Raw genomic sequence first — 72,089 nt, forward strand, 5'->3', positions numbered from 1 at the left:
ACTTGGGGTGCTAAGTGTGACATCCCCAAAATCACGGCCAGAAAAGACCGGTTTGTTTATGCTTCGTTTAAAAATCAGAGTACTTCATTTCATAAAAATGTTGCGGAATTTGTTCCCAGAAAAACACGATAAATACGCTATTAAAACATTTTCGAAGAAACGTATTTTATTCATTTTAAAACATTTGGGTTGTCATCGTTAATACATAAACATAAGCATAAACAGAACTTACATTTATTTACACTAGTGATCTACATCTCTTTAATCTCTCAGTGTAATGTGACTTCATATCAACACCTGTGATATAAATAAACTGAGTGGGTCAGGTTGGGAAACCTGGTGAGTACATAGGGTTTTCAACCCACAATAATATAATTATTATGTTTAAACAATCAAGCAATTAAACCCAATTACCCATCCCCATTATCTTCTTTACTCTTAAGGATCTACCCTAAGAATCTGCTATTTCTCATTCATTCATTCCTAAGGATTATCCTAAGGAATCAGCACGAAGTCCATCGTTACCAAAGCTTATAGATTACAACTGGTGAACACGTAGTCCAAAATATCTGGTAAACACTTAGTTCAAAAGTAACTAGTGAACACACTTAGTTCAAAATACCTAGTCAACACACTCAGTTCAAAGATATGTAGTGAACACACTCAGTTCAAAGATACCTAGTGAACACACTCAGTTCAAAGATACCTAATGAGCACCTAGTTCAAAAACACCTACAGGTTATGAGCCTGCTAGCGTTCCACCGGACTGTCAAGTATCGTCCATAGTCATCATCTATACTCCACTAGATGACTGGATCACCGACAACATTGATGTCTTCCATCGTGTTATCACAAAACAACTATTTCATCTACCCATATTTTACCCAACAAATTTTGTAGATATAAAATACATATACACTTTAGATGATTTAAAACATGTATATAAATCTTTCACCCAACATAGACAGCAAGTATTCAGACAATATGCACACACAGCACGTAATTTATATTAAATTACTTCATATCTATGTGTAAGATGAAAGGGACCATGCACTCACCTGAGTAGGTGGTGACTCAGTACTCGGACAGCGCTTCGATACTCTCAAAAAGATATTCCTTCGATAAAACCTAGTATCGATACCACTAGGGTTTAGTTTAACGATAACCGCGACAAATTAATTAGTCCGAGTATTATTAGGCGTTAATAATACTCGATATAACTCATAATAATAGCGCAAATAATTATTTTAAGGACCTAATAACATTCCTATAATTATTTGAAAGCTATATTAAAAATTGCGTAAGCGTAGCATACTTACAGCGAATTTTATCGAAAATCGAAACTTAATTGGAGCAGCGTTTCGAAACCGAAAAACTCCTTTTTCTCGGTACTCCGGGAGCCTCGGGGCTTCCCTCGGGATCTAAGGGTTTTATCTAGGGCTTAGGGGTGTTTAGAGGTGCTAGAGAGAGAAAGTAGTGAGAGAAAGAAGTGAAAAATGGTGTGAGAAATGAAGAACCCTCGCTGCCTTTTTATAGGTGCACGCCCTCGGTCATACGTTGGGCGTACAGCAACACTACGCGGGGCGTAGTTCGGATAAGGGTGCCACCTCGGACCAGCTTTCTCGCATTCGTCGGAAGGATAAGGCCGAACGGTACGCTGGGCATACCGAACTCGGACGCGGGGCGTAAGGCGAAGCGACGCGTCCTTCATCCGAAGCGAGCCGTGATCAGCAAGCGACGTTTAGGATTGAGCCACGTCATCAGTCTCCCACAGATTTCGCAATTTCCACTCCCGACTTCTAAAAATCATAACTTTCGCATACGAGCTTCGTTTTCGACGTTCTATATATCCACGCGAAGGTGGGAACGTACTCTACAACTTTCGTTTAGACTTCGTTGGCTAGTTTTGGCTCGATTTTAAATTTTATATTATTGACGGGCCGGGACACGATTGGTCCGTTAAATCTTCATAACTTCTTCATCCGACATCCGTTTTTGCCCATCTTTTTCTCGTTACGCTACTCTCAACGAGATCTTCGATTCTAGTTTAGGTTGTGTCGGCTAAAAACCGCTCAATCCAATATTCGAATTTCGGGTTGTACACTGCTAGTCTGAAACTTCGAAAAATCATAACTTCTTCATCCGAAGTCAGATTTGGGCGTTCTTTTTATCGATGTTCTTAGTTTAACATATTCTATGACTTTCGTTTAGATCGCTAACGCTAAATCTCGCTCTATCATAAATTCACTATTTACGTTTCCCGGTGCCGGGCCGGTTCCGTTGCGAAACTTCGACGAGTCATAACTTCTTCGTTATAACTTGGATTTCGGCGTTCTTTATATGTACGGAAACCTTGTGACATACTCCACAACTTGGTTTTCTAAATAATCTTTTTTTGAAAAGTCATTTTCGACCCCTATTGCCTCTAAATTGACTAGCCCGGATCTACGGGCGTTACACTAAGCTTTCTGGAGGCTAAGTTATTCACGCTACTACACAAGGTAATATTTTAACTAGTTTTTAATGATTAAAATATCACCTTGCATGCTAAGTTAGGCTTCATGCTTTGGAAAATGTTTATTGCATGTATAATTAGAGAAAACTTAGATCCAAAGCATTAGGGTTGTATGTACACCATAGGAATGTTAGAGTACATAAAACCCAACAGATATGAACTGAGGGTCAGGGAGGGCATGTAAGACTCATACTGAGGACTTATTAGCATTCTAGATATAAGCCGAGGGCCAGGGAGGGCATGCTAGAATCATACCGAGGGCACATTAGCATTCCAGATACAAGTTGAGGAACGAGTGGTATACCAGACTCGTATTAAGGGCTTGAGGGTATTAGAGCCATCCAGATATGAGCTGAGTACGATCCCAAAATTCTCAATGCGGAAATTATGTGTGTATGTGTGTGATGCGCTGCAACCCCACCGACTCTTTCCCTTTGGACGAAGAGGTACCTGAAACCAAAACTGAAACTGTAAACACAAAACTTAGTGAGTTCCCCCATAATACAACATACATACCATCGAGCAATTCTGGGGTGCCCGACCTACCCGTGTTAAGCCATTCTGGGATGCTGACCTACCCATGTCAAGCCATTCTGGGGGGTTGACTTACCCGTATCAGGCAATTCTAGGGTGCCTGCCTACCCACCGGTCCTAGCGACCGAATCGGGGGACTATTCCCCTCCTACTGCCACTATCACATAGAACATATCATACTGGCACATAGAACACATCAAGTAATAACAAACCAGACAATTATCACAAAGACAATCATCTCAACTGTAATCAACTACTAGTGGGTCGGCATTGATGCCTTAGACCCACTTATACTGGAAGGTAACTCACCTCGTAAAACTGCGTGTCTAATCTCGCGGAAGAAATCTCTAACAGCTACTCCGATTACTCCCGGCTATCATAGTCACATTAACACACAATCAGAGTCTATAACGTTATTCAGGGTAAAATGACCATTTTACCCCTTTGTCCAATTGGGTCATACATGAGTCCCAATCTTAGCTTATTAGGCCTAACTCTTATATGGCCCATCATATATTCCCTAAGAGCTCACTAATTTCCCAATTTCTGAATTGGGCCTTACCCCCTACAAATGGGCCCAAAAATTCTAAGTCTAAATATAATAATTCCAAAGGGTCCAATCTTGGCCCAACAGGCCTAATGTTGTAGTTCTAGATTTCTAAGTCCAAAGTCATACTTCTCAATGGGCCATAGGGCCCAAGCCCATGCCCAGATCCTTGAGTCCTAAAACCCATGGTTGTCACTCTGCACACGTACGCGCGACGTACCTGGCAAGTATGCCCAACCTACTCCTGGCTGCAAACGGAGATTGACCGTAAATGGTAACTGACCGGAAATGGTAACGGGCCGTAAACGGTAACAAGCCCAGTACTCATAGTACACCAGGGTGCACACTTAGCGTACAACCCAGTTTCCTTGGGACTTCACTTTCGACTTAATCCAGTAAGTCTTCACACCCAAAATATAGATCCAGGTCCTTTAAGACCTCCTAAGCCATAAAGTTACGAACTTTATGTGCTTGCATGCATGGTTGGGGTCAAAACATGATTTTGGTCCATTACACAAGCTTTAAGACCACTTAACACTTGCATGGTTTTGGCTTAACCACCAAGATCCGATTTTTATCACCCTAGGTGCTTCTAAGAGTCCAAATGGACTGATCTTATGCTATGGAACCAACAATACTCAAGCACCCTCAATAATGGGATAAAAAAGGACATGAAAACCCAAAATAAACATATCTAAGCATATAATGGTCAAGTATGGAACTTGATACCTCAAAAGAGTCAGAAATGGTGTCAATCCTCTGGATCTACAAGCTCTTGGTGGATCCTTGCTTCTTCTTCAAGCTCATTTCTTCTTTTCTGACTAAAAAACAACACAAACACTCTCAAATGGCTTCTAGAACACAAAGGCACACAAAGGGAGCTAGGTTTTTCGTGGTGGCTGGATAAGGGTGAAGAGAGGCTGAACAAATAGGAGTTATGTTCTTTATATAGGGAGCAAACTCTAAATTTAGGGTTTAGGGACCTGCACACGTACGCTGGGCATACTCCTGGTACGTTGGGCGTACGTGCATGGCTTCCGCGTTTCCTTCTCCTGAGTACGTTGAGCGTACATGGCAACGTATGACCCGCTTACGAGGTTCCTCAGCCCACCCTTAAGGGCCCAAAGTCAAAACCCAACCAAACAACCCATAAATTAATTAAGGTAAATAATCATAATACTTTGAAAAATCTCAGATGTTACAAATCTCCCACTTGAATTAGACTTCGTCCTCGAAGTCCGTTGTTGCCGCTGGAAATAACTCGGGGTAGTGATCCCTCATCTCGTCCTCCGGTTCCCATGTCAATTCTGATCCCTTGTGGTGCTGCCATTGCACATTCACCAACTTCACCCTCTTGTTCCTCAAATCCTTCGACTTCATGTCGAGGATCTCCATTGGCCGCTAAATGTAGTTAAGATTGTCATCCATCTAAATATCCTCCAAAGGCACCACTGTCGAGTCTTCCACCAGGCACTTCTGTAACCGGGAGACGTGAAAAGTATTGTGAATCTGACTGAGTTTAACTGGAAGGTCCAGTCGATATGCCATCTTGCCTACCCGCGCTATAACCCTGAAAGGTCGAATATACTTGGGGCCCAACTTGCACTTCTTCCTGAACCGAATGACGCCTTTCCAAGGCGACACTTTCAGGAGCATTATATCCCCGACCTGGAACTCCAGGTCTGCATGACGCTTGTCGGCATACCTTTTCTGCCGACTCTGAGCAGTCTGAAGTTTGCTCCGAACATGCTGGATCCTCTCTGTAGTCTTGAGTACCACTTCGGTACTCTCCATGACCCTCTGGCCAACATTAAATTTTGTAGCAATTTTGTAGCCATATTCACAATTTAATCGAACAAACACTGTAGCTCCCATTTCCTTGGTAATATATTTTATTTTTCCAGCCAAAATATACAAAATTTTACTACAAAAATAGAATTATGTCTTGAGAAAATCATTTTTCCTTCTAAATTGTTGATTTATTTAATATATATATATATATATATATATATATATATATATATATATATATGTCGTGTATAAGAAATATTCACAGTTTAATAAACATAATAATTCACTAATACACGGTTTAATATTTTTCGTGCATACATTCATACATATTTTCACACAAAATTTATATAAAGTATACAATTTAATACAATCCATTTTTTGTTTTATACATAAAATTCATAGCATAACATAATACAATCCATTATACCATAATTCACATATTTAAAGAAGTAAAACTCATACTCGCTTGCCACCACGACCAACTACTACACGTCACCACCAACCATCTGTGCCACTGTCGCAATCATCATTCCTTTAAAATCAAATTTGCATATAAAATCATTGATTGATAGCTTAAATACTGTATTCATAATTTAATAAACCAATTAATTCACTTATTCAGATTTAGTGCAAAACAATTATAAAAACAACTACATTTTTACATATTTATACAACTAAAAGATAAATATATTTACTAGAAATTAATACAAACATTAATACAGAAATCATACATAATTTAACATAAAATTCATTAAAAATTCAAATTTTAAATAGAAAATTTACAACTTAATGTAGTCAATTCCCGGTTTAATACACAAAAATCACAGTTTAATACATAAAATTCACAACTTAATATAATCAATTCACAATTTAAAACAAAAAACTGACCGCTTAATGAAGTCAATTCACATTTTAATACAAAAAATCACTATTTTATACACAAAATTCACAACTTATTATAGTCGATTCACTGTTTAAATAAAAAAAAAATATAGCTTAATGCAGTTAATTAATAGTTAAAAAGAAAACACACACACACACACATAGCTTAATCCACAAAATTCATAGATGAATGCCATAAATTCACAATTTAATACACAAAAATATGCATTCTCAACCATATTATCAACTTCAAACTGTAAATACAGTCAATTCACAGTTTAATACACAAAATTCACATCTTAATACAATAAATTTACAGTTTAATACATAAAATTGACGGCTTAATATAATCAATTTATAGTTTAGATAGAAAATTCACAGTTTAATGCAGTCAATTCTTAGCTTAAAACACAAAAATCACAACTTCAATTCACTACATAACAAAACACATTCTAAATTCAATTCACAACATAAACGTTAAACATAAACTATGAATAACAATTTGAATCCAATATTATAAATAATAAGAAAACAAACATCAATTCACAACTTAATAGTAGAAAAAACTATGATTAACAAAAGTAAACAAAAAATAAGAAATTAAAACGTTAACTTCACAGCCTAAAAGATTGGTTCAAACACTAATTCACAACGTAAAGTATATAATCTTTTCATTTAGGCATTTCATCAAATGCTTTGATTCATTTAGGCATCTCATTCATTATTTAATAAAATAGTTCATGAATTTTATTCACAATTTAATAAAACAGTTCAGATACTAAGAAACCACTTAAAAATATTAGTTCAAACATTAAGTATCAACTTAAAAATACTTCAGATACTCATTCACAACTTAAAATACACAATCATTTCATTAAGACATTTCATCAAACACCTTCTCTGCACACTGTTTCTAGTTATATTATTTATAAACTTTTCTACCAGATAATATATCAGAGAAGAGAACATAAAGTAAGCATTTATCAAACATATTGTGTGCATAAAAGATATCAGATCTATAAGCACAACACATAAGGTCTAACCTGCTTTGTAATTGTACATCAAACACCTTGAGAAGAGGTCAATAGTGGTGGCGGTCGTCAATAGTAGCGGTGGTCAACAAGGGTGGCAACGATCTGATGACAGATCTGAAGAAGGATGCTATAGATCTGAAGGTGTTGGTAGTAGATCCGATTAGATCTATACTGGGAACACCACTGGAGATAGGAAAACCCACCGGAATCATTCAAATCTAAATAAATATGGGCAAAAAACACAAAATAAAGTGGTCAGAATCACGTATGCGGAGACGACAACAAACGGAGGAGGTGGTTAGTCGTTGAAATGAGACCACGACGGAGGACGACAACGAAGGTGATGTCATCAGAGAAAATGCCGCCGGAGTTGATGCGATTGTAAATCTAACCTTATCGGTTGTCAATGGTGGCGGTTATCAGCATAAATCGGAGATCTGGAGTTAGAGGAAGACGACGCTAGCAACACATCTAGTTGTTCTTTTGGTGGTTCGATACAATGGATCTAGAGCAAAAATTGGAGATCTAGCAAATAGCGACAATATGCATTTGGATTCCGGAGAGGCGGTGGTTAGGCGGACTTCGACGACGACGGCGGCTGGAGGCTCCTACCATCGATCGTAGAATAAGAAAGAGGATGGAGGGTTGATTTTTTTAGAACTATGAGAAAATGAAACAGATCTAGCTTTTAAATCTAAGTTGCAATATCTGATAAGTTGTTTGTGAAACTAGGTTTTGATGTGTTGTTATTTACAATAAAGTCATTCTTTACCTTTAATTACAAAAAAAAAAATCATTATTTTTTTTATTATTATGGTGCAAGTAACTTAGACGATACCTTAAAGGTGTGTGGCATGTTGCTTTTGAAAAAATTCAGTCAAAATAAATTTTTTTAAGTTCTCATACAAATATTGGTTCTCAAAAGAATTTTTAATTTTGTTCATATTTAGTTCTTTTTTATCACAAAAATAAAATATGAACATATTCAACAATTGCAGAGCTTAGAAATCTGGTTGACTTTTTAAATTCAATCTCGCTTAATTGTGAGCCTGATTTTTGGATGACTAAGCTTTATAATGATGAGAATTTTTATTTGCACGATTTACGTGTTCTTATTGACAAAAAGTTAACAATTCCTATGACGAATTCGACTGTTTGGTTAAAGTTGGGTCCGGTGAAGGTATGTTTGGAGGTTGTGACATCCCTAATTTCACGGCCAGAAAAGACCGATTTGTTTATGCTTTGTTTTATAAAATCAGATTAAACAGTTGCGGAATTTCTTCCCAAAACAAAAATGATAAGAATTTATCAAAACGTTTCTCAAAGAGAATGTATTTTCATTATATAACAAAATCTCGGGATGTCATGTTCCGATACATACCAAAAGCATAAACAATATAAAATAGACCTTACAACAGTCATTTATTACTACTGATCTTATAATCCAAAATCTCTCGTCAAGTCCACCAACATATACTCTTGTGTCATTACCTGTAATGCAAAGAAAACTGAGTGGGTCAGGCTTGGGAGCCTGGTGAGCATATAGGGTTTTCAACCCACAATAATATAATTATTATATTTAATCATCAAACAATCAACCCAATTACCCGTCCCCATTATCTTCTTTACTCTTAAGGTTTTACCCTAAGAATCGACTATCCTTCATTCATTCATTCCTAAGGATTGACCTAAGGAACTGGCACGAAGTCCATTGCTGCCAAAGTTTATCTATCAGGTACTAAGTCCACGGTTACCAACGATTTATCTCTCAAGTACTAATTCCATACCTATCAGCCGCTAACTCTATAGTCACCAAGGTTTACTCAACGGGCTATAACTCCATAGTCACCAAGGTTCACTTAACATTCGCTAACTCCATAGTCACCAAGGTTTATACAATAGGCACGAAGTCACATCATCACCAAGGTTTATCAATAGGCACGAAGTCGCATCGTTGCCAAGGTTTACTTGATAGGCACTAAGTCACATAGTCTCCAGGGTTTACTCAATATGCACTAAGTCACATAGTCGCCAGGGTTTACTCAATAGGCATGAAGTTGCATCATCACCAAGGCTTTACTTAATAGGCACGAAGTCGCATCGTCACTAAGGCTTTACTCAATAGGTACGAAGTCGCATCGTCACCAACTATTCCATCTACCTATGTTCTACCCAAAATTTTTGTAGATATAAATACAAACATAGTTTAAATCATTTAACACCCGTATAAAAACATCAATTCCAAGCCCATCTCAAGTAGACCAATAATATATAACACATAGCACGTATTTCATATCTAATACTTTATATTTATGTGTTAGAAAAAGTAACTATACACTCACTTGATTAAACGATGCTCGGACAACACTATGGCTTGTAAAAGTAGTATTCTTCGGTAGATCTGGAAGATCTTCACAAAAACCAGGCTTCTCGCGGGCAGAGCTTCCGCTTGGGAATTTCACTTCTCGGGTTCTTTGGGGCTTCGGACTTGCTTCGGGGCTCGGGATTAATACTGGGGCTTGGGATATTTCTTACACGCAAAACGATGCAAAAATGAGAGAGAAAGAAAGAAATGAGCAAAGAAACTCGGCTGCACTTATGTTCTATTTATAGGGGCTGAAACCCCGAGTTACGCTTGGCCTAACCCAAAATTACGTTGGGTGTAGTTCGGATCAGGCCGGTGATTCCTCACCCTTCGGATAATATCGGATTTTATATTTAAATTAAATATTCTAATTATTTAATAAACTTCAAAAATTCATATCTTTCTCATACGAACTCCGTTTTCGACGTTCTTTATATCCACGCATAGGTGAGACTATGCTCTACAACTTTTGTTTAGACTCTGTCAGCTAATTTTGATTTTGTTTTTATTACTTATTTTTAGTAGGTCGGGACAGGAAAACTCCATTATAAATTCATAACTTCTTCATCCGACGTCCATTTTCGTCTGCCTTTTCATCATTGCACTGCTAATAACGAGATCTTTGATAATCATTTAGATTGTTTCAGCTAAACACCACTCGATCTCAAATCGAGTATTCAAGCTGCATACCGCTAAGCTAAAACTTCGGGAAATCATAACTTCCTCATACGAAGTCAGATTTGGACGTTCTTTTTATGCACGCTCACGGTTTAACAAAATCTACTACTTTCGTTTAGATTGCTAGGCTAAATATTGCTCTAACGTAAATTCACTTTTTACGTCATTCAGCGTCGTGCCGGTAATGTTGCGAAACTTCGACAGGTCATACCGGTTCTGTCGCGAAACTTCGACAGGTCATAACTTCTTCGTTATAACTCGGATTTCGGCGTTCTTTATATGTACGGAATCCTTGTAACATATACTACAGGTTAGTTAAGATTATTCATTCTAAATAACCTTTCATCAAAAATTCATTTTTGACGCTTATTGTCTCTAAATTGACTAGCCCTAATCTACGGGCATCACAATTATCTCCCCCTTAGGTTGATTACATCCTGGAATCATGAATGAAACTAGGACTTGTATAATGATTCCATACGTTATCTTTTCATCCTAGTTAATAATCGTAACTTCTATGTTTCTTTGAATGAGTATCTAACTCTTGGACTTCTTGACCGCAGGCGATGCTCAATCTTGCATCTGCCTTTCGTACTATGTTGGACTTTCAATCATATCCTTCAAGTTACAAAATAAATCATTATTGTTGATTCCTTCTTCTTATTAGGATAAATACATTCCTTTATCTATTGTAACAGACCGACGGTCGTGTCCCGATGACCTCTCATCATAGTCGCACTCAATTTGCTATGACCATTGGGGTCGGAATAACAACCATCCTACTAGTCATTATCGAAACAATGGTAATGTCATACTTAAATAAAACGGAATCAATTATTAGCTTCTTGGTAACCTTGCGACTTTCCCTGATCCAAGTGCGAGTCCTGTGCTTTCGGTAGTATAGATCTCTACTACCATTCACACCTACTCATACTCGCCCCAAGTATTGTCCCGTAGTCAACCAAGTCACCATACATAAATCATACAATCATTCAACACATCGGATAACAAAACCAGGGTTTATATTATTTCTTGAAATGATTACACAAAAGTTCAAGTTCACCCTATACTATGCCTCTAACAGGCTATGCTTCCTGATACAGACTTTATATATTAATATGAAGTCTTCATCTTATAACCCTCCCATCGTTTTCTGCTTCGTCGAGGAGCATGTGGAATTCCCTTGACTGTGGCGGTGTTTTTTTCTGTGGGCAGTCTTTAGAAATATGCCCTTCTTCGTTACATCTGTAGCACACCTTCTTGATGGGTGCACACTTGTTGGTGTAATGCCCTGTCTGTTGGATTAGTGTCTAAGCCCGTAACCATATTTGGTAATTACTTGACCCGATTGTGCATGGTCCTTTTGGGTTGCCTTCACCAAAGCAATTTGACTGGAGAAATAATAATGAAAGAGGTTATTATGATTTATTAATATGTTATAAGAATAATATATTAAAGGAGAAATCATATTTGTTTAATTAATATTGGTCAATAATTAATTAGGAATTAATTTTGTGATCAAGTGTAATTAATTAAACTAGATGGGCTGAATTGTAATTATGTGATAGTTGTAAAATAGGACAATGGTTATCCTAGTAGTAGGATGGAAGAATTCAAGGGATAGAATATCCTTGAAATCGTCCAAAGGTCTAAGAGATAAGGGTTATCAAGGCTTATCTTATGATTGCTTGGTGGGCAAGCAACTAGATAAGGATAAGGACTGAAACCCTAATCTCAACCCTATATAAGGACCCCTAAGGCATAAGAAATCGTCCACTTGATCCCTAGGGTATCTAGATCCGATTTCTACCTCCTCCCTTCTTTCTCTATAGCCTCTCCAATTGCTTGTGGTGTTTGTGAGCCATTAGAGGCACTACACTTGTGGTGCTTGCTTTCAAGACTTAGGGTTTGAAGATTTGAGTTGTTATTGCAATATAACAACAAAATGTATGTAATCTAATCTACTATATGAATTTCGAAAATACTAGGGCATACTAGGGTTTCTTTATGTGTTCATAATGTTGTGTATCTAATAGTGAAATATAGATCCAATTCTAGGGTTGCATGCACACATAGGATTGTTTGTACAAAACCCATCAGTGGTATCAGATCCTTTGGTTAACTTGTTTTCAATTAGTATAATACAATTGTATGAAATTGATATATTAGGGTTTATATCCAATAAACCCTAGGAGGCAAGAAATTTCGAGATTAGGGTTTCCTAACCCTAATTTGCGAAAATTTTGAAAGGGTTTTCTAATCCTTTCCTTAAGCCTCAAGATTTCGAAATCTAGGGTTTGCAAACCCAAGGATTTTCAAGATTTGCCTCCTTCCCCAAGATAAGATCCTAAATTTTAGGGATTTGGATTATCCTATATCTTGTAATTATCCTTTAATGGTTATATATGGTAATTAAAGATTTTGAATTATCCTATCCCATGATTTTCGAAATTTAGAGGGATTAAAAGGATTAGGATAAATTAATTGTTTAGTTGGTAATTATCCTTTATGATTTAGATAATCCCTTATGATTTAATAATTTAAATTAATAGTTTAATTCAAGATAATTATTAAATCAAGAGTTTTAATATTTAAAATTTTAATTTAAATAGTCTTAAATTCGAAAATTTTAAAGTGAGATTAAAACCTAATTATTTTGAAAAGTTTCAAAAACCTACCCTCAAGTTTTGGAATTTAAATTGGTTGATTAAAGGTTTAATTTTGAAAGTCTAAATTCTAAAACCCTAACTTTGAAAAGTTCAAATTACACCCTTTTTGCTTTATTAAATTAATTAAATGTATAATTAAAAGAGAGTTAATAAATCCATAATGATATGGTTTATATTTCAAAAGTGTAATTTATAAAATTTAAACCACCTAGTATTTTAAAAGTGTAAAATACACCATTATACTATGTATAACATTAAAAGTCTAATATTATATATGTATAACTAAAATGCTAGTCTCACCGTTAGTAGGCCTCATTCACGAAGCCGATCTATAAGGGGTGTATAAGGTTATGGCCTATAAAATGGCCGTTTAATGGGTATCCACTCTTACCCACCGCTTCCTTGATTGGTGGAGGGTCGTTAGCCGAACGGGTAGGATAGGGCAACCCTCTCTTCATTAATAAGTATAATGAATCTATGTAAAGTAACTAAACGCTTTTACAAATTCCCAATCCTAGTTACTTTAGGCAAAATTGAAATTGATGCAATCCCATGAAATTACACTTTGTACCCTTGCTAAGACGTTAGTGGAGCGTGTGTGGTTAACCAGCACACTAATTGGGTTCTAAGAAAAGGTGGCAAATGGTGACTCAATGTTTGTCATAGTTCGATGGAGCGTGTGTGGTTTACCGACACATCGAATAGGTGACTGTAACAATGAGGGCACCATGTAGATTTGCAAGGTTATTCACACCCACTTTGTGATCCTTGGCATCCCAATCACAAACGAGACGGGCATATCGAGATTTAAACATGCCATTGAAAAGTTCAATGAATCTCAAAGGAAATATAGGAATTCTTAATACATTTAAAACTTAAGCCTTTATTTTTTTTTATGGTGAAGAATTAGTGAATCGTCATTCACTTACCTCCGACTTATTTGCATGTTGGATTACGGCATCCCTCTTCTAATGTGTAAATAACGTTGTTGGATCCTAGCCTTAATGTCTCATTTGGGTGTTTCATTAAGGATTCAATCAACTAACTTGAAATTTCTCCCATTTTGTAGATGTCTGACTCTAACCGTGGTCTTCCCGAATCCCAAGGAAAAGGTGTTCCTGTTGAAAGTAAAAGCTTGTTCCAAAGTGAAGGATCAATGTGGACTAGCTTGATTTCAATCCCTCCTCCTCCTCCTATTGTTCTCCCCGACCCACAAGATCGAAGATTTGAAAGGTTCAAGATCACCGAAACCCTATTGGCAATGGAACATGAAGATGGTAAACCCGTGTGTGCTCATGTCCTAGAGATGAAATCACACATTGATAGGTTGATTATGTTGGGTGCGTCTTTTCCCAATAAGTTGGTTGTGGATTGGGTTCTTCAGTCACTCCCTAAATTATATGATAAGTTCATAAGAGAGTATTATATGATGGATCTTGATGCGACCCTCATTGACTTAACTTACATGCTTATTGCTGCTGAATCAGAAATGATTTGGCAAAGTAATGGAGCATATTTGTCTATTAATTCAACCAACCATGCTTCCGTGGACACTCTACAAGAACCCACCTGTTTCTGCTGCCAAGAGAAGGGGCAATGAATACGAAGTTGCCCAAAGGACCTGAAGAGTCTAAGAGATGGGAGAGTCAAGAAGTATGGCTCTACTTCAGGTATAAAATCCACTATCTAACTCCATTAAATTCCTATTCTTTATACTCAATGTGATAAGATTACATTTGCATGTTTTGCAGGATTAGAGAAAAGAGAGGAAGTTTGATGGAAAAGCAAGATTAGTCTGATCACAAAGAAATGGATTACGATCGCATGGATTCGAAGATCATATTTTGAGCTTAGGAAGTTATGATAGATTTGTTAGGAGTATTTGTTTACATAGTTTTTCATTCGAATTTTGCATTGAAAGGACATGTTTTCCGCTGCTTTTATAAATAAAATAAATTTTGGTTTTATCTTATTTGTTTATCCTTACAATGGCATATATGAAAAAATGATGTTTGTGTACTTTTATTATTAGCAAAATGGATTTGATTCTTAATTAGGTTATTTGTGGAAGTGTCAAGAGTTTACCAAATAGGGAGAGTTTCTCATCGCCCAAGTTTCAAGTGGATAGGAACTTGGAATCGTGCAACAAGTATTGTATGATGAATGAAAACTTTCACATTTAGGAAACTTAGACTAATTTTTGACAAAGTGTCGATTTAAGGACTAGGAGATCGAGTACGCTAGGTCGTACGTTGATCAAGTCTACCACAAGATTAACAAAGATATTCGTCATGGTTTACTAAAGTTTAGTGAATATGGTTATACTTATAAGATCGAGTATAATTCTGGGTTGATTAAAAGAGTTTCAATCAATAGCAGAACGATTAAGAAGAGTCAAGTAGGCAGAAAGATAAAAGTTTCTCTGTTCTAAGAAGAAGGGAGAGTAACTTTTATTATATTTTATGATAGGTCTTAATGATTAAGAACCATATCTCAATTGATCCTCTAAGTGAGTCTTAGTACAATTTGTATGTCTAAGAAGAGGAATCGAGAATTGTGGAAATGGTTAAATCAAGAAGTCAATCATACTTCGTTCCATTATCAAGTCTTAGAGTAATACTCCAAGATGGTGAATTGAGTGACAAGTCTTAAGAAGGTTTATAACATTCATCAAATGTGGAATTTGGAAAAGGGTTTTTCTTATTCTTGCACATTTGAAATTGGTAAGTTGTGATGTCTTGGATAAGACAAAGACCAACTAGGACCAATCATATGAAGTGTTTTGTCTTGATGAAAACTACACTAACTCTTGAATATTTGTTTGTCAAGAAATGTTTCTAGACAAGAGAACCTTATATGTCAAGGAGTCAGTGGGAGTCTTAATGGTCTTGAAAGGTTTCAAGAACAAATCAAGAATAAACCTTATCGATCATCACTAGCACACGACTTGAGGTTTACAACCTATCGTGTTGACACTATTTTGTTTTCTTTGGCATTCCAATTGAGTTTTCTGTATATATGAGTTCTACGAGTTCTCAATGGATTGTATAGGGGCAAGTTACCTTGTTCAATGGAAAGTACATTGAAATGAAGGGGTGGGATGCTCAATAACTTGGAAGTAATGGTGGGACCCTTGATGGCAAGAAATTAAGAAGATCAAGTTCTATCCATAAGAGTTTGGATTTGTCACTCACATTATCTTGTGATTATGGTTATGACGAATTCACATGGATGGGAACGTATACACCACAAAATCTAAGTGTCATAAGGTTTCTTTCATTCGTGAGAATGATTGTGAGGAAACGTTTTCACTAAGAGAGATTTTGAAGATAGCATTATGTAATTTGGGTTTCTCAAATTCAACTATGATTACGGCATACCTCTTCATAGTTCGAATTGTGGGAAATGGAAAATGGGTCTGAACATCTTAGACTTATTGATATGAGTCTTAGAATCGTTTAGACATATACATATGAGCTGTCCAAGGAAAAGTGTATGAGTTTGAGAAGCTTAGATAGAGTCTTATCGAAGCATCTAGTATTAGAAATATGAACTTAAGAAATTATTTTCTAGAAGTTTAGCTGATTTCTGAATACATGTTGAAGCTAGTGGGAGCATAAGTGTTATGCTGGTAAAGAAATAATCATCATGTTAGTGGGAGCATGGTTATTATGGTAAGTATTGCAAGTTAGCAATATTAATTATAGAAGACAAAAGTTATACTTTGCAAAGTTGTAAGAGTTGAAAAGTTGTTTTGCTATAATTAAGGGAGAGAATATTGTACTTCGTTTCAAAAAAATCTAAGGCTTAGATTTAGAAATTTTAATAAATTTAGTCAAAGGATACATAGTGATTTCTTAAATTTCGATTATGATTATGACATCCCTCTTCATAGTTTGAATTGTAAGAACGTGACACATAAAATATTAGGCAGAAGATTGATAGAGTATCGTATCTTTATGTAAGACATTATGCATCATGTCCCATACGCTTCGGGTATAGGAACAATTGCATATGCTATAACATTTGACCATTCTAAAATTTTCCAAATGCCAAGGGCATTAAGAGGGAAAAGGGACTAGAACTGGTTTTGACTGAAATAATTAAACGACTATCAAAGGACGATCCAAAGTTCGCTGAGGATTGGTCGCTTGTGAGTAGTTGGAAGTATGGTATTGAATGGACCATATCAACATTATTATGAATAGATAAGATTCTATTAAGAATGAGTTATCATATGGTAAATATGGAAATGTTTCTATAATTGGGAGTTGGAAATTAAGAATTTATGTCTAGATTAGAAAATTTTATGCAAAAGGATGTACTTTGAGTGAGAGACATCACATCTATAGAATTGTTCTGTAACAATTTTGATAGAGTACCTTGTAATTTCGTTGGCCGAGTCTTTGTGATTTTTGTGCCGTGACTTCACAATAGAATCATTGCATAGAATATTAGAATTTAACATATTATAAAAGGTGGCAAGAATTTGGTATTCTTAGACTAATTATAAAGATTGGGGATTGTGAAATGAGTTGCATTTGAAAAGGCTCAATTGATCTATTTCACAAAGTATGGACCATAGGAAACCAAAGTGTGCATGCTTGGAGCATGGGACAATTGTGGTTATGATTCGAGTTATAAAGTTGATTTTCTGAAACGTTAAACAATGGATAATGAGTAATCAATATGGTGATTAAATAAAGGTGTTTTATTTATACTCACAAGTTTGGGGTCATATAAGATTAAGGCCCCGTTTGATAGTTGTTGATCGAGAAAGTGCTGACTGAGAAAGGTCTGTCTCAGTAAGAAATTATGACTGAGTAAGAAATCATGTTGTTTGATTGAAAATCTGACTGAATGTGCTGACTGGTGCAAAATGACCATTTTACCCCGATGCTCTACACGTTTCTATGCAATATGAAGATAATAATAATAATAATAATAATAATAATAATAATAATAATAATAATAATAATAATAATAATAATAACAACAACAATAATTATAATAATAATAATAGACATTGATAATAATAATAATAATAATAATAATAATAATAATAATAATAATAATAATAATAATAATAATAATAATAATAATAATAATGTATAAAAAACTTCCAGCATAATAGACATTAAATATATTATTTTAGAAATAAAACACAAAAACTCATTCAGCTTGCTGGTAAACATCATCCCTTTTACAAGGGAGACCTAAGTTCTAATCTCGTAACCTTCATTAGCTATGAATTTTTATCCAAGCCAAGGGTACTATTGGAAACCCTCACTTTCTTTCTGGGTCAGCCATCTCCCAACTTCTTTCTTGGTCAGACCTTGCTTTCCGAGTCAGACGTCAAGATTTTGTCTATCAAACACCTTTCGTCTGACCGAGTCAGCCAAAAATGTCTGACCTGACTCGGTCAGATGCATATCAAACAGGGCCTAAGTATTATCATTGTGTTTCTCTTTGCATGTTTTGACTTCCAGAATAATTGAGTTTATTAAGAATAATCGAATTATTCAAACGGTCCACAGTCGGTCATACGTTGGAAGTAGGTATGAAAGAAGACTGTCATGAATTGGTTTGTAGATTTTCTAAAGTGTATTGGACATAGCAAAGGTTTGCTGCAATGTTCATGAGTGCTTATGAATATGATTTTGAGCATTGGATTAAACCCACACTCACCTAGATTGTTTCATGGGTTTTGTCACGAGTGATTGGTGAGATGATAATATCTTGTATTCTTGAAACCAAGATGTGTGAGTTGTATCTTGCGAATTGGTTGCACATTGATAATATGTAAACGCACCAGTAACTTGGTGTTATAAAACTTATTGTTGTGTGTGATTTGGTGAGTGAGTGCAAGCAACCATTGAGTCCAAGTTTATCCATTCCTTTTACCCAAAGTGGGATAAAAGCGATATATGTGGTCCCCTCGATGATTTAGTGATGACAAACGTAAATGCTCGGCCGGGCTAGGGCTAATTTGATTTGTTCAATTAGTCAGTCGTCGTAAATCGGAAATCGGGAAACAACACATAGACTGAGAGAATGATTTCAATCCATGTCTCACGTCTATACGATATCTAGAATGGAGGAATATATGATCCCTTATCTAAACGACATGTTACTGATAAGATCAGAGTTCGACAGCGTCTTTGAGAGCTACGATTGCTAATCGAGTTGTACTTACATTTGTGGTTACTAGACTTATCCAAGTGGGAGACTGTTCGATTAGTGTCTAAGCCCGTAACCATATTTGGTAAGTACTTGACCCGATTGTGCATGGTCTTTTTGGTTGCCTTCACCAAAGCAACTTGACTGGAGAAATAATAGTGAAAGAGATTATTATGATTTATTAATATGTTATAAGAATAATATATTAAAGGAGAAATCATATTTGTTTAATTAATATTGGTCAATAATTAATTAGGAATTAATTTTGTGATCAAGTGTAATTAATTAAACTAGAAGGACTGAATTGTAATTATGTGATAATTGCAAAATAGGGCAATGGTTATCCTAGTAGTAGGATGGACGAATTCAAGGGATAGGATATCCTTGAAATCGTCCAAAGGTCCAAGAGATAAGGGTTATCAAGGCTTATCTTATGATTGCTTGGTGGGCAAGCAACTAGATAAGGATAATGACTGAAACCCTAATCTCAACCCTATATAAGGACCCCTAAGGCATAAGAAATCGTCCACTTGATCCCTAGGGTATCTAGATCCGATTTCTACCTCCTCCCTTCTTTCTCTGTAGCCTCTCCAATTGCTTGTGGTGTTTGTGAGCCATTAGAGGCACTACACTTGTGGTGCTTGCTTTTAAGACTTAGGGTTTGAAGATTTGAGTTGTTATTGCAATATAACAACAAAAGGTATGTAATCTAATCTACTATATGAATTTCGAAAATACTAGGTCATACTAGGGTTTCTTTATGTGTTCATAATGTTGTGTATCTAATAGTGAAAACATAGATCCAATTCTAGGGTTGCATGCACACATAGGATTGTTTGTACAAAACCCATCACTATCTTCCCACATTTGTAGCAAGTCATCTCCTCACTACATTTCCTGAAGTGTTTCTTTTTACACTTCTCACACCATTTAGCTTCATCTCTTCCCCCAGAATTCGAGAATTTGCTTTCTTTGTTGATCGTTGAAGATCCTTCATGTTTCCTTTTCTCTCCAACTTCAGCTCTCTCCAGACCCTTTTCTTTTATTTGGGTCTCAACATTCTTGGCTGCCCAGATGGCGGCTTTCAGAGTGGTTGCTTGCTTGACTATCGGACCAAAGTATGCTGGTAATCCATTGGCAAATTTGTTGACCTTGGAAAGTTCAGTTGGAATTAGGTATGGAATCAGCTTTATTTTCTCCATAAAGCTTGTAACGTATTCAGTGGCGCTCAATTTTCCCTTCTTCAGATTCTGGAACTCATTGTTGATTTCTAGAAGATCCTTCTGAGAGCAGTATTGCATTTCCAGTTGCACCACGAACTTTTCCCAAGACATCTTGCTAGCTTCCCCCTTGGGCATCGAGCCAGCCAGTAACTTCCACCAGCTTAGTACTCTAGATTTTAACAAGGAATTGCAAGAGCGGTCTTCTGTCTGTTGCTACACTCGCAACTTTCAAACATTTTTTCCATCTCGGAGATCTAGTCCATGACTTGCACCGGTGTCGGGCTCCCAGAAAGACACGGTGGTTTGGATGCCATGAAATCCTTGTACTTGCATCCACGTCCGTCATTTCCTCCATCTGTTTGTTTCGGCGAACTATTGGCGGGTTGGGTTGACCAACGGTCCCACTGTAGTTCCCTCCTTCCGAATGCCCTCCATTCACTTCGGGTTCTTCCACTTGAATTGATAGTTCTTCACGATTCTGTTGAAGCAACCGTCTAGTCTCCTCCATTTGACGATCCAACATCGCCTGCATCATTGCTTGTACCCCAGCCATCTTCATTGGCTCAGGTGATGCAGCTACAACATGTATTTGCTCAATAACTGGTGGTTGATTCATGTTCTCATTTGCGTTTCCAACTCCGCTTCTAGTTCTTGCCATTCTTGATCTATACACCGCATAAGGTGAATTTAGATCCTCATTCACGATAGATACATATATCATCCTTATCACTCCGAAACGTTTACATGCTAGTTCTAATATCGTAGTCGTACACTTAGAATCCTAAACACATAAGGTTTCCAGACCCGGTCGGCAATAGACCATAGATCCGAACAAATAATATCATATATGGAAAACATATAACATTTAGCACATAAAAGCATTTTAGGCAACTTTCCTAAAATATATTAGTGCTCGTGTCTAAAATAAGGTAGACACTAATCTCACAATCATTGCTTAGCATTCTAAGTTTAAGTCTAGAAATTTCCTACAAATTCCTAGTTCGCTTAAACTAATGCTCTGATACCAACTGTGACATCCCCAATTTCACGGCCAGAAAAGACCGATTTGTTTATGCTTTGTTTTATAAAATCAGAGTAATCTTTTGATTAAAAGAGTTGCGGAATTTGTTCCCAAAACAAAAATGATACGAATTTATCAAAATGTTTCTTAAAGAGAATGTATTTTCATTATATAACAAAATCTCGGGATGTCATGTTCCGATACAGACCAAAAGCATAAAAAATATAAAATAGACCTTACAACAGTCATTTATAACTACTGATCTTATAATCCAAAATCTCTCGTCAAGTCCACCAACTTATACTCTTGTGCCATTACCTGTAATGCAAAGAAAACTGAGTGGGTCAGGCTTGGGAGTCTGGTGAGCATATAGGGTTTTCAACCCACAATAATATAATTATTATATTTAATCATCAAACAATCAACCCAATTACCCATCCCCATTATCTTCTTTACTCTTAAGGTTTTACCCTGAGAATCGACTATCCTTCATTCATTCATTCCTAAGGATTGACCTAAGGAACTGACACGAAGTCCATTGCTACCAAAGTTTATCTATCAGGTACTAAGTCCATAGTTACCAACGATTTAATTCCATAGCTATCAGACGCTAACTCCATAGTCACCAAGGTGTACTCAACGGGCGCTAACTCCATAGTCACCAAGGTTCACTTAGCAGGCGCTAACTCCATAGTCACCAAGGTTTATACAATAGGCACAAAGTCACATCGTCACCAAGGTTTATCAATAGGCACAAAGTCACATCGTCGCCAAGGTTTACTCGATATGCACTAAGTCACATAGTCGCCAGGGTTTACTCAATACGCACTAAGTCACATAGTCGCCAGGGTTTACTCAATAGGCGCGAAGTCGCATCGTCACCAAGGCTTTACTCAATAGGTACGAAGTGGCATCGTCACCAACTATTCCATCTACCCATGTTCTACCCAACATTTTTGTAGATACAAATACAAACACAGTTTAAATCATTTAACACTCGTATAAAACATCAACTCCAAGCCCATCTCAAATAGATAAATAATATATAACACATAACACATATTTCATAGCTAATACTTTATATTTATGTGTTACAAGAAAGTAACTATACACTCACTTGATTAGACGATGCTCGGACAACACTACGGCTTGTAAAAGTAGTATTCTTCGGTAGATATAGAAGATCTTCACAAAAACTGGGCTTTTCGCGGGCAGAGCTTTGGCTCGGGAATTTCACTTCTCGGGATCTTCGGGGCTCGAGATTAATACCGGGGCTTCAGGATATTTCTTACATGCAAAACGATGCAAAAATGAGAGAGAAAGAAAGAAATGAGCAAAGAAACTCGGCTGCACTTGTGTTCTATTTATAGGGGCTGAAACCCTGACTTACGTTGGGCATAACCCAAAATTACGCCGGGCGTAGTTCGGATCAGGCCGATGACTCCCCCCCCCCCCCTTCGGATAATATTGGATTTTATATTTAAATTAAATATTCTAATTATTATGACGCTCACGGTTTAACGAACTCTACGACTTTCGTTTATATTACTAAGGCTAAATATCGCTCTAAAATAAATTCACTTTTTACGTCATTCAGCGTCGTTTCGGTTCTGTCGCGAAACTTCGACAGGTCATAACTTCTTCGTTATAACTCGGATTTCGGCGTTGTTTATATGTACGGAATCCTTGTAACATATACTATAACTTAGTTAAGATTATTAATTCTAAATAATCTTTCATCAAAAATTCATGTTGACGCTTATCGTTTCTAAATTGACTAGCCATAATCAACGAGCGTTACAGAGGTCTTGCATTAACAGAATCCCTTCGGCGGTAGCTCTCTCTTGCAAGGGCATTTCTATTCCCAACAACTCTTGTCATTTATGCTATGATGGGAGTAACAAGACTGATAATTTTTTATTGGGCTGCTCTTTTACTTATAATTAAGGGTGTTCAAAATACCCGTATCCGAAATTCCGATCAGAAATTCCAAAATTCCGAATCCGAATTATACAAAAAATCGGATATCCGAAATTTCAGATATCCAATTTTTCGGAATCGGAATTGGCTAGTGTTTTTCAGAGTTTTCGGATAATTCGGATATCCGATATCCGAAAATTTTGATTTTAGTTTATACATTATTTGTTATTTTAATCACATGTCTTATAATATGATTGTTAATAACTAATACATATTCATAATACCCTTAATTAAATACATATATTACTTCATATTCCTTTCTAATTTAAAAATATGTATTTCTAATATAAAAATATGTATTTCTAATATAAAAACTTTCAAATTTGAACAAAATTTTAAATTTTCGGATATCCGTTTTGGTATCCGAATCCGTATCCGAAATTTTGGATACAGAATCGGATACCAAAAATCAACTATCAGAAATTTCGGATATTCGAAATTCGGATATCCGGTTATGAACACCCCTACTTCTAATGTGTTAATGTGGAATTTTAGTTTGTGTAAAATATTGTGGCAAAATTTCCAATCGGTGAGCGATATCTTTAAGTTTGCTGTAATTTGGGACAATTGTCCCAAAATACGAAAAATTCTTTTGACTATCCTCTATGGTTATCTATGGTGTGTTTGGAAAGCGATAAACGATAACCTATTCAACAAGGCTCGAATTTCCTCCTCGAAGTTGACGGATAATATACTCTCGATGATCTTTGGTTGGGTTAAACATAAGGGAAATTATGGAAATTATTTTGTAATTCCGTTTGTTTTGTTCTCTTTTTGGCCAGCCTTGCTCTTTAGGTTGTGGCTTTAATAAAATCTCGGCCGTTTTAAAAAAAAAAATGATATATAATGTAAAAAATGATTGAATATAAATAAAATAAAATAAATCGTTATCCTTATAGGCTTTTTTATTTTGATTCAAACCCCCTCTAAGAGTCCCCTCTTGTACATGTTGACTTGCCTTACGGACAACCTCAAGGTGATATTAACAAGACAACCGGTAACTTATCCCGTTAACTTACTCTCTTACCTTCCCCTCACGTCTCCTCCAAGAATCTCTATACATTACCCCTTTCCCGCCAAAAAAAACTAAACAGTAATGGACTCCGATCATCCCTCCACATCCACCTTGGATACACCACCGCAGCCACCACCACCAATCGACTCCAGCCAGTACCCACCTGAGCCTCTCACCGAACGCGTCCTCCGTGCACTTGAAAACCGTCTCCTTCTTCTCCACCGCTCTAACAACGACTTCTTCATCTTAGGCGCCACCGGAAATGTCTACACAGTCACTCTCTCCGCCACCCCGTCCTGCACATGCCCTGACAGTACCACCCCATGCAAACACATACTCTTCGTCTACATCCGCCTTCTCTCTGTTTCCCTAGACGACCCTTGTTTATGGCGCCGCACCCTCCGCCCTTGCCAACTCACCCGCCTCCTCTCTGCTCCCGTCTCTGTAGATGCGGTTGCTGGTGTAGCCATCCGACAACGCTACCAAGAACTGTATCTCCACCGTGCCACAACAAACCCAGATGGGGAGGGACCCCCGGTGCAGGTGGAAGAGGGTTCAAATTGTCCGGTGTGTCTGGAGGAGATGGGCAGAGGGGATCGGAAACTGGTGGCGTGTGAGACTTGTAAGAATCCGATTCATGAAGAGTGTTTGATGGCGTGGAAGAAGACCAGTAGGAGAAGATTGACGAGTTGTGTGATATGTCGTGCAAGATGGAGAGATCCAGCTGAACGAGAGAGGTATATTAACCTCTCGGCGTATGTTAGCGCAGATGAAAACACCATACATGGTCAACAGGATGTAGATTATAGTGGGGTGAATGTAAATGATTAGAGATATAAAAAAAATAGAGATAGACTTTTTATTTCTCTCATTCATATTTTATTTATTTCTTGTCCATTTGTTTGGAATTGATGGGATTAATTCAAAATATAAATAGAAACATCTACTCGCATACCATGCAGTGTGCAGTTAACTCCCACTTAATTCGGCTAGCAAGTCCAACGTTGTTATTGATATGTTCTTTTTATCGGGTTTTGTAAAAAGTTGGGTTTAGTGGTTAGATTTAAAATGTTTGATATACTCATTTAAGAGCTTTTGATTCGGTAGACTCCTCTAATATTTCTCTTACTCTGTTAAATTAAAGGTTATATTTAACTTGGTTAGACCTTGACTCAATCATATCTTACTCGATCAACAATCACACAACCATTAAGTTTGTATGAACCGAGAAACAAGAGGATCATGCCTTTGAATCTTTGAATAAGAGGTTGTTTATTAAGGAGCTAATAATTTCCTTGTCGAAGAGAAAAAACGATTGTGGTGTATGTAGATGTTTAAGAATATATCATTATAGAGTACCTAAACACAACTCAAACAATTTAGGTGTTATAAAGCACCTAAACAATGTACTATGTATCAGTATAGAGTACCTAAACAACTAAACAATGTGATTATACATAAACACACAACTCAAATCTGAATAGGTATGTTTATTATTTGAATAAAAAAATCATATAATTAAACAATTTGCTACAAATATTCAGATTTTTGGATTGGTTTTCGAAAAAACCGAATTATTATTTAAGATTTTGGATTGATTTTGGTTTATAAAATAAAATCTGAATGGTCTAAAATATCCGACTAACAATTTTTATTTATTTATTTATTTTATTTACTTTTAATATATATCTTTAGTATTTTAATAATTTACTAATTTTTTAATATATCAGAAAGTCTCATTTAATACTTTATAACGTACTTTTTATAAAAAAAAAGTTTTTATCTATAAAATTTAAAATTATAATATATTTTTTCTTAATTTGTAGTTGTTTATAAATTTTAAATTCATAACGATTTAAACTATTTTCTCAAGTTTTTTTTATTGATTGGGCTAATACTAAAGTTATATATTATGTATTGCCTCTTAAAAAACAAATTGTAAAAATCAATCAAAACAAATTGCAATTTGGTTAGTTTGTTATATTTAGGTCCATATTTTGAAAATCAAAATCAATTTAGATTTATTTAATCGGATCGGACTATCATCCCTAAATTTGACAATGACATTCTAACAAATTAACATAACGTCTTTTATAGTATGACGGAGAGATTGTCTTTTATTTTTTCGTTCTTCTTGTGTTTCTTAATTGATATAGAGATTGCATTTTTTTTTGAACCGGCAAATCTAATCTAGTCATAAGCTAACAACACCTATTCCACCTGTGTCCACAACGGGACTTGAACCCTCGACCTCAAAGAGGGAGGACACCACCTGATACCGCTGGGCTACAAGCCCTTTGGTGATATAGAGATTGTACTAACTTCTTTTCTATATAGACCAACTTTTGTTTGACTACACAATCTGCTATTAGGACATATTGTCTATATTTTACAATTCACAGAAAATACAAAGTTAGTTTATTAAATACAAGTTACCAATATCATCAAATCCTAATTGACAGTTTGTCCATATTTTCGATGCCAACATGTGACGACCAATTTTTGTGTTTTCGGATAACATATATTTCGGCCCAACGTACCTAGCTGTTTACGTGAAACTTACCCAACTAGTTTTAACAATATTCAACATAGTAATTATAACGATATAAATGATCGTCAACGAGTGTCATCATACATAAACTAAACACATGGTAATGAAGCATTACTTACAAAAAACATAATTAGTCATGTAATTGACAAAATAGTTTTATATAATTATTTTTAGACATAAAAATGTTCTTTAAATGTGTTGTGACTTTTTGAAAGGATTCCTTTAATTAATTCTCCATATTATTTCTATATATAGCCCGAAAACAGTAAATATGTCTGAATGACCCACACAGAATGCACATTGAATAATGATTGGACATCTAAATATCTAGTGAGCCATGCTTTTTTTTTCTTTCATATTGGAAGTAATAAAAAATACAACATGAACAAAATGTCATTTACATTTTACAAGACATACGACAATCTCAAATGACATGTACCACATGTTAATCAGGACTGGCCCAAGGCATCAACTTTTGTTTATTCTTTTGGGTATGCATTTCATTTAGGCCCAAGACATATTTCCTGACAAAGACTCCATTTGAGGTTTGAGAAGGCAAAAGTCGAACGGGAAAAAAGAAAAGAACACCTTAAATTTCTTGGTAAATTCGTCTTGCATGCCTAATTCCAAGAGTCAGTTGAACCGAAGAAGACGAGGAGACGGGAGTTTTATTTCAAATTTTTAGTTCTTCTTCTCGACCTCTCCCTTAGTGTCTTTACAACTTTACACTACCAAGAAAGTCGGGTTTTTTCTTCTGATTTTGTGTTCAAATTTGATATTACTAGTTTTTTTGGTTAAGTGAATGTCTAAAACGTATGAAGCAATACATAGGGGTGAAGACCAATATATGCTAACTTAATTAACACTGTAATGCTTAAGGGCATCCACAATTTGGAGTTAAATAGGAGTTTAATAGAATTAAATTGAATATAATATAAAAGAGAAAAAACATAGAGTTCAATGGGATTGAACCTCATATTAGCCTATATCAATGCAAAATGGTGAGTTTTTTTTTTTTTTTTTTTTTTTTTTTTTTTTTTTTTTTTTTTTATGAATTAATTATAATATACATATAGTTGGCATTTGATTGAACTCTCTTTGTTCAACCTCCGTTATGCCATAAAGACTGTCAACCAAAATCAACAATTACAAGTAGTCAAGCACATTAATAAGGGTCATGATTTTAAACCAACCATTCTTTTCATATTACAAAAGACATTTTGGTATTTTAAATATTTTGTGTCATTTATCTAACTTTCTTATTCCTTTATAATTTGTAAATCTAAAAATAATATTTTGTATTTTGTATATTTTATTTCATTTTATTTGTTTATTCGGAATAAGTTAAACATATTAACTATTTGCCTTACAAATTGAAAATTTTCCTTCTAATTTTTCAAGAAATTTCGATTTATATTAAGAATCAATGAATTGTCTTTTATTTATAAGTCCCTTCTTGTACATGTTGACTTGCCTTACGGACAACCTAAACCTCATTTTAACGAGGCAACCGGTAACTTATCCCGTTAACTTACGCCCTTACCTCCCCCTCACGTCTCCTCCAAGAATCTCTACATCACCTACAATACCCCCATCACCACACCATTTCCCCACAAGAAAACCCAAAAAAAAAATGGAACCTGCACATCCCTCCACCTCCGCCGCACCACCAGCACCACCGCCACCGCCGCCAGCAGACTACACACAATACCCACCTGAGCCTCTCACAGAACGAGTCCTCCGTGCACTAGAACACCGTCTCCGTCTCCTCCACCGCTCTAACAACGACTTCTTCATCTTAGGCGCCACCGGAAACGTCTACACAGTCACCCTCTCCGCCGCTCCATCCTGCACATGCCCAGACCGGACCACCCCATGCAAACACATCCTCTTCGTTTACATCCGCATCCTCTCCATCTCCCTCGACGACCCTTGTTTATGGCGCCGAAACCTCCATCCTTGCCAACTCACCCGCCTCCTCTCAGCTCCCGTCTCTGCAGATGCCGTTGCCGGTGTAGCCATCCGACAACGCTTCCAGGAAATGTATCTCCACCGTGCCGCCACCAACCCGGATGGGAAACGGCCGCCGGTGGTGGCAGAAGAGGGTTCGAATTGTCCGGTGTGTCTGGAGGAGATGGGGAGAGGTGATCGGAAACTGGTGGCGTGTGCCACTTGTAAGAATCCGATTCATGAAGATTGTTTCATGGCGTGGAAGAGGAGTAGTAGGAGAAGATCAACGTGTTGTGTGATATGTCGAGCAAGGTGGAGAGATCGAGCTGAACAGGAGAAGTATATTAATCTGTCGGCGTATGTTAGTGAAGATGAAAACGATCAACAGGGTGAAGATTATTGTGGGGTGAATTTAATTAATTAGAGACTAATGTTAATTTCTCTCATTTTTTTTTTCTTTTCTTTTCTTGTTCAATTTGTTTAGAATTCATGGGATTGATTTAACATGTAAATACGTACATCTATTGTTATTAATATTGACAACTCTGAACCTATCTGTGTCTGTCTAGTGCAATTTTTAATCGGACGTGGGTTTATTAATATGTTTATGATAGTTTTGAAACCTTGATAAAATATGACTTTAACTCATTATGCCTAGCGAACCATAAACAATTCCAATCAACACATCTGTTTGGTAATTATTTCCGTTGTTGTCAAACAGTAGCTCGGTGGTCGACTGGGTCAAGCGATTAATCGGTTTGGTGGGGATTAATCGGAGGATTAATCGGGACCATAAATTACTAATAAAACTATTTTAAAACTTAATATATCCTAAGAAAAAAATTGTATTTGAAGATTTAAAATGTTTAAACTTTGAAATTTTGAAATATTTGGTATAATATTTGAAAATTTGAATATTAAAAAATTTAAAAATTTGAAGTTTTGAAAATTTTGGTTCAATTTCTGAATTTTAAATTTTTTAAAATATTCCCGCCAAGGACCGCTGAGGACCGCCAAGGACCGCTGAGGACCGCCGAGGACCGCCTAGCCTGAGTTTGACCGATATTGATCAATTTCCGCCAAACATCCCTAATCGTAATCAGTTGCAAACCGTCTAACATTTAGGCGGCCGTCTAGGCCGATATTTAAAACACTGATCAAAACAAATTGTTTATTTTGTGGTGTAAACAATGCAAGAAAACCTAAACATGGTGAGAATGAAGCCCGTTTTCAAACACATCTTAAAAATGTAAAATTTATATAGTTACAAGGTTCGGGGACCAAATGTTGTTTTTATACAAGTTTAAGGGGTCAAATGTTTCCTTTAATCGGTTATGTGTGTAAAATTTATGTGTGTTAGACCATCTCCAATGCACTGAACTCATATAAGTTCAATGGATCGATACATATACATTTCATTCATTATACAACTTTATTCATTAAACTTTACACTTCATTAAACTCTATACAATTTAATAGATTGCCACATTATTTATAATTTTCTTTTTATTGTTATTTTTTAAAAAAATTAATTAGCATGAAAATATAAATTAAAAGCTACAATTAAAATTTTAAAATATAAAATAATATATGGTTTACTTTTAGTTTTCTTATTAATCCCATTAAACTCAAAATTCCTATTGTGAGAAATGAGTAGGATTCAATAGAATGGGAAGTTCAATCCTTATTGAACTCTATACTCTCTCTCCTTACACACACACACACACACATATATATATATATATATATATATATATATATATATATATATATATATATGTGTGTGTGTGTGTGTGTGAGGAGAGAGAGTATAAAGTTCAATAAGGATTGAACTTCCCATTCTATTGAATCCTACTCATTTCTCACAATAGGAATTTTGAGTTTAATGGGATTAATAAGAAAACTAAAAGTAACCCATATCTATTATAAGTGGTTAATGTATTTTGGTAGTCAGTGAGTATTGGTTGATATTGGTTTTGATTAACGCTTTTATAGATTAATGGTTATGGTTAATGGTTAATATTGGTAAATGATAATGGTAAAAAAAATGAGATAAAAATAAAAATATTTTGCTATAAAAACTGAAAAACATAAAGTATATTGTTATATAAAAAAAATTCAGTGTTTATAACATTATATGATAGAAGATTATCCCATTTAATTTCAAATAATTTCCTTCTAAATTTCCGATTCCAAATATCATGGGAGAAGGGGGCAAAATGGACAGCTGCACATGACCCTATTTTTTTATTATATATTTTTATTTAAAAATCAAAACTTATAATAACAATAAGAGCCCATTTTCTTTGGTTCTTCGTGAGCCCTTCAGGATATTTAATTCTTTAGGACCGGTCTTGCTAAATATAATTACATAATACATATTTAATATTATATTATATTAAAAACATTCATTAATATTATTGGTTCGGTTCGGTTTTGAATGAAAACAATAACCTAACCATATATATTTGGTTAATCAAAAATAGAAACCACATCACCTATTGTAATATAGTTATTGTTAAGTTGATTTTGGTTAGTTTTTTTTGTTAATATGCACATCTCTAGTTGCTACTAAGGACGATACTAAATTAAAGCTAGCAACAATCTTTTCTAATCGTATAGTTGCTAATAAGGACGATACTAAATTAAAGCTAGCAACAATCTTTTCTAATCGTATAGTTGCTAATAAGGACGATACTAAATTAAAGCTAGCAACAGTCTTTTCTAATCGTTGTTGAATTAGTAACATAACTCTATGTTTGATTTGTCTTGCACCACCATAAAACGCATTTGCAAGATAAAAGGGGGTTATAACTTATAACTTATAATATGTACAAGATCTCATGAAGATCAACTTTGTGATTTCACTTTATCACTACAATCTAGTTTATATAATGAGGACTATAATTCTGGCACGAAAACCACTATATGCATCATCTTATAAAATACTTTTATAATGAGATTAATCTCCATGAAACACTTGATTAAAAAAAAAAAAAAAAAAAAAAAATTCGGTTAAGATAGACACCTTCTAAAAGTTTATAGAGTAATGATGTGTTTATAGATTGGTGGTGTTAGAAAATAAATAGGGGGTGTAATTGATATTAATAGTAATCCTAATGGAACATACTTGTGGCAATTTTTATCTATCGCGATTCGCGAGGGAGTTGTAAATTCTAATTACCAAAATAGATAGACGATGGCAGAAGCAAGAACATACGTGGATTCCGGCAATCTATCTCGGAAAGTAATCGCAATTGCCGCCGGAGAAGCTCACACTCTTGCTCTCACCGGTAATAAAATCTTATCCAGTACTTATCATCTATTAATTGGCACCACCACCACAATACAAGTTTCGAGCTAATGGAAGCTTTTCGGCTTTTTAATTTTGTTGTATGAAGCTGATGGTGATGTATATTCATGGGGCAGAGGAACCTTCGGCCGGCTCGGCAATGGTTCGGAGGTTGATCAGTTTTTTCCGGTGAAAATTGAATTCAGTTTGACGGATAAGAGAGATAAGGTCAAAATTGTTGGAATATCTGCCGGTGCTTATCACAGTCTAGCTCTTGCTGGTAATATTTCCATCCCTACCTTTTCCCCAAATATCAGTTAATCCAATTATTTAGTGGATTTCGATTAATCAATTTTACTAATTGCCCTAGATATTTTCCAAGATTCTGAAATTGGAGCATGAACTGATATGTTGTTCCTAATATACTATGGTTGTTGCATCATCATTGCTACATGATGCCAACATTGTTACAATTCGCATATATGGTTTGCTGAAGTAGGATGCTGTAAAATACAAATATATGAAAGTGCATTGCTAGTTAATTGCATTTAACCCTAGCAAATAAGGTCATTGCAATATAATATCTGAAATCTAATATACAAATTCTGAAAACGTGGCCTAACATTTTCTTTCTCTAATTTTCCAACATTTATCTCAGATGATGGTTCAGTTTGGAGCTGGGGCTACAATGCTTGTATCCTTTCGAATTATGACATGACATGACATGACAGGTTTTGTTGTACTGTGTTTGATGTGACATTTGGATTAATGTGACAAAAATTGCAATTTTTCTTGTTCCACCCAAAAAGGTAGAACAAGATGGGACAGAAACTTGCTCTCGATCTCTCGTATGTGCAAAAGACGAGAATGCCCTCCTCATCCTCATCACAAAAAATATTCCTAGAATGCTTTTCCAGTCATGTAACAAATGGTCCAATGTAGACCATAGGACATATTAGTAATTTATATCCTTGACAATGAGGCAGATGGTCAACTTGGTTTTGATGGAGAGAATTCTATTGTTCCATGTTTGGTGAAAATGCCCATGACAGATGGATCGGCAACCGAGAATGAGAAGGAACTTAAGGTGTGGACTAAAATACCCTTCTCTTATTCCTATTTAATAAATTATGTCAGTAATTTACTTTTCTACCCAGATTTCTTCGGTAAAAGCGGGAGGCATGATGTCACTAGCAATCGATAACCTCGGGACACTTTGGATGTGGGGCAGCTGCCCGGAACAACAAACACCTACCCCAATATCCATTAACTTCCCTGGTCACACTGTCGTGAAGGTCGCGTGTGGAAGCGAACACATCGTGGCATTAGCCAAAAATGAAGATGGTATTCTAGTATGCTATACATGGGGCAATAACAATCACGGGCAGCTAGGCCTCGGGCACACGGAAACAAGCCCAAACCCTCAAATAGTCGAAAAGTTCTGCCCGGATTCTCCATTGGCACCTTATGAAATAGCATGTGGAGCATTTCATACTTGTGTACTCACTTACAAAAAGACCGAAAGCGTTACACAGAAAAGCGTATGTTGGACTTTCGGTCTTGGTGATAACGGGCAGCTCGGTCAGGGAACCACGAAAAGGTCAATGTACCCGGAAATGGTGATCGGGCTGCCCGAGAATTCTCGTTTTGTTTCGGTCGCGTGTGGTTTGTTCCACACGAGTCTAGTTTCATCATCGGGTGAAATTTGGTCGTGGGGTATGGAAAACGGGCTCGGGTTATGCCCAGAAGCTACTTTTACTGAATCCGACGGTGGAGATGCGCTCACTCCTCGTTTGATCAACGGCCCGAATTTCCCTGACCCCGTTCAAGTAGCTTGCGGGGCGGCCCATACTGTTCTTGTAGCCGAAAGTGGCTACAAGATTTGGTCATGGGGGCGAGGGAAAAATGGGATTCTTGGAAATGGTCATGAAAATGACCATTTTACCCCTAGGGTTGTCTCATGGCCCCCACAGGGGCCACGAGACGAGGAGGAAACGGTGGTTAAGGATGATGGTGTGGAGAGATTAGGGGCGGTGATGGAAGAGATGGAGAGGGTTAAGTCTAGGGGTTTGGTGATGGAGCGTTATGCGGGGTTTTTATATGGTTTGCTATTTGGGAAGGTTTTTGAGGGAGATAAGGATATACCGATATCGTTTAAGGAATTAGGGTCGTTTGATGTTGGGAAAGAGTGGGAGGATATGTTGGAATCTTGTGATAAAGGGAAGCTTGTGCGTTTGAAGATGTTTTATAGGAATATGCTCGAGGGTGTTGAGGATAAGATTATGAAGGATAAAGTTAAGGAGATGATTAAAGAGTATATCGGATCATCGGGGAGTAGTGGTAGGTAAATCTTGTGTGGATTTTTGCGGGTTTATGTATATTTTATACTTTTATCTATATTTCGATCTTTACAAGTAATTTCTAGTTAGAAGTGTTAAAAGACCCTTCATTTCAAAAAATATATATGTTAAATGTATTATTTTACTTGCAATTTCTTAATGTCAAACCGAACATCAAGTTTTCCTACCTTATATCATATAGTGTGGGTCCCTGTAACAGATTTACAATGAAATGGTTTTTTTTTTTTTTTTATCTCATGGCCAACTTCCAATGAAATGGTTTTTTTTTTATGATTTATTATTGAATATCAAATTAAGTTATTCTATTTTAGACATTACAAACAACACATGGTTAAAGTTATAACCAATCTATAAAGATACGGTTGACATCAACACTACATGTTTTTACCATTTTACCCTTTCCTTCTTTTGTGGCTCAACACAAAATCATCATCATCTTCACTACTATCTTCCAAAATTCGTTTATTTGCTTTCGCATCCCCATTTTTTGAAACAGGTTGTGGCGGCGGCAGCGGCTTTTTTGAACTTTCGCCGCCTCTGTTTGGTGGTGAAAACGGTTGTGGCTTCTTCGAAGTCTCCGGTCTACTTGGCGGTGGTGGTGGCTGAGATTTCACCGGAGTTCCCATTCGTATTTCCTTTTGCCTCCTCTGCTTTTTCTCATATGCCTTTTTTGCCCTTTCGGGTGACAACATCCCATGTTCCATCATCCTGCATATCCCAGATGCAATAAATAAATCATGGTGGCTGTTTCATGAAAACTGTTTGTTGATTGTTAAAAGGGTAAAATGGTCATTTATTCGGTTTATTAAATCCTAAGAAAAACGTCTTCATATCATTTATCCATACAGATGAATCTAATAGGGACATATTGGATATAATTTAGTTGAACCTCATTAAAAATATAAACAAGAATTAGAAGCAGATAAAAGAAGTGGATTGAGGAATTATTCAAGAATAACAATTTATTATATGCTTAAAGTAGAAAGTATTTATGAACAGAACTCACCAAAACTCTGCCATTTCGCTTGAAGGTATTTGTTTAGACAATGACTCATAAAAGATCCTTAGAGGTTCTCGCTGTTAAACATCAAGTATTACAATAATCATAACAGAATAAAACATTTGTAGTGTTTAACAAATGATTTGTATTATGAAAATGATGAAAACAAGAAAAGTTTGTGTACCTCTTCTGGAACATCGTACTTTTGGCCAGGCAAGGAGTAAACTTTCTTCTCTCTTGATTTAACTGTCTTTGTAGTTGTTTTGGTCTTTGAAGAACTCAGAATTGATTTTCCTTTAGCCTTCAGAATGATAAGAGGACAGAGTCAATCAACATGCAAAAGAAAAAATTCAAAGCTATGGAGATATTAATCTAGTAAAATAACCCAAAATCCGAAGTATAACATACAAAAAACCAAGATCCACTATGATTTGGATGTGAATTTTCAAGTTCAACATTGGAAATTGAAGAACCAGCATCAGATAGTTTGATAATCAGTTAATTTAGGTGAGGTTACGTATCTGGATAATCAGTTTTCATAATCTGTTTACCAAACATTCAGCCAACAACAATTAGTTCTTAAATTATTCTCCACATATGTTAATTCCACCACAATTGTTAAGCTTTCTTCCAAGAAGTTGAAGATTAATCAGATCAGGATAACAAAACATTCTTATCCTTTTATTTCTTTATTTGTGAGATGAAGGGAATCAAATTGGGGTCGACGTTTCCGATTGATAGAATCGGCAGATTTACAATTGCAATTCGATCGAGTCTACTAACGATAACATAAATTGTTTGATTAATTTCAATTTCAAACATCCAATTAGCCCAGTAATAGATTATTATTCATTTCTAGGTACAGCTCAACCGACGATAAACAAAACCTAATCAGAATCATATAACAACAAAGAACTTTACCTCAATTTTAGAAACATTTGATGTGGTTGTGGTTGTGGTTGTGGACGAAAATTTATGCTTTGAATCAATCGATTGCTTGGTTGAGCTTCCACTAACAACTTTGTTCTTGATAACAGATGGATCGAATTTAGTTTTAGCTGATGATCCATCTCGAATTCCGCTACTGGATTTCATCTTAACCAGATTATAGTTTCTTTCTGTGGACATTTTGATCGGAAATTAACCTCTTCTGATCTGATCAAAACCTAAACTTCGCTATGGTCTGGATCGTTAAATTATTGATTGCGAGATCTCGTTCTCTGTCTCTCTCTCATGCTATTTTGATGTGTATAATCTGATCGTTTAGAAGTTACGAACCTGTGGAGAGAAAGTGTGGTGGGGTGTTGATAGAAAGGTGAAAAAGGTGATTCGCTGAAGATCTGTCTAGTTTTTACCACTTCGGTTGTTTTTCTTTTTAAAGAAAATCCGAATAAAAAAAAATCATTATATTTGGGTTTTATCTACAAAAAAAGTTACTAGTATTTATTTATTTATTTATTTTCAATTTGACCATTAAAACTCAACTCGCTAGGGCCGGTTTTAAGGGTTTAAAAAAAATCGTAAATAATGTTAAAGTTTAGGAATTATGTGGAGATTTTTTTTATATATACTAAATTTATTTGAAGAAAACTTACATTTATTTATAAAAAATTTAAAATAATAATAACTTTTATTAAAAAAACACAATATTTATAATTTATATATCGTTTTTAGAATTTTTTGTGATTTTCTTTAATAAACATTATTACTACAATCATAAAGATATCACTTATATCTTATATAACTTACGAGGACTTTGTTGATTTGTTGCAAGAAGTGTATTTCTAGGCTAAATGTTACTTTATTGTTTTAGGTTTTAGGTGTAAAACATTTATCATAAAACTACAACTTACAGAAGATATTTTTACAATCGAACGACAACTCAGAAAATAAAAATTTATAAGAGGTTGTTATTCCTAAATAGAGCTTCGTTATACATGTTATGTAACTTAGAAACGCATTTCTTACGACAAATAAACAAAAGTCTTTTTTATTTTCATCAATGTTTCATATTTGTCAAAAAAAAAATACATTTTAACTTTTTTTATTAGGTTTTGCACCCTCTTAACTGGTCATCAATGTCATAAAAGCCCTCATATTTACACATCACCACCACCACCCTTTTGCCAACAACACCATCTTCACCATAAAACATCGGTAGCCCCTATCAGCACCATCTATGACCTACCTTCTATATTCTTCATCTCCGACCCACCATCATAACCATCGTTCACCTACTGTTCTTTCTCTTTACAACCTGATAAAAAGCCCAAAATGACAAAACTTACCTAAATGTGAGACGTTTATGAACACAAATTTGGACTTAGGACATAACCTTACATTTCATGTAAGTATGAAGGCTTTTATGACAATAACCTTAATATAAGAGCTACAATAATTATAAAAACACATGTTAAATGCAATTAATAGGACTTTTGTTGATTTATCGGAAGGAGTTCATTTTTAAGCCATGTATATCATGGAGCTCTATTTTAGAATTGTATTTAGATGATATCTTTATGAGTGTAGTAATGATATTTATTAAAGAGAATCACAAAAAATCCCAAAAATGATATATAAATTATCATTATTGTGTTTGTTAATAAAAAAAATGTGACATTTTTTAGTGAAAGGGATGTAGATGGTTTCTTGATTTTATGTTTTCAATAAATAAATAAAAGATTTCTTCAAATAAATTTAGTATATATAAAAAAGAAAATCTCTAGAAAAGTCGTTAAACTTTAACATTATTAATGAAAAGTCATCCTTTTTTTTTTACAATTTAACCCTTAAAACTGACTGACGCTAACCAAGTACAATGGTTGTTTTGCAAGTGTTTATCGGTTTCAAAGGTTTAAAAAAAAAAGTTCGGTGTAGGGTTGACTTTTTTGTCAATAGAGCTAAAATATAATGAGCTTTTTTTTTAAGATTTCCTAATGAAATACCACAAAAGTCACTAAGTTTACATGAAAATTCGAGTTTGACACTTATACTTTTTTGTCTCAAATTAGACATTGCATTCCCAATTTGTTATAATTCTGACTACTTGATCGTTCAACCTAGTTGTCTACAGATGTGGCGTGATGACGTGTCAGTTATGATGACGTGACATTTTAGCATTACATGCGGACGTGTCGAAATCGAAAAATATCAAAATAATAAATTTATTTGAGATTATGTGGAGATTATATATATATATATATATATATATATATATATATATATATATATATATATATATATATATATATATATATATAAACTAAATTTATTTGAAGAAAACTTATATTTATTTATTAAAAAAATTCAAAATAATAATAATTTTTATTAGAAAAACACAATAATTATAATTTATATATCATTTTTAGAATTTTTTATGATTTTTTTTAATAAATATTATTACTATAATCATAAAGATATCACTTATATCTTATATAACTTACGAAGACTTTGTTGATTTGTTGCAAGAAATGTATTTTTAGGCTAAATATTACTTTATTGTTTTAGGTTTTGGGTGTAAAACATTTATCATAAAACTACAACTTATGGAAGATACTTTTACAATTGAACGACAACTCAGAAAATAAAATTTTATAAGAGGTTGTTATTCCTAAATAGAGCTTCGTTATACATGTTATGTAACTTAGAAACGCATTTCTTACGACAAATAAACAAAAGTCTTTTTTATTTTCATCAATGTCTCATATTTGTCAAAAAAAAATACATTTTAACTTTTTTTATTAGGTTTTGCACCCTCTTAACTGGTCATCAATGTCATAAAAGCCCTCATATTTACACATCACCACCACCACCCTTTTGCCAACAACACCATCTTCACCATAAAACATCGGTAGCCCCTATCAGCACCATCTATGACCTACCTTCTGTATTCTTCATCTCCGACCCACCATCATAACCATCGTTCACCTACTGTTCTTTCTCTTTACAACCTGATAAAAAGCCCAAAATGACAAAACTTACCTAAATGTGAGACGTTCATGAACACAAATTTGGACTTAGGACATAACCTCATGTTTCATGTAAGTATGAAGGCTTTTATGACAATAACCTTAATATAAGAGCTACAATAATTATAAAAACACATGTTAAATGCAATTAATAGGACTTTTGTTGATTTATCGGAAGGAGTTCATTTTTAAGTCATGTATATCATGGAGCTCTATTTTAGAATTGTATTTAGATGATATCTTTATGAGTGTAGTAATGATATTTATTAAAGAGAATCACAAAAAATCCCAAAAAATAATATATAAATTATTATTATTGTGTTTGTTAATAAAAAAATGTGACATTTTTTAGTGAAAGGGATGTAGATGGTTTCTTGATTTTATGTTTTCAATAAATAAAGTATATATAAAAAAGAAAATCTCTAGAAAAGTCGTTTAACTTTAACTTTATTAATGAAAAGTTATCCTTTTTTTTTACAATTTAATCCTTAAAACTGACTGACGCTAACCAAGTACAATGGTTGTTTTGCAAGTGTTTATCGGTTTCAAAGGTTAAAAAAAAAAAAAAAAAAAAAAAAAAAAAAAAAAAAAAAAAAAAGTGGGGTGTAGGGTTGACTTTTTTTGTCAATAGAGCTAAAATATAATGAGCTTTTTTTTAAAGATTTCCTAATGAAATACCACAAAAGTCACTAAGTTTACATGAAAATTCGATTTTGACACTTTTACTTTTTTGTCTCAAATTAGACACTCCATTCCCAATTTGTTATAATTCTGACTACTTGATCGTTCAACCTAGTTGTCTACAGATGTGGCGTGATGACGTGTCAGTTATGATGATGTGACATTTTGGCAAGACATGCAGACGTGTCGAAATTGAAAAATATACACAAAAGATTATAAGTTTTCACTAAAGCTAGCAAAAATCGACCCAACCCATCAACTCAACCCGAACCCAACCAAAAATTAGCAGGTTAGGTTGAGATTTTCAACCCATTTAAGTTAAATGGGTCAACCCGTCTAACCCATTTAATTAAATAGGTTATGTTGGGTGAAATTTATCAACCCGTTTTCAACTCACGGACTCATTTAACTTTAATTCATATTTAGTTTAATAATTATTTAAATATTATCATGTATTAATTTAAGTACTAGCCACTCTAAAAAATCTATATATATTTAATGTTATTTTAAGAATTTCTTTGTATATGTGACTTGAGATTGTGCTTTTGTCATACTTTGAAATTTTGTTTAAATCTATAACTAATTTAAATGGTGTCATATTTAGTTAATTAATTAATTTATTTTTATTTTAAATGGGTCAACCCAAAATTAACCAATTTATTTAATAAGATGGCTTATGAACTATATAAACGGGTCAACTTGGTAACAACCTATTTATTTGAAAGGTTTGTTTGGGTTGGAAATATCAACCCATTTAAACAAACAGGTTGGGTTGAGTTGAAATTTTCAACCCAATTAATAAATAAGCTGAACCCAAACCCAACCAAGATCTATCATTGCCAGCTCTAGTTTTCACTTTTTAAAATTTTGACACTGAGTTATTTTTTTATTTTCAATTTTGAAAAAAATTACACAAAAAATTAATCATTGCAAAAAAAAATTACACTAAATCGATCATCATTTTGGAAAAAAATTACACAAAAATTTAATCATTGCCAACTCTGTTTTTATTAGTTACTTTTTTAGAAAAATGCTTTTTCTCAATTTCTACATCTTTTACAACATCTTTTACGAATTTATTTTTATAAAATTACTTTCAACTTCTTTCACATTCGTCATTTCTATGCATGTTTTATTTTTTAAATTTTCCCATTTCACAAACTACTGAAATTAGTAGCAATCTGTTTTGTTATTTTTCAGAGACCAAAAGTGCATTCTTATTTCTAATTAAAACATAATCCTACTGTTATGAATAACACATTCACAAAATTTCTTTGCAATTGCGTGGTCCTTTGTTCTCAAACATTTATCACCGAATAACCACTCACTCACGCTACAAAATGCATGGGCCCATTTCATATTTTAAATATATGTTCAGAATACCACTCATTTAGGGGATATGAATGACTTTTTAGCCCTAACACCAGTAAATTAAAATATTAGGATGCTAATAACGTTGATATTTTTTTATATTGGTCACAACATAACTCACTAACGCATCTACTTGTCGCTTGCTTCTAGGAGTGTAAACGAGCTTTAACTACATGTGAGCTACTCGGGATTGGCTCATTAAAAGCTCGGCTCGGCTCGAGCTCAGGCTCATTTATTAAACCAGCTCAATCCCAAGCTCGAGCTCGGCTTGTTTACACCCTAACTTGCTTCACTATTCAACTTTATAGTTACAGATGAATACAAAAATCAAACCCTAAACACCTATAAAATGGGTTACAACAATTTTTAAAGGCTGTAAAAAAAGAAAGACAGGAAATTCACCTGTGCTGCTTGTGTTTTTACTTTGTACATGAGGCCAGCCACCTTCACAAGCAACTGCAATATTGTGTCATATTTTACCATATGATCATTGATCATGATCATATTCGTTTTTGTTTGTGCTTCATTCAACGAATTTCATTCATGATCAACACAGATTTTAAAGCTTTCCATTGATTCAGCAGTAGGAGTAATTAAAACTATATATAACCAAATCTTCCAACCCTTTGCCTTGCATCCTGCTACTTCTACTTAAGTATAATAAAAAAAAACTATCAGCATCACAATTGCTTAATTATATCATATCATATCATATATTCCAAATTATTTAATTGCCAAATAAGAAATTACCTTAAAATCTCGCATCACAATTGCTTTCCAACCAACCCACAACCATAAATCCACCATCTTCCACCAAAATCCATTTAACATGTATTTTATACAACAAGCTGAATAATAAAGATAATACAAATTCATAAGCATTTTATCATTAAAAAAAAAGTTAATAATAATAATAATAAATAACCATTTGGTCAAAGTTTTAAAAACTTTAAGTACCTGATACGGGTTAGGGCATACACATTCGCAACAACTCTGGTACCTATGTTAAAACTCACACAATAAACATCAAGAGACTCTGATTTAAATAAAAAAAATAAAAAACTTGATCCTGAATATAAATGAAACGCCAACAAATACAAAGGCAACCAAATATCTACTTTAATAGAAGAAAAAAAATTATAAAATGCTATACAACAATATCCAGATGTGAGTAAACAAAAAAAAAGGAAAAAAAAAAACTAGTAACCTATTTATCATATTCATAACAATCAAACCTTAAACTGGAACAAGAAATTACATGTGAAGTGATCCTGAGCAGATGCATCCAAATTCCAAGCAATTAACTTTTTTTTTTAATTTCCAATTCAAGTAAAATCCAGATCCTGTTCTCGTTACCGATTACGGTGTAAGGATCGGATCCAACTAGTCGACCCGCGGGTCGCTTTTGTCGGGTCAATTGGTTCATCCGGTTTAACAAAGTTGCCACCCATTGAGAATGAGGTAGACGCCTTTGGTGTAGGACTAGTCAACTGAAAAAGTCAACAAAGGGCAAAATCGTCATTCGACCACAATGCATGGAAACAAAAAAAGGAGATTCTGTGTATTTAATTAAAAGGAGACTCACGTGTTTCCCAAGTGAAATATTTTCATTAGGACGAGTCATCATCATATTGCTTGATCTTCTGCGATCTGTTGCCCCAATTTGGTAGGAATCATCATTTACCCCTAACATTAAAAAAAAATTAAAAATTATTTAATTATAAGCAATGTTTGTCTGTTTATTAACTACCATTTCCTTACTTTTTTCTTTTTTTACATTAAATGACGTTTATGCCCCTATAGAAATTGTGACAAAAAAATACATTTTAATGAAATTTCCTAAATAAGTGAAGTACCTTGGCGCTTATTTGAATGAACTGGCATCGGTCTATTAATCACACCAGGAACTGCTCGACTCTGACATTATTAATCACATTATAAATCAATAAATAATTATTCAATATTCATAAAAGTAAATGGAAATGCTATTAGAATTGTAAAGAACAAAAGGTAATGAAAACACTAACAGTTGAGTGATTCTGTGGTTTATTCTTTTCTGACTGCTGATGCTTTAAGATTGTCCAATCAAATACATAATCAAAATCAAATCCTGAAATATCAAGATTTAAACATCAGATACAATGTTATACAAATTTTACAGCATAAATGTGGTTAAATTTCTATAATATTGTATTATATGAATAAAGGGTATACCTTCTCGTGTAAATAAGTCACGAAAAAGGCGCTTCAAGAATCCATAATCAGGTCTTTGATCAAATGTTAAAGATCTGCAATATTGGAAGTAAGAGGCAAACTCCACATGATGATTCTTGCATAAAACCTGTCAAATAAATTGAAAATGATTTTCATAGTTCACTAAAACAATTTAAATACGACTTTTATTTTAGAACTATCCCTATAAAAAAAAAAGTTATATTTTGTATATTGTTTCATAAATACCTCAATAGGAGTTGATACTTTCTTTTCACATATTTTGTCATATTTTTGCTTCTTTGTTGCACCTTTTAGACCCTGCCATGGAAGACTGCAAGAAAAATAAATAAATAACAAAAAAAAAAACTAATTTTTTTTAGATTTCACAACATACTCAATTAAAATATTTAAGCACATACCTTCCTCTCAAAAAGTACAAGAAAACATAACCCAAAGACTCCAAGTCATCACGCCGACTTTGTTCTGAATTTTTTTAAAAAAATTATTGTATAAGAGAAAATGCAAATATAAAATATGAGATTGTAAAAAGAATTTATGCTTTGCATACCAATTCCCAAATGGGTATTACAGCTAGCATAACGTGCAGTTCCTGTCAAGTTTTTGTTTGCTCTGTATAGATATATGGTAAGAAAATATATAAGAATCAATAAAATATAATAAAAAGTTACAAACTTAAGGATATGAAGACAATAATAATAAAAAACAATCATTACTTGTAAGGAATATGGCAACTTGTGGTGGGATCACGGTATCTTTTAGCAAGTCCAAAGTCAATAACATAGACCTGATTAAAACAATTGGTGAAGTTAGTAGATAGTCTATAAGCATACATCATAATATTCACTCTATAAAAGGTTTATACTTTATTCTGAAATTTAGAAAACCCAAAAAAGGTGTTGTATTAGAATATATATATAACAGTTGAAATTACCTGATTTGCTTTCCTGCCTAGACCCATGAGAAAATTATCTGGTTTCAAGTCTCTATGTAGAAATCCTTTAGCATGCATCAGTTCTATTCTTGTAAGCTGTAAAAAGAATATTGCAAACTAAAATTTAGAACTAAAATGACTGGTGTAGACTGTTTGTTATCCAAAAGTTATGGATGAAAGGCAATTAAAGCATATGTTTAAAGATTTTACCATTTGATCAGCTAACATTAAAACTGTTTTCAATGAGAATTTTCTTCCACAATAAACAAATAGATCCTCAAGACTAGGCCCAAGAAGGTCAAGAACAAGAACATTGTCCTCAACATCAACCCCAGACCAATGGATGCTAGCAATTCCAACTGCAGGATATGAAAGTAAGAATTAGAATTGGAGAACATGTTGAATATAAGAATTTGTGCTTCAGCAAAGCAAATGTTGCATTAACTTACCTATTCCCTGGAGATAATTGTATAGCTTGGCTTCATAAAGCAATTGTGGGTGCTTGGTTTGCCTATTTTCCTAGTAAAATTTGATTGCTCATTAGCTAAATGCTGATTAGCAAATATTTTTGAAAAGTATGAAAAAAAATATATGTGAGCTATCGAGCATATTAGGTTTATTGATACAAGTTTAAATCACAAAGGGGTCTTCACTATGTCTGGATCTTATCCACCTATTAGCAGATATCAAGTGACAAAGCATGAGAGAACCACAAAGAAATTTGAAAGCGACACTATTCCATATGATGCCATACTGTGCACAAATGTAGTTTCTGAATGACATGCCATCATGGTTCCATAGAAAAGATGTACATGGTGGCTTTTATATCAGCAATACTAGACAACACACCCTATTGTCTTTTACCCTCTTCATCACACTATCGCAGCATATATACCAACAAAAGTTCAGTTCCAGCTCCTCAGTGTCAGTAGCCTTTTCTGTTTGGTTACTAATCGAAGTATCTCATGGCTATAATACCAATTGTTAGATCTTCCCAAAAGCTAGAATGATGAAAGGGTGTGCTAAAATCATTAGAAACCATGAAACCACTCCAAGTATAGCATTCTAGCCACACAAATGACAAATCCACTGTGTGTAAACTGAACTTCTTCTCTATCAAACAAAGTAGATCCATATCATCCAGAAATCGAGCAGTATACTCTTCCATTAGAGATGAGACAAAGGTATTTATTCATCCATCCTTGTTTGCGGTCTACCCATACCGAAATCGGATCGGTTCTAGTTGATTCATCAAACCCGTTTCACAAAAATAGAAAACTACATACATAACTCGCTACAAATCGGAAAAAGCATACACTAATAGAAAAAGTTGAACAATCAAAACAAACACGGATGAACGCATACTTCAAATCTAAAACTAAATCTTACCATTTTTACAGCAACAATTTCATGTGTATCCACATGCGTAGCTGAAAACACAAATTTGAAGTGGTGAGAAGCAGTACAAAACATGAACATAAATGAAGTCTCGTTTCTAGACTAAGATTTGAGATGGAAAAGGTAGAGACCGAGAAAGATTTCACCGAATGATCCGCTTCCAATTTTGCGACCTAACTTGTACTTATCTCCGACGATCCTCTCCATGGATCTCTGGTGCCGATTTCAAGCTCCTTTGAAGGAGTTACAGATTCGATGAAAAAGGATCAAGGGAGTGCGACAGGTAGGGTTTTTTGTGATTCGTGAAGGGAGAAGATTCGTGGTTTCGATACGTTCGAGATGGCCTCGCTGGCATCGAATATTTGCCACGTCACTGATTTGCTACCATAATGACTGGGTGAGTCCTCGGGCTCCCTCTTGCCATATCACCACGTTTGCTTACGCCGTCAGTGACACCGTAGGCGTAAACCCAATTCACCAATTTGGGCCTTTGAATAAATTTTTGGCAGAAAAAAAATATATTATTATTATATATCGATAATTCGATATCGATTTTATTCGCTTTTCCTAATCCTAAATACTAATAATAAGAGTAAGTTATGATGTTCATACGAAAATCGTGGATTGGGTTCCTAAAAGATTTTGTTATCAATTTCAATTTGTAGTTTCAGTTTGTTTTGAATCAAATGGACGTTAGTTTGTTTCTTTTCATTTCTTATTTATTTCATTAAATACTTGTTATTTTCTTATACAATATTGGAAAACTTTCTCATTGTTGGAATCCTAAGTCGAGTAGAACTTGGAGACCAACCTAGTTTTTAGGAAATCATAAACAAGTCCGTTTCTAGTTTTCTAATTGTGATCTAATTCTACAAATCGATAGTTTTAGGAGTATATATGTATAGATATCGAGGCATGTTATTTTTTCCAATTAATCAAAGAGGTGTTTGATTAAAACTCTTTGCAATCGCGTTTTATAAACTATAATTGGTATCAAAGCTTAGGTTGAGAAGTTGTGAGATCGAGTTGTTTACCTACTGACGAGCTAGGTCAACATGTCGGATGGAGAAGATGGTGCACAGCTTCCTCCGGTTAGAGTGAAGTTGTCTTGCGTATCCAGCCTGAACTGTGATTGATCTAGGAACCAAAGTCAACGAAGATAAGGATTGTTTCGCCATGGGTCTATTGTACCAAGCCCTACCAGAAAACCTCATAATGCAGATTGGAGATCAGGATTCGGCCAAGAAATTGTGGGATGCGATTAGAGCACGTAATGTGGGCGCAAATAGAGTCAAAGAAGCAAGATTACAAACCTTGATGTCGGAATTCAATCGTCTGAGAATGACGGAGTCAGAGACAATCGACATTTCTGGGATCGCGTCTACATCGTCGGCATTAAGAGAAACAATTGAGGAATCAAAATTAGTGAAGAAATTCCTCAAATCATTACCCAGAAACTTCATTCACATCGTTTGCATCTCTTGAAAAGGTACTAGATTTAAAATCGGTAGGGTTTGAAGACGTAGTGGGTCGATTGAAGGCATATGAAGAAAGAATAAGGGAAGTCAATGCTGGAGAAGGACAGTCGAGGGTTCTATTCGCCGAAAAATCGACTGGAGATAGAGGTGGGTCATCACCTGGTGGGGGTAACTCATCCGGAACGAAGGGAAATTGGAAAGGATCGAATGGGTCTAATAAAGCGAATGGTTTTAATGGGACTAACGGGTCAAGTGGATCCGGATCTGGAGGGTCATGTGGGTCAGGCGGGCCCAAAGGAAATAATAGTGTTTCTCAAAGTAATCGGCCCATTAAACAGTCTAATTCTGATTTATCTCAATCCAATTGCAAAAAATGTAATTATTGTTGCAACAAAAATCGGGAAAAAGACCAATCTAAAGTGATTTGTTTTCGATGCAACAAATCAAGTCACCTTGCGTCTGAATGTCCGGAACGACTCCAAAAATTACGAGAAAGTGATTTTTCAGAACGTGAAGACAACGACGAGTCATTGTTCTAAAACGGATAGGGGTTGAAGAATTCTCTAGAATGACTTAGAGATTCGGGGGTGATTGTTGGATTCCTAAGTCGAGTAGTGCTTGGAAACCAACCTAGTTTTTAGGAAATCATAAACAAGTCGGTTTCTAGTTTCCTAATTGTGATCTAATTCTACAAGTCGATAATTTTAGGAGTATATATGTATAATATCGAGGCATGATATCATGCAGAAAAAAATAACTGTTTTTGAGTTATTTTTTCCAATTAATCAAAGAGGTGTTTGATTACAACTGTTTGCAATCGCATTTTATAAACTAGACTCACTAATATTGTATTTATGGGAATAAGGTCTTATGACTTGTCAAATATGTAACTTTTTTGTTTGGAGACGTCGGAAAAAAGCACAAGACCTATTTGGTTATCCCCGTGTGGATGAATATCTTAAATAAAACAATGAAAATACGAGGATGAAAATTGAAACTTGTTGATTGTTTTTTGGCATGTGTTTGATTAGAACATGTAGATTGTTTTAGAACATGTTTTTTTTTAACGTTGTCTTATATATTGATTAAAACATCTTTGTGATTTGTTTTGGAACATTGTTTTTATTTATTAAAACATGTTGTTGGTGGTTTTGGGACATCAATCTTGCATATTAAAATATGTTAAACTTTTTATATATAAAAATATCATTTTTCACTTCTCTTTAATTTCTTTTCATATTCTTATTTTTAAAACTCGAGAAGAGGGCGGTATGGTTTTTGTGTTCCAGAATGGAGGAAGATTCATTGTTTCGGTATGTTTGAGATGGTCTTGTTGGCATCGGATATTTGTCCCATCACTGATTTGCTAGAATAATAAGTGAGACTGTCTCTTGTCATATCATTATATTAACATACACGGTCATGCCATCATAAATCCAATTCACAAAATTAGGTAATCTAACCATTTTTGTTAGAAAAAAAATTCTATAACATATTAGTTTTTCACTTTTCATAAAAAATAATAAGAGTAAGTTATCGTGCTTATATAAAATCATGGATTGGGTTACTGGAAAGATTTTTGTTTTCGATTTCATCTTTGTGGTTCAATTTTGTAACGTCTGTTTTTCGTTTGTACGTAGTTGATAATATTAAGGAAAATGAGTTTGAGGCTTTGGGAAAAAACCCTACTCATCGGCGTGTTTAACATAGGATGTGGCGCGTGTCATGTCATATGTTGCAACATGACCAAGTAAGAATGTTGCCAACTTTTTTACTTGGACTTGTCGAACAATCAAGTATAGTTATGAGCTTAGACACCTAATCCAACAAATATAATGTACGATTTTACTTGGACTTGTCGAACAATCGGTGGTTAAATGAACAGTGTTAAGGGAATTACATAAGAATGTTACCAACTTTTTTTTTTCTTCTTGATAATAAAGTGACATATTTTTTGAAGTTGTTCTTCGACAAGGTACAACTACCTTCCCTTTTAGAGCATTTGTGTATTCAATAAATGTCTCATTTTCTACAAACTTAAAAGGTAGACCACCCACTACAAATAAATTCAACACAACCTTTTTAATTTGTTTTCCTCATGTTTCGAAGTGCCACCCTCCCCGGATTATACTTTTTAAAATTGTAATGTTGGTTGGTTTTTCAAATTGCCAGTGTTTTGTTTACAATTGTTTATATGCTTATTTAAGCTAAATGTATTGGTATTTTTTCCGTCGGATTTGAGAACACTCTCACACCATTTGCACTTTCCTTGTCGAACTGTATCAATAAAAATATCCTTAAATGATTTCCAACAATCGGTCTTTGTTTTCCATACTCTTTTTCTCTTTTGTGTTGCTTCTTCATTGATTTCTTGTTGAGTGTTGTCAACAAACACCTAATCATCATCAAGCTACAATAGATGACAAAACACAATAACATAACTTGACCTATAATACATAACAATTAAGTCTCATCCCTACTTGATAGTTGACACTACAATACTTGAATCACAAAACTGAAAATAATATACAATCTTGAAACACAAATATCATAATAGTTGATTCCATTACATAACATAATATTTGAATATTAACACTAATCTTGAAACACAACAAAAAACACAAACATCATAACACATGAAATCAAAATTCCTGACAACTTACTTGTGTATCTTCATTTTTATCTACCCAATTGTCCACCATTGCTCTTTAATTGAGTGCATGAGATTGATTTGAAGTTCAATTGGGAATGAATGGAAGAAAAATAAAAACGAGATGAATGGGATCGACAATGTCGATCCTAGAGAGGAGAATATAAAGTTTTTTTAGTCCCTTTTGTAGTCTTGCCGTCGATCACACAAAAGGGGGAAAAACAAGATCGTTAAATGTGTTCTAGTCATGTCGATCACAGGAGATGAAATTTTTTTAGTAGCCTTTGTCGTCGAGCAGAGAAAATAGATTAATGAATCAGTAGGTGCATTTTTTGATAACCCTTCAGTTTCCCGTTCCTTGATCCACTAAACCCGATTCCGTTTTCTTTTTTTATAAATCCAGTTCCAAAACCCGGAATACCCAGTTGGACCCGTACCTGGAATACCCGAAACCAGAATAAGGCTAATTTTTAAACCAATACCCGGACCGTTTAAGCATTTTTCCAGTTATACTGGTTCTAGTTCTGGTCCGATTTTCCAGTTTTATAACTCATCTCTACTTGGCATCGCCGCTTCCAATAAGCAATTGGTAGATAGCAAAATACCACTATGCTTGCAATATCCACCCATTTGGATTTGTCCCGTCAAATAAAGGCATGTCGATCTTTCGGTGGCGATATTCATACCTACCCATATCGGGGTTAGTAACGAATAATCCAAAGATTAACCCCGGTCTACCGTTTCTTCCTTGAGCCATCTTGTCCTTCCCCATCGGTCTCTTGTTCTGATTAAAGATGTAATAATGGTTTCCCCAGATGTGCACCCGGTGTTTTGGTTCCTCTATTCCTTTCATCTTTTTCCCATTAGAACATCCAGGTTCTTGACAATCTCAATTTCAAACTTCACCTCCAGATTGTGGATTGACCTGATACAAGAGTTGAAGAACTAGTTTTGCTGTTCTTCAATGATAGTGCCTACTACCGTCTAGGGATAAGCGTGGGACGGAATCTGTACCGACTTGTACCATTCCTAATTTTTCGAAAATCGAATTTGATTGAAAGTCAATCCAAAGTACCAAACCGAATTAACATAACTAGTATCAGTACCTGTTTTCGGTACTAGTACCGATATGGATGGTACCAAATCTCAAATTTCGTGATTTTGGATTACTGAGCACCATCTCATATTTTTAAATTTGGTACCGGTTTCGGTATGTATGATACTGTTACAGGATCAAGATTTAGTACAAACTGCTCACCCCTAGTGCCGATAGCTTCTTCAAGACTCTCCAACCTCTTCTTATCTGAAATATTCACCTCTTTTGTAAGAGCCACCATTCTCTGATACCAATTGATAAGTATCTGCTTATCCTCACTAAATCACAAAGCAATGAAACAGTAGAATGAACACAAAAGGCAGCTTAAAGAATAAACATTCCACTCATTCGAGAGGATTGGCTCTCCAAGAACAAGTTCTTTTTACAAAATTTCTAGCTGCTACCCTAGGAGAATAAAAGAAGCTTAAATACTCACTTTTCTGCCAACTCACTAGACCAGACCAAAAAATGCGTTTCCTACTACACCTAAAAGTGGGAGGAGCACAACCTTTAACGGTTTCTACCAACACACACGACAAAACAATTTATTCAAGGGCAAATAGTTTATATTAAAACTATAAGGATTAGCATTTTAGATATACATAACACATGTAACAAGTACATCCATCAAAATATCTTTATATACATGCAATATACAACATACAACTTTATATATTTATGTATCATATCAAATCATTAGAGATGTGATTCAACTACATGAAGTAACAAAAACAAAATTCCCTACAAACCAGGAGGTTTCAACAATGGAAACGAACCAAGAATTCCTTCCACATCAATAGGAAGATTAATTGCACGACTAACAATTTCAGGTGTATATGTTCTCCCTTTCCATGTATTAAACCATGGCCCACCACCAACCTCTACAGCTGCCATATCGCTTGTTACATCCAAAATAAGCTACACATCCATAAAAAAAAAATAATTAAAAAAAAAATAGTTTTAAATAATGTTTAAAAACATATAGTAAGTACCTTCCCATTAGCTTTTTCCCAAATTTTCAATGTTAAATCAGCAGTGCATGTATCTTTACAAGCTGCTGCAAACCCAGCTTCTGTAGTTGGAGCTCTCAATGTGGTCCCCGGGTCCTTGGTTGAAGCCTCTAGTTCTATCTGTTCATCACAACCAAGGGCAAAATCGTCATTTACTCATAAAGATATTTAGATAAATAGATAATCACCTTATGTGTTTCATTATATGCTGTTACATGCCAGTAACCCCATTGAGTAACTTCCCATTCAACAACTCCATTCCATGGAACAAATTCATAGAAAATTCCTCCGTAGTGAACTCCAATCTGAAACAGTAATATTTATATACAAAAATTAAAAAAATCTAAGCAATTTTTTATTTTTTATTTTAAATTATAATAAGAAAAATTACCAGTGCAGCATTCTCAAAGGTTTCAGATAGTCCTGGCAATTGTCTTAGTCCACCTGCACAAGTCAAACCAACTTCTCCACTTGCACCTTTAAAAACGTTACATTGAACCTATAGACATTAAATTTGTTAAAAAATATAAAACAAGAAAATTTTCTTTAAATAAATAATGGGGATTATAATTATTATTTACCCAAAACCACTTTCTTGGAAAACCACCACCCCAATTCTTCTCAGAATAAGATGGGGCATTTTGAAACTCGTATCTTTCTTCACCCCATTCTATCCAACCTGGAAAAAAAAATTAGAGCTTGAGACTTGAGTAAATGTTTCCAAATAAATTTTTATATTTGTTGATTTTAATTTAAATACACTAAAAAAAAAAAAGATTTACCTGTAGAGAGTCCACCAGCCATGCATATTTGCCAATGAGGTTCGAATACAGGAAAAGCAGCAAGCCAACCGGCTGTTGACTTTTGTGTTGACCCAACATTTCCCCAACCATAAACAGGGCGTGTGCTGTATTCCCAACGTGCAGTTTTTACAGTTTTTGCATAAGGTGTCCTGAAGAAGTTAAAAGAAAAATGATTGGAACTATAATGTTGTATTGGAAAGAAATGAAACTAGGATATTAACATCAATATTACAGCTTCATATTGTTGCTAAAACTATAATGAATGAAAACTGTTGTGATTCTGTTATTATAGATGTTTAGTTGTTTACACTTAAAAGGGAGAAAAGAATGGAAAAGAAACACACTTTTCATCATCACGGATGAAACCTTGATTCCAAAGTGGAGTAACTTGGAACCCTTCAACCACACTCTGATTAAAAACCTGCATTTAGACCACTTCTGTTTAAAATTTGTATGTAAACTACAGAGAAACAAATGATTTAGTTAGTTTCATCAAGGAAGAAGATCAACCTGAGGTGAAACTTCATTGTTTGGAGGCTTCTTTCCATTTTGCAATGTAAAAGAGTTTCCAAGCTTCAGCTCATGTCGACCTGTACGTTGACGAAATCAATTCAGTGATAGTATAACAAAAGGTTATAATTAAGTTAATAAACTTACTTCCCCAGAAGTTGTGAGATTCTTCTGTGTATTGGCAAATGTACTCATCATTAGCACCAAGGATTTGAGCTCCAACTCCAGTAAACCGTTGTCCATACTGTAATTGCTCCAAACCATTTAATGGCTTCTTAAATGCAGGATTCTCAACAGAATACATAAAGCAGAAGTTTTGTTTTCGTTCTGGTATCGAGACCTTAAAGTACCAACCCTCAAAAAATTTCCTCGTAGTCCCATCAAAGTGGTATCTGATGCAATTTATACAACAGACTTAATACCAGTACTAATTGAATACATCAGATTAAGTAAGATTGAAATCAGATTACCCGCTGTGAGGAGTACGAAGAGGTCGATTTGAAGGCGTGGGCACATAAACCGGATTCACAATCTCCTTAACGTCTTCTGTGGCTTTCACTTCCACAGTCGAAGAATCATTAATTTCTGCTTTTGGAATCGATTTGACAACAGATAACCGACGTTTACCCTCGAATTTGAGCCTCGGAATACTCAATTGATCACCAGAATACGCTCGATTCATCGGCGATTGCATGGTTTGCACATTAGGTTTAAATGAACCGAGTAACGATGAAGGACAGTAAGGGGAACTTTGCAGCAATGTATACAGATTTGAGTCCATTGAAGCTTGGTCGGAGTTCTGGTATTGGTGTGAAGGAGAAATGGAGGTGGCGTGGCTGTTTCGTATGTGTTTGAAGGCTATGTTTGGCACCGACTTTCGAGATAGGTTTTTTTTTTTTTTTTTTTTCTTCAGCAAACGGACACCATTGATGGGTATGCTAGCCACTTCAAAGTTCAAACCATATTTTAATTTTTGTTTTATTCTTGTGATGCACAATCAGCCACCAATTTGCTTTCAGCCATCTGTATTTTTCTGGTAAAGAACATCCGATGTAGTGTTAAGATGAATATATTTTTAAAAAAATAGTTAATACGATAAATATATATAAGAACCTAATGATTTGAAATTAAAACATTGTCAAATAATTTTAAAAGTTTATAAATCATAACAATTAATTAAAATAGTTGACAAATATAGCTAATTTTATACACATATAAAACACGAGTAGAAACCATTAAATGATTTGATTTTAATAAATATTATTTTATTTATTGTTCAAATTAATTATAATTTTACATCAACCAAATGTTATAAGTATTATTTTGTAGTTAATATAAGTAACATAAATATTTTTAATAATATATGATTACTAAAAGTTTAACTGATAATTTTATTTCGTGCAACGAACGGATATTCGTCTAAAAGGCAAATAAACATTGTTAAAATTACCTTTTCAAAAATGGTGTTTCTTTAGGATACCATTTGATATCCACAAATCCTTCCTCCTTGCACTTAAATAATTTATTTTGATTTGATTTTTGGATTAGTTATACATATGGAAAATTAATAGGAACTTGTATACAAAAAGACTTAGCCTTATGTAGGGGTGTTCATAACCGGATATCCGAAAATTCGGATATCCGAAATTTCGGATAGTTGATTTTTGGTATCCGATTCCGTATCCGAAATTTCGGATACGGAATCGGATACCAAATCGGATATCCGAAAAATTGAAATTTTGTTAAAATTTGAAAAACATATGAAGTTTTTAAGTTAAAAATACATATTTTTAAATTAGAAAGGCATATGAAGTAATATAGGTATTTAATTAAGGGTGTTATCAATATGTTTTAGTTACTAAAATTCATATCATAAGACATATGCGACTAAAATAACAAATAATGTATAAAATAAAACCAAAATTTTCGGATATCGGATATCCGAATTATCCGAAAAATCTGAAAAGCATTATCCAATTCCGATTCCGAAAAATTGGATATCCGAAATTTCGGATATCCGATTTTTCGGATAATTCGGATTCGGAATTTCGGATCGGAATTTCGGATACGGATATTTTTGAACACCCCTAGCCTTATGTAGTGAGATAAAACTTAATCATCAAATTAAAACCCAACATCTTAATGAAAAGAGACAACTAAGAGAATTTTGTGATCAATTCGGAATAGAAACAAATAGAAATAAGAAGAAACAGAAAAAAGAGTTTCAATAGAAGATTTTTTTTTTTTTTTTTTTTTTTTTTTTTTTTTTTTTTTACAAAAAAAGACATAATAATTCTAATAAAAAAGATAAACACATAAAAAAGAAATTTATTAGAAAGGAAAACATTAATAAAAAATCCCTACTTGTTTTTCGTGTAGAAAAACATGACATTATGCTAATAAATGCATAAATAAAAAGATAAAAAAGCAAATTAATAACATGAATAAAAGTGAAGATATAAAACTTCAATTAATAAATTTAATTGATAATTCTTCAGACAATGAAGAAATTTCAAATAATAATTCAGTTATTAATATGATGGATTACGATTCTGATTATTCTTCAAAATCTGAAGAAATTAAATGTAATTGTGATAATTTAAAGCAATGCTCATGTAACATAGACCATCAGTTATACTTACTCTAGTCTCAATTTAAAGAAGATTTAATCATAAATATAATTAGTAATGATATTGCAAACTTATTAAAAGAAATTAATGATCTAGAAATAAAGCAAAAAATAATAGAAAATTTAAATACTAAGGAACTGAATATTGAAGAAGAAGGAATCTATTCCATAAAAAGTGTACATGATATGTTAAAAGAAAGAAGAAATAAAAATTCTACTAATATACCTACAGTATAAGATTTGCAAGTTGAAATCCAATCATTAAAACAATATATATCTAAAATAAAAAATGATCAATTAATAAACAATCAACGAATTAATAAATTAGAAAAACTACAAAATAACCAAGACATTGGTACTAGTAATAATAATGATAATAATTTCCTTCGGTCTATGGAACTAGTAATTTCTAGGAAATTGCATGTCACAATTAATTTATTTATTACTTACAATTATCAAAGAAAATTTGTTGCTTTAATAGATAGTGGTGCAGATCTAAACTGCATATGAGAAGGTCTAATACCTACTAAATATTTTCAAAAATCAACATACGTTAAGAGAAGTATCAGGTTCTAAATTGGATATTAGATATAAATTAACAGATGTAAAAATTTGCACAGAAAATGTTTGTATACCTATTAATTTCACGGTAATTAAAAATATGACTAGTAATACAATGATTTTTGGAAATCCTTTTCTGGAAATGATATCAGCACTAACTATTGATAAAAATAAAATTATAGGATCTTATAAAAATCAACCTGTTATTTTAAAATTTGTCTCTGGCCCTTATTATATTTGGGTCAATGAGTTGGATTTAAAGAAAAACCAAATAAATTTTCTTAAAGAAGAAATTAGGACTGTTCAAATAGATGTACAATTAGAACAACCTAAATTACAGGAAAAAATTAAACTTTTAACAAACCAATTTTCCTTAAACATTTGTAATAATCATCCTAATGCTTTTTGGAAAAGGAAAAAACATATAGTTATGCTTCCTTATAAGGAGATTTAAATGAAAAACAAATTCCTACCAAGGCAAGACCTTGTTAAATGAATTTTGAATACTTAAATATATGTAAAAAGGAAATAACTTCCTTATTAGATAAAAACTTAATACAACCTTCTAAATCACCATGGTCATGTACTGCTTTTTATGTTAACAAACATTTAGAACAAGAGAGATATACCAAGACTAGTTATAAATTATAAGCCACTTAATAAGGTTTTAAAATGGATCAGATATCCTATTCCTAATAAAAAAGGATTTATTAGATCAAATACATGACTCTTTAATATTTTCAAAGTTCGATTTAAAATTAGGGTATTGGCAAATTCAGATTGATAAAAAAGATAGATATAAGACTGCCTTTAATTTTTCTCTTGGACAATATGAATGGAATGTTATGCCATTTGGCTTAAAAAATGCCCCTTCAGAATTTCAAAATATAATGAATGATATATTTAATCCTTATAGTAAATTTATTATTGTGTATATAGATGATATCTTACTATTTTTTAAAAATATTCAAGAACATTTTGAACATTTACATACTTTTGAAGCAATAATATTAAAAAATGTTTTAGTAATATCACAATCTAAGATGTCTTTATTCCAAACAAATGTAAGATTTTAGGTCATAATAGTGAAAAAGGACAAGTCATTCCTATACAAAGAAGTACAGATTTTGCTGCGAAATTCCCAGATGAAATAAAAGATAAAACTCAACTACAAAGATTTTTTGGTAGCCTAAATTATATATCACATTTTTATAAAGATTTATCATCCGACAGTGTAATTTTATATGATAGATTAAAAAAGAATCCTTGTGTTTGGACTGATAATCATACCCAAGCAGTTAAAAAAATAAAGAAAAAAATCTACCATGTTTATCTTTGGCTAATCCAAATTAGGCAAAAATAGTTGAAACATATGCCTTTGAAATAGGGTTTGGAGGAATTTTAAAGCAAATCAACCCTAAGAATAAACAAGAATTCTTAGTCAAATTTCATTCTAGAAAATGGACTCATAGTCAAAAGAATTATTCTACTACCGCTAAAGAAATTTTGGCATTAGTAAAATGTATTCTTAAATTTCAAGATGATTTATATAATCAACATTTCATTATAAAAACAGATTGTCAAGCAGCTAAATTTATGTTTAATAAAGACTTTAAACATGATGTTTCTAAACAAATGTTTACTAGATGACAAACTATATTAGCATGTTTTGATTTTGAAATTCAATATAAAAAAGGAAGTAATAATAGTCTTCCCGATCTTTTAACTAGAGAATTTCTAAACGAGTCTTAACCATCTAAGACAATTATCTCATGATATTATTAATTAAAGAAGCAGAAGTTGAATTAACCAACCTAACCAATGAACCATATTATAGAAGAACAGTAATTAAACTAAGACTCATAGGATTGAAAATTCATCTTAAGAATCTTGAGTACAAACTTATTACTCTTAAATTGATATTTTCTGGTAAAATTATTATGGGTGACTCAAGATTACAAGTAAAGAATAATCTTCAATTTAAACAAATAAGGGTCTTAGAATCATTTATCAAACAAAATAAAAAGGAAGATAGACCAATACCAAGAATTGACATGCAAAGATATAACAGTATGTTCAAAATCTTCATAAGAAAATCTCAGAAACCACATGCTAACTTGCAGGATGAATCCCAATCGGGGAAGAGGCCATCCTTCATACAGGAGTGGTTATAATAGAGGTCGAGGAAATCCTACGGCTTCAAGCAGTTCTTATAGAGCTGGAGCTTCATCACAAACAAATAATCAGCCCCTTCCAATTCCAGGAAGCCATTATATGAGGAATTTAAAGCATTTCTAGAAACAAAAAGGGAAAATACTCCTAGTTTCGCTCAAATGATCACAGATGGTGAAACCATCAATGATAATTTTGAATATAAAGAATCACCTCATAAAGATAATATTATAATTTTAGAAAATAATTATATAATGCTTTATTTTGAAAATAATGAGGATCCATGGTTTCTAATGACCAAATATTTGGATACAACGACATATGCTGGATATTCTTATAAACAAAGATTATATTATGAGAATATTTTAAAAATAATCGGATCGGTTGAATTTTCTCATTTTGCATCCGGAGGTAATACCAACATTTATAATTTCAGCAAAGCTATTATCAAAAAAATCATACCAACAGAGGAATGGGGTTTAAGTACCCTCAAGGAGAAAGAGTTTATAACTCCTTTAAAAATACCGATGAAATTAACATATTGAGATTATATTGAAAGTTTTTATAAAGCCTTCTTATATGAGAATCCTCAAAGAAAACATACTTGGTTCTTTAAAATATGTGAAAAGGGTTATAACCAAAACAAAGATATACCAAATTGGTTTACTATTTGGTGGATTTCATATGGTCCTAGTATAGATATTCTCCCTGAGGAACCATTTAAAAAATTATATGGTGAATGGTTACAAGTCTCTCCAAGATACCTGAAACAATCCATTTCTTTGAAATCAGAAGGATTGGAAGCAATATCTTCTATGCATTTTTTTCATGTAATTTTCTATTCCTTGGATCTAGAAATGGTCCCCACATGTGGATTATACTCCCTTTAAATTTCCTTCTCTGCAGAGGTTATACTTTACCAAATTATGGCCTAAAATGCTTCATAAGGATCCGGAAACAAAAGTTCTTAATGCCCAAGAAACAATTGATCATATCAAACAGCAAATCAAAAAAATACCAAGATCAGAAAAATTTCTCGAATATAACCCCATCAACCCCTCAAAAAGTTAATCTAACTAAAGAAGAAATGATCAAGTCATTCCGATTATACTGTTCTGAGATGAAGGAAAACCTTAAACGTCTTACAGAACATGAAAATGTAAAAGATGAAGGTTCAAGTGAAGAAATTTCAGATAACATGTCAACTGAAAACCAAACCAATCACAGTGCTTAGCAGGGGAATCCCAGCTAGATGATGAAGAAATTCCAGATGGAGAACTTCCCATTGATTGCATGATTGATATGATCGATGAGTCAATCACTCAAAGAAAGAATCTTTCCAAAAACAAGAGGACATCACCACAATAGACTCAAGGTGACAAATGTGTGAACCAACATAAAAGAGGATAATATTCCTCAGAAATTATTGAAGACGGAGGACAATATTCGTCAGAAATTATTAAAGACAGATGAATCAAACAAATAGTCATTTCTACTTTTTTTAAAAGTTGTATTATAATGTTAAATGTAATAATTTAGGTTTTGTTTGTTTTTAAGTCCTCCTGGTCTATTTAAGGAGACTCTTTATTCTGTAAAAATCTTTCTGCAATAAAAGTTTGAAATATATTTGGAGTATCAAGGCTATACATCAATATTGGATTCACCTTACTGGTTAGTCTACTTCCTTATACTTAATTTTATTTTAGGCCTAATGCAAGGCTAACTTGGTAATATCACATAGTATTATCATGGAAGCAGTATTATGATTAGAAAGCCATAATCAAATATGAGCTAAAAAAAGGAGTTTGGAGAAAAAGCAAAGTCGTGTTTTTGCCCGTTTTTGTGGCCATAGAGTTGTTTCAGGGCATTTTACTCATTGACTCGCCTAACTCACCGATACTCTTTTATTTTAAAATTTAAATATATTTAGAACTAAAACCCTATGCTCATATCCCAATATGGTATATTATTATTATTATTATTATTATTATTATTATTATTATTATTATTATTATTATTATTATTATTATTTCATTTTGCTTTTAGTTATTTGTTTTCTGTAAAACTCTTTTATATATATATATATATATATATATATATATATATATATATATATATATATATACATACATACATACATACATATATACTGTAACGCCGCGATTCTTAGGTATTGATTTAAATGAAAGTTTATTTGGTTTTAAGATCTACTCGACGAGTTGGTTGCCCTACTCGTCGAGTAGCAGCAGGGTGGGATCACGTATTTAGTGGCCTACTCGCTGAGTCCATGAAGAACTCGACGAGTAGGAGCTGGCAGAAGAAACCCTAGATCCCGGGGTTTCGCAAGGTCGACTCGGCGAGTCATATGAAGATAGGCCTAGACCCGATGAGTTGGATGAACAACTCGGCGAGTCCGATGAAGATTGCCATAGAACTCGACAAGTTGTATGAACAACTCGGCGAGTCGGTTGAAGTTTCCCCAATTTATGTATGCGTGTGTAACCGTCGAGTTGCAAGAAAGAAACTCGACGAGTGGCCTTAGAGTTCAATCGTAAACCAAAGGAACTCGATGAGTCACTCCATTGACTCGGCGAGTGGACAAGTACTTCAAGGAACTCGGCGAGTAGCCGAGGGTACTCGACGAGTTAGGGTCAACATGGACTGTTGACCTTGACTGATGACTTTGACTTTGACCAGGGTTGATTAGTTGGTTTATGGGGCACCTTGATAGGTTGGGAACTTATGGGTATGATTGTATTATGGTAATAGGTGGTGGAGTTTTTAGACAGTGATCCGAGAGTTGGAGTTCATTTACTGAGTCGACATCTGCAAGGTGAGTTATCGTCACTATATCAATAGGGTCTACGACACCAAGGCCGACCCTTAAGTTGTTATTGTCATGGTGTGCTACATGTGGTTATGCTCTTATGATCCGTAGGGATTGGTATGTTAGTGACCTGCTAGGTCGGTGCTCTAGCTACAAGAGATTTCTATAATTGATGATCAGTGAGATATATATGTTTGATGTTTGTATATGCCAGTACATGATAGTTATGCGCACATGGTTATTTGCTTGTTGGCAGCATTTTTCTTGTCTCTAGTAATTGATCACTTAACTTTTTGGCTTCATTGCTAGCAGACACAACGATTGAATCAAAGTAAATAACAACTTCATCAAAAGATACTAACTCAGAATTATATGCAGAAACTGGAATGTTAAAATATTCAAGAATGTTACGTACCTTGGTAGTCATGGGCGACTTGTCAGTAGACTTCGAAACGAAGCATTGCCCACACTTTTTGTTCTCAAAGCTACCCTTCGAATCTGATGACTTCTTTGGATTAAAAGGTTTCTTAAAAAATTTCTTTACTCTATTGTTTGAGTAAAAAGCAACAGCCTCATCATCAGAATTCATCAAAAAACCTTCTTCTTCATCAGACTTCGATTTATCATTCTCTCTTTCTGAGACCTTTGAAACTAGAGCCAAAGGACCACCAAGACTTGCTATAGCTTCTTCAGCTATTTCATTAACTTCATTTTCATGAGATTTCAATTGATTGTACAAGTCATTCAAAGTCAAAGTATCAAAACTTTGTTGATTTTTCACCATCATACTCACACTCCTCCACTCCTTTCGAAGTCCCATAACAAATATCAAATTGTACTCCATTGATGACCTGATTATACTATAACGATTACAACGATAGATTAACTCGTTGAACCTATCATAGTATGCTTCAATAGACTCATTTTCTTTTTGTTTAAAATCTTTGAGTTCCACCAGGCATTGTTTTACAGATGTGATTTTCGTCTTTTCACTTCCTTGAAATTTGTCTTTGAGATTGTTCCAGATTTCTTTAGCTGTTTTGCAAGTTCTGACATAATTGTACACAACAGGAGGTAACGCACCTCTTAATTCCCTCATGCATTTCTTCTCCAAACGTTTTAAACGATCGGTTTGATTATCAACTTCTGAACTGCTTGAAGACATCCCGATTGGCTGAACTTGTGCAGGTTGATTGACTTCTCCTGTGATGCACTTCCATAATTCTTCATCCAATCCGTTCAAGTAATCTTCCATACGATCTGCCCACTGATCATAATATTCTGGAATAAGCATTGGAATTTTTGTGGATGATCCAAGCAAATGAGAAAACGATGTCATCGAATTCAGATTGAATGACGCCATTGTTGTACAGACAAAAACTTCAAGATGATACTAAACTTTTGAGAATTTTGAAAATCAAATTGTATAATTCAATTTAGAATTACACAACGAACACTCGATTAACAAATATTTTTGCAGAATCAAATCCTATATTGAGATCTAGATGAAATTTTCAAATTCAAAAAGGACGGAAACTTTTTGAATCAAACAGTAGATTCAAAAACCTTTTTGATTGAATGAAAATCAGATCACAGAAAGGATTCCTGCTCTGATACCAATTGATGAGATTTGTAATCGAGTTTAAAGATCAATTCAAGTAAGAATTCAGAAAGAAGAAATACGATGAACACGAGAGTAAATATAATATTTGATCAGCTCATATTATGCTTTCGATTTTACATAGTACAAAGAAATCTCTGTAAAGAATATGAGAAAAGTCAAGTACTCACTCAGTACTGACTCCTATTTATAGGCGTACAAAAACATAACAAAATACTAAGGACTAAACATTAAGACAACTCAACAAAATGCTTTAGTAAATATAACATTACATCCGAAGACTCAACTTACGAAGACTAGATATCCTTCATAACAAAACTAACACTTCGACTTATTACAACATTTATACCCTAGCAGTATCGATGAAACATGAGAATGAGAGTAAAATAAATATTCTACGGTCATCTATATCATCTATAACTGGTTGATTGTGTCGCTGAAAACTGTCCGAACAAGTACCAAAGTAACAATAAGAACTCTGCATGAAAAATCTCTACGATGCTAAAAAATGTTGATGTACCCATACCGTAATGTCGGAACTCTTGAAGCACTCTTCAATAAATAAATTCCACTTCCTCAAGGTACTTCGTTCGCCAACCGAAGATCAAGAGCAAAAAGTCATAAAAGTCCTCATAGAGCGTAGATTGCGAAGGAATTTTGTTGACCAAACACAACTGGTCCTAAGACACTGATCCAATGAATGGTGGTCGAAATACCTTGATTAAAAGGAAAACCGCATGTGAAGAATAGTAAAACTCTTCTAATATAATTAGCTAGAAGCAATCCATTGTGATAATCAAAGCTTGAATAAATCTCTGATAATAATCTCTTTTTTGAAGACAATAAATCAAGTCTTATGAAATTCATTCTTCGCAAAAGTGCTTCTGATCATAGGTTGCAGTGATAAAAAATTGGTGTAAAAAAATAATTGGTTTCAAAGTAAAAGAATAAATTGGTATTAAAAAGAAAAAATTTAAGGTATCTATTGGGATTTTGTAAAAGAAAAAATGGATAACAGAAAAAAATGGTATTAAAAAGGGTTAAATTGATGTTAAATTAAAAAAAAAAAAGGCTAGAATGAAGGAGGTTGTGGAATGGAAAGGATTGGGTTGAGCGAGGGCAGGGTTGATGAGATGAGGGTTGGGATACGAAGAGGAGTTGGTCTGCAAAGACTTGGTGATCACCAAAGATAGAGGTCTCTGGTGGGATTAGACAAGTCCATGATGAAGGCTAAATGGTGAGGAAGGTTTGCTTACGAGGAGGGTAGCGAGGTGTGGAGGTTGCGAAGATTAATGGGGTTGCGAGAAGTGGAGGTAATGTTTGCGGTATGCTTTAGCGAGGACTAATAACTAAATGAGTAGTTGGCTGTAGTAAAAAGTCTTTGGTATCTCAGAGTGAGAGGGACTGTTGGTCCACTTATTCAAGGCTAGAAGCAACACTCCAATTTGTCCTATTACTCTTCGATCATGTGTCAGTTGCGGTCTAATTTAGGCTGTTGTGCTGAGCATTGGGGTTGTGAGAGCTGATGACGAAATGCCAATTTTCAAGGAATTTTAAGACCGGGGTTGCTATAACTTTGTGATTACCCATATGAAATGTTTTCTAAAGCATATGAGGATAAGATAGGTTGTTGAGAAAGGTAAAAAGTGGCAGAAAGTAAGTGAGAGAAAGGTGAAGTGAATACGACAAAGAATAGGTCGAAAGAAAAAAATTGCCTGGTAATAAAGGATAAAGTAAAAAAGTTATGGTGGATGGTTGCTTTTCACAAAGATATGTTAGAAAGGTATGGGTAAAACATTGAGTTCTTTGAGATGTAGAGTAAAAGGACGTTCTCGTATCTTCAATATCATTCAAGACTTTTATCAACTATCTACTAGCTTCAAAGAAAGATCAAGAGTATCATATCCTCTATGATTTCTCATATGCAGAGTACGAACTTAATAAAAATGTTGATGATATCTTCAAGAAAATATTCTCCAATATCAATAATGCCCAAGATATTTTATCTATTTCCCACAACATCAAGATGGATGGAATAAAATCTTCAAATAAGATAGACAACAAATATCTTCTTCATTCTTCTTCTTTTCCAGCAACAAGAAAAAATCTTCATAAACCCGTATTTTCAGCAGAAAATATGAACAAACAACATCAAAATTTATTTTTTAAAGCTTGAATCAATAATCAAAAATAAAAAAAAAAACTCAAAAAAAAAAAAAATTCTAGTTGAGAAACCAAGAAATTCTTGTATGAACATCGAAAATCTCAAGATAAAAATAGACAATCGGGCTCGTCGCCTTGAAATAATCACTTAGATATTCAAGGTGTGACTCTAGTAACAATTGTAGGATCTATTTTGACAATTAGCTTGTGCGGAATAATAAGGTTGTGATATTCAACGATAATAAAATATATGAAGAACACAATGAGATGAGTAATCCAATGATTTACTATAAAGAGAGAAAATATTACAATGAAGAACTCATACGGTGGGTGTGACTCCTCTAACATTCTCTCTAACTAGACAAAGACTGCACATTTGGTGTACACTAAAACTAATGACCACCCCCTCTATTTTTAGAGTAAAAGGGAATATTACAAACATAAAGCAAATATTCTAATCTAATTATCACTCATAATTTATAGAGCATTTCCATGATCAAACAAATTTCTCTCGCATATTCACACACATATACCTATATTCTTGACGTTTCAATTAAAAACAACTTGAACCAAGACTTCACAAATTTTGTGTTTACGATTGCACTTATTGTCAAAATGTTTGTAATGAAACACCACAAAATTTACCATAGTTCTAGATAAAAAATGATTTTTTTTTTCTTAATCGGTTAATCCTGGTCATAATTCCAATGGATATTATTTCGATATATTCAATATTGGAGGGTGGATTCAGTGATTACGAAACTGCTGCAAACTGAACTAACATGTTTCTATATTGCAAGAACATCATTTGTCTTTTTCTATGGAGACTTTTATGTGAAACAATTGGTGAAAATTTTTCTAATTTCAGTTGAAAGAATGATGAGGTAGCACATTTTTATTGGACTATAAAATGTGATGATGAGCATGGAGAGTAAGTTTGACGTGAGATTAGACTTGCATTTATTGTGTGAAGTTGGCAGTTTCTCTTTGTAGTTTTTTTTGGAGCTTTCAAATTCAAAATAAACGTTTTGCAAAAATTAACAATTGTTTCATTGTTCTTTTCTCTAGAATCAGTCGATGATGTCTTTATCTACTGATCACGTTCCTTTCATCGATCAATGTGTTAAAGTATAATCTTGTTCTTCAAAATTTGATTGAATGTCTCAATCAGTATGTGTTTAAGAAAGCACTTTTTCATCATGAACTAGTTTTGATGACTGCTATGACATTGGCTTATTCTACGATGTTGTGTAATCCTTCAATGGCTGTGATTAGTTTTGAAGTTGAAGGTCACAAAACTACTATTACCAAGTCTAGTTTCTACAAGTTGCTTGGGTTGTCTACCGGTGAGTCTTATTTAAATCCCGAGTAAGTTTCAATAGCAAATATTTTTTTCGAGTATTTCATCAGATGGGGTGTACTCCAGTCTTGAAGGTGGTATCACCTTTCAAGAAATAATTCTTACTAGCTTTAGATATTCCTATTTCTGGACCAATTTCGAATTCTCCAGTTCAAAATTATACAACTATGTCAAAAGGTGATGGTGAGTTTATAGTTAATGATGAAGATGAAGTAAACATTATTGGTTCTTTTCAAGGTTTCACTGAACCGGTATTGGACCCATCTCTTCTTGATGATGAAAGTGATCTTCATGAAGCTACAACTGATCATCCAATCACAAAGAGAGAGTATAAGTTAATGAACATGATGATAGATATCCTGGTTCATGGAGTAGATTCTTTTTCTCCAAAAAAAATTGAAAATATGATGGGTTTTCACAAATCTACAGTAAAAACAATTATATCATTGAGAAAATGGTTGTTTTATGCTTAAGATAAGTTGGTGAGTGAACCATTTGCGAAAGTTGATGTTGCTATTTCCATGGCCATTAAAGCATTGTCTAAAGTTGATACAGTTCTGTCGAAAGTTCAATCTCTTAAAACTTCAATTTTGTCTAACAACACCAATCATCATAACAAAATTACAGGAACTATCAATACTCTTGTGGAACATTATGATACTGAGGATAAAATGGTAGATACTATTATGGAGAAATAGAATTAGATTAAATATCTCAAGTTGGAGTTGAGACAAATGAAATGTGATTTTTAGAATAATGATGAGAAGTTATTACTTGTAAAAGGAAGGGATTTTGAAATCAATCAGTGATTGGTTCACATTGTAGAACAGAAGGACGCTCCTCTTATGAACCATATGTCAAGGATGCTTGATGCTAAGCTACAACCTATAATCTCACAATTGCACACTTTTGAGGGTGTTACGAGTAACAAGGATACTTTGTAACAAGGGGGAGAAGGTGTTCCTCAAGTCAATATTCATAATGTATACGTTTTTCCTCAAATGGTGGAAAAGGTTGATGCTCTGTAAATTACGATAGTTGAATGATCATTTGAAGAGACGTTTGGAAGAGTTAACTCCTTATATTCCAGAAGTTATTGTTGGAACTAGTTATGTGAATATATTATTTCACAATATGAAGTTAATCTAAATGATAAGGATGCTGAGAAAGAAGCCAAACTCAAGAAGACGAGGGGATTGAAAGGTTAAAGCAACTTCAAATTAAATTTGATAGACAAGGAGCTGAGAAGAGATAAAGAGAAGACTTGGAAGAACCTCTGAAAGCCTTATGGCCTTAATGGACGGTTGAAAAGATTCAAAATGGTACTGTTAAGAATATTGAGAAGGTTTGGCTTTATCCACGATCGTCTTTCGTTATGACGAATAAGAATGATTGTTAATTTGACTTTCCCATGACTATGAAAGGGTTTTTATTCAGGAGTTTTCAAAATATGATTCGATTTCCATTAACAAATAGTGGTATGAATAAGAAAATTTTCTAGTTTTATGTCACATATTCAAAACCACAATATGAGGTTTGGAGTCTTTGTTGTTATGAAGCTTAGAGAAGCGAAAGTGGATGGTTATACGAACTTTGAGCACATTGTATTAAGGGGACTGGATAATGAAGAATATGTGTTCCCATTTATTGATATTCCAATAATGAATCCATACGATTGGTTTGTGTTGCTAAACATTTTGAAGAAGGAAGAATCAAAATTTTCATTTCAACGTCAGCATTTGAAACATATGATCTTGAAAGACCCTAACTTTCGTATTTATGAAAGACCCAAACTTTCATACACGACAATATAGTTACTCCAAACTTGCATATTCATAAAAACAATATTTTACATTGATAAAGAGGTTACAAACTAATTGATACAAACCGACTATTTTAAAGTGTTATATATTACATAACTTCCCAGGATTCTATAGTTTTATACATATGGGAGTGCAAAATACAATAGTTTCAAACTATTCATAAGTTTCTATCGATACAATAGTTTGAAACAATTCAAAAATCTTCTACCAGTATATAACTATATTGGATGCTTATCTCTTGCAAATTTGTTAAACATTGAGAGGGTAAGCGGTGACGCTTAGTGAGTTCAATAATAGATACAATATAACGTTATGCCATATATATATATACTTCAATATGGCAGAAGCAAAGAGGAACAAGGAACAACAAGGGCATATGTGAATCATGTGACAAACATTCCATATCAATCATTGATTTGATTTAAAGATATACAATCAATGAGACATAACAAATTCCATGCTTGATATACATCAATAAAGTTTTGGCCCAAACGGCACAGAAGATATACAACTTCAGATTAACATTTTGGTAGATTTCAGGCTTAAAGCCCTGTCTAACCTTCTGCCAATACCATAGAACAGAATTAATTCTCTTACGGAGACATGTTCTACATGGCCAGAGGCTACATACCAATACCAACATGAATCTAAGTCCTTTCACTGATCACATGGTCAAAGGTATTTCTTTGCTATTAAAAATAGCAAATAAAAATAACCCGAGAAAATGACCCGGAATAATAACACTGAAAAGCACATAGTACATATAACACCTAACATACAATTGTTTCCTATATATTAAACTCATTTGGGCAGTACTTCGGCTCTAAATATGACTTTCGTCGTTGAAAACCGGGGGTTTTTTTCGAAAACTGAGCTCTGCGAAGGTAGAGCTTTGAAACCGAAAAGATAAATTTTCCGGGCTTCTCGGGAGTCTTGGGGCGTGTTTCGGGCTTTGGAATCAGTACATGGGCTTCGGGGGAAGTGGAAGTAGAAGAAATATAAGTTTAGGGGTGAAAAGGGGAAAATTTCTAACATTTACCAGGGAGGTCTCGCACCCCTTATATAGGGTCGAGGTTCGGATCCGAAGCGAAGGGAAGAGGACAGGTGGCTGCGAGGCTCGGACCAGATGGCAGCTTCGGCGAGGCTCGGATGCGAGGAGTAGGCGCATCATTGGCTGGGTCTTCGGCTCGGTCGGAACAACAGCCTCGCTGACGGCAGCCTCGGATTGGACCCAACTTCGGTCCAATGGGCAAGCTCCACGTTGGTGCGAGGGTGATCCGGGGGGGGGGGGGGTGTCTCTTGCGAAGGTGTCCCAATCTTAGTGGACCTCGAACTTGGTCCAATCAGAAGGCAACACGCAAGGCTACGGTCCAATCAGTAGCGAACACGTGTCCGACACGTGGAAGCCTCGCATGTGAGGGTGACGTGGCAATACTATTTTCTCGAAAAATGTGCCGAATCTTGTAAAATCCATAACTTTCGCATACGAGCTCCGTTTTTGACATTCATTATATGCACGCGTAGCTAAAATTACACTCTACAACTTTCGTTTAGACTTCATCGGCTAATTTTGACTTTAATTTTAATATTAATATTTTTAACAGACCGGGACAGGAAAATCCGTTTAAAATTCATAACTTTTTCATCCGACGTCCGTTTTCGTCAGACTTTTTACCGTTGCACTACTAATGACGAGACCTTCAATTCTCGTTTAGGTTGTGTCGGCTAAAAATCACTCGATCTAAAATTCGAGTATTTAGTTGTCTACTGCTAAGCTGAAACTTCGAAAAATCATAACTTCCTCATACAAAGTCAGATTCAAACGGTCTTTATATGAAAGTTGATTATTTTTAGGAGTTCTACAACTTTCATTTAGATTACTAAGGCTAAAAATTAGTTTATCGAAAACTAAATTTTTATGCGACAAAGTATTTTCCGGATTTATCACGGATCTTCGTTTGGTCACAACTTCTTCGTTATAACTCGGATTTCGACAAGGTTTTCACCTAAATGTTTCTAACGAAATTCTCTACAACATCAAATAATAAAATTTCACTTATTTCAAATTTTATATTTTCGCTAAATTTCATTATTTGGCTATTAATTGGAATCTCATAAGACTTCCAATATTTTATGAGTGATTCTAAACATAGTTTTACTTCAATTCTAGTAAAAACTATCTATTAGAACTCAACATTCAAATTCATATAATATTTCATAGTAGTATTTACTTAAAACACGATTTCAAAACGTGTATGTTACAGATCAGCTCTAATTACTTGGAGTTATACATGATGGATGTAGAAGTGGCTTCAACTTTGAAGAATAAACAAGTTTCAAACCTTGTGTTCAGCCAGGTTATCTTGATGAACTATGAGATGGGTTCATTCAGAAAGAACTATGAGGGATTGTCTACAAAGTCTATGAGATGGAACTGTAAAGAATCACAAGTTGTTTCTTCAAGACAAATATTGTTTTAAATCTGCCACTCTACTGGGATTCTTATAAAAGCAAAGATATACAAGTTGAACACTAAAGATGATATCGAGTGTCTCTTATATGTTAAGTTGGTGGATAACAATTTGGGTAATGATTCTTGTAATGATTCATGAAGTTTTTGAAGAAGAAAAGTGAAGATCACTTTCTAAACTCAGCACAAAGGGGAGATTGTTAGGTATCATAGATTAAATAGTTTTGATTAAATTCCTATGCAAAAGGGTTTCACGGATTTTTTCTTTGAGTCTTCACTTTTATATACGAGACACTTTATCTAGTCTTGTAGATCTTGTAGTCTAGGCTACACATCTTTAGTCAATTTGTATTGACAGGCTGTATTAGCTTAGGTGTCATGACCTCAATGGTCATGTCTTAACTGGCTTTCTTGTAAGACATATATATGAGTAGTTAGTTATAGAGAGAGAGAGACAGAGAGAGTATCTTTTTAGAGTGTTCTTATATCTTTGTAATTGATCGCTTTTACTCTCTAATTAAATTCAGATCATATTTATATATTGTGTTCTTTCAATATCATATTTGAGTTATGATTATTATTATAGAATCTTACAAATAGATTCTTAAAACATAATAGAAAATACACAATAGTTAGAATTATTCATTTCATTATGTTTTCTTTTGATAACATTAGAATTGAATGCCTCATCATGTTTTCAAAAAAAAAAAATCAATCACATATATTCGAGTGAAATATACATGAA

At 34.0% G+C, this 72,089-nt stretch overlaps 6 protein-coding genes across 8 annotated transcripts; 3 read left to right on the top strand and 3 right to left on the bottom strand.

The window, feature by feature from the left end:
* Positions 1-24,288: 24,288 nt before the first annotated feature.
* Positions 24,289-25,450, top strand: LOC111907082 (uncharacterized). The gene has a single exon (XM_023902873.3). It carries the CDS (start codon positions 24,516-24,518, stop codon positions 25,263-25,265), a length of 750 nt encoding a protein of 249 aa, XP_023758641.1. The 5' UTR covers positions 24,289-24,515; the 3' UTR covers positions 25,266-25,450.
* A 3,131-nt stretch (positions 25,451-28,581) lies between these two features.
* LOC111907089 (uncharacterized) lies at positions 28,582-29,495 on the top strand. Its single transcript, XM_023902881.3, has one exon. The coding sequence runs from the start codon at positions 28,619-28,621 to the stop codon at positions 29,357-29,359; it is 741 nt and encodes a 246-aa protein (XP_023758649.2). The 5' UTR covers positions 28,582-28,618; the 3' UTR covers positions 29,360-29,495.
* A 2,537-nt stretch (positions 29,496-32,032) lies between these two features.
* On the top strand, positions 32,033-34,718 carry LOC111907087 (ultraviolet-B receptor UVR8). The gene is made up of 5 exons (XM_023902879.3): positions 32,033-32,228; positions 32,337-32,507; positions 32,886-32,921; positions 33,214-33,314; positions 33,385-34,718. The coding sequence occupies exons 1-5, from the start codon at positions 32,135-32,137 to the stop codon at positions 34,573-34,575; spliced, it is 1,593 nt and encodes a 530-aa protein (XP_023758647.1). The 5' UTR covers positions 32,033-32,134; the 3' UTR covers positions 34,576-34,718.
* A 114-nt stretch (positions 34,719-34,832) lies between these two features.
* LOC111907088 (uncharacterized) lies at positions 34,833-36,906 on the bottom strand. The gene is made up of 4 exons (XM_023902880.2): positions 36,509-36,906; positions 35,772-35,888; positions 35,594-35,664; positions 34,833-35,295 (listed from the first exon to the last, which is right to left on the bottom strand). The coding sequence occupies exons 1-4, from the start codon at positions 36,713-36,715 to the stop codon at positions 34,980-34,982; spliced, it is 711 nt and encodes a 236-aa protein (XP_023758648.1). The 5' UTR covers positions 36,716-36,906; the 3' UTR covers positions 34,833-34,979.
* A 4,738-nt stretch (positions 36,907-41,644) lies between these two features.
* On the bottom strand, positions 41,645-46,557 carry LOC111907086 (casein kinase 1-like protein 3). 3 transcript variants are annotated; one of them, XR_006192247.2, is made up of 17 exons: positions 46,303-46,557; positions 46,163-46,203; positions 45,223-45,292; positions 44,984-45,132; positions 44,774-44,869; positions 44,556-44,626; positions 44,390-44,451; positions 44,241-44,304; positions 44,068-44,152; positions 43,822-43,948; positions 43,635-43,717; positions 43,464-43,524; positions 43,193-43,293; positions 42,866-43,097; positions 42,565-42,607; positions 42,358-42,455; positions 41,645-42,254 (listed from the first exon to the last, which is right to left on the bottom strand). XR_006192247.2 is itself a non-coding variant. In XM_023902877.3 (14 exons), the coding sequence occupies exons 1-14, from the start codon at positions 46,376-46,378 to the stop codon at positions 42,960-42,962; spliced, it is 1,224 nt and encodes a 407-aa protein (XP_023758645.2). In that variant the 5' UTR covers positions 46,379-46,557; the 3' UTR covers positions 42,703-42,959. The 3 variants fall into 3 exon arrangements, 1 of the variants encoding a protein (XP_023758645.2); XR_006192246.2 differs by having other exon boundaries at positions 41,645-42,257; XM_023902877.3 differs by lacking the exons at positions 41,645-42,254; positions 42,358-42,455; positions 42,565-42,607 and having other exon boundaries at positions 42,703-43,097.
* A 5,461-nt stretch (positions 46,558-52,018) lies between these two features.
* On the bottom strand, positions 52,019-54,662 carry LOC111907085 (tocopherol cyclase, chloroplastic). The gene is made up of 10 exons (XM_023902876.3): positions 54,189-54,662; positions 53,866-54,110; positions 53,719-53,798; positions 53,553-53,629; positions 53,188-53,357; positions 52,987-53,084; positions 52,797-52,904; positions 52,594-52,710; positions 52,388-52,525; positions 52,019-52,313 (listed from the first exon to the last, which is right to left on the bottom strand). Exons 1-10 carry the CDS (start codon positions 54,497-54,499, stop codon positions 52,137-52,139), a joined length of 1,521 nt encoding a protein of 506 aa, XP_023758644.1. The 5' UTR covers positions 54,500-54,662; the 3' UTR covers positions 52,019-52,136.
* Positions 54,663-72,089: the final 17,427 nt, after the last annotated feature.

The sequence above is a fragment of the Lactuca sativa genome, chromosome 5 (genome assembly GCF_002870075.4).
Source record: "Lactuca sativa cultivar Salinas chromosome 5, Lsat_Salinas_v11, whole genome shotgun sequence".
In the NCBI taxonomy this organism is placed as follows: Eukaryota; Viridiplantae; Streptophyta; class Magnoliopsida; order Asterales; family Asteraceae; genus Lactuca; species Lactuca sativa.

Bases quoted from the DNA above. Each gene is read 5' to 3' on its own strand.
- LOC111907082 (XM_023902873.3), top strand. From the start codon at position 24,516: ATGGACTCCGATCATCCCTCCACATCCACCTTGGATACACCACCGCAG.
- LOC111907089 (XM_023902881.3), top strand. From the start codon at position 28,619: ATGGAACCTGCACATCCCTCCACCTCCGCCGCACCACCAGCACCACCG.
- LOC111907087 (XM_023902879.3), top strand. From the start codon at position 32,135: ATGGCAGAAGCAAGAACATACGTGGATTCCGGCAATCTATCTCGGAAA. The intron at 32,508-32,885 runs GTAATATTTCCA...CATTTATCTCAG, and splicing joins TCACAGTCTAGCTCTTGCTG to ATGATGGTTCAGTTTGGAGC. The intron at 32,922-33,213 runs GTATCCTTTCGA...ACAATGAGGCAG, and splicing joins GAGCTGGGGCTACAATGCTT to ATGGTCAACTTGGTTTTGAT.
- LOC111907088 (XM_023902880.2), bottom strand. From the start codon at position 36,715: ATGTCCACAGAAAGAAACTATAATCTGGTTAAGATGAAATCCAGTAGC. The intron at 35,889-36,508 runs GTAAAGTTCTTT...ATCATTCTGAAG, and splicing joins CAAATGTTTCTAAAATTGAG to GCTAAAGGAAAATCAATTCT. The intron at 35,665-35,771 runs GTACACAAACTT...GATGTTTAACAG, and splicing joins AGTACGATGTTCCAGAAGAG to CGAGAACCTCTAAGGATCTT.
- LOC111907086 (XM_023902877.3), bottom strand. From the start codon at position 46,378: ATGGAGAGGATCGTCGGAGATAAGTACAAGTTAGGTCGCAAAATTGGA. The intron at 43,949-44,067 runs GTATTTATGAAA...TTTATTTGACAG, and splicing joins AAGTATCAACTCCTATTGAG to GTTTTATGCAAGAATCATCA. The intron at 43,525-43,634 runs GTTAGTGTTTTC...TAATAATGTCAG, and splicing joins AACCACAGAATCACTCAACT to AGTCGAGCAGTTCCTGGTGT.
- LOC111907085 (XM_023902876.3), bottom strand. From the start codon at position 54,499: ATGGACTCAAATCTGTATACATTGCTGCAAAGTTCCCCTTACTGTCCT. The intron at 54,111-54,188 runs GTAATCTGATTT...AAATTGCATCAG, and splicing joins CTTCGTACTCCTCACAGCGG to ATACCACTTTGATGGGACTA. The intron at 52,526-52,593 runs GTGATTATCTAT...TGTGATGAACAG, and splicing joins CATATAATGAAACACATAAG to ATAGAACTAGAGGCTTCAAC.